Below are 69,019 nucleotides of genomic sequence, written 5' to 3'. Positions count from 1 at the left end.
ACTATCGCTATCTGGTTACCATAATGATTGTAATTATCTGTAATTGTAATTAATTGTAATTATAAGGCTAACTGTTCTGTGAGTCAGTCAGTCAGATGGTTATATAGTTCATCAGTGAATGTAATACCCATCAGCCTGCATAATCATTCTATTCAGTCATAAAGGTCGATTTTTCAGGTAGAAGTACGCGTGGCCGAGGTCTAGACCCAACGGTCTAGGTCTAGACCCCTAAAGGTTGGAGGAAATGGGGAGGACCACAACACACAAAGAGGACGATGAACCCTTGAATAGTGAGATGAACTAGTCTTAAACTAAGAGAAGACTATTTTTATATAAAGAGACTGGCTGCATGAGGAAAGGAAAGAATCCAGGTATATGAAAGCAAACATTGATGGCTTAGACGCCTACCTGCAAACTCTAATTTCACGATAACAGAAGCTATCGTGGGAGTAAGGACATTGGCTCTTTTCGTCACAGGGACAAACCCATGTTTTACAAGTAACAGCTCTTGCTTATCCGCGCAGACACCCAGAGTCATGAAGTGTCCACTGGTGTTCGTCTTTGCAAGAATATTATACGGTGTCTCTGCCAATGATATGTTTGCCTCAGACAATGGTGCGTTGTCTATCGTCAAAACCCGACCAGTAAGCACGTGATGATCACATGTACATGCATCACAGGCTGCATTCAGTGTTCCAGTTGTGCAGTTTCTTGAACAGTCTAGAGTAGTTATGAGGTGAAAATTATTTCTTAATTGTGAATTAACTCAAAAATGAAAACCGTCCCACTTCTATTTTTTTTTAAGTCAAGAACATTGCCCTCGGCCAAAACGAAAGGCAGAGAAGCACAGAAACCTAAGTTGACAAAGAAAAACAAAAAATAACAGCCTACACTCTACGTGGTTGCCTTTTTATAAGAAAATGTAAAAAACGCGACATTCAGTATCAATCTGCATCAAATGTTTCTTCTCTCTTTAATTGCTGCGTGTCAACGTTAGCTTGAGAACAATGAAGGGGGCTTCTTCAACGCTTCTCTGGCTCAGCCCTCATATGAAGATGTCAAAACAAAAGAAACAAAAATTAATAAATATTCCATATTTTAGAATACTCCGAGCTGTTATGTATTCAGTACTTGCGTAAATTGTTACCAGCCTAAATAAACACTCTTAGTTAGTCAAAAGAAGTTGGTAGAAAGGTAACTAACAAGTGTTTGTTAAGTTTTGTTTGTTTTGTTTGACATCTTTACATAATCACTGAACCGGTAAAGCGTTTATAGGGTGCAATCTAGGGAGGGGCACATTATCGTATACCGAGCAAAACCTAATCCCACTCAAATTTCCAATAATTACTTTTGCGATCTTTTACAATGCTTAAAACATATTTTTTCACTAACAAATAACATCATTTTATTTCATCCCTGAGTTAGAACGAAATAAAGCAAATAAAATCAAACCTAGAGAAGAAAAAGTGCGATCTTGATGATACGATTGATAGAAAGACCACGAGACTGAATATTGTCTAGCCAATTTTTTACGATCCTGGTAATAGATTCCCCACCGCATAGCAGGTTGCGGGGCTTAGCTTCCAAATTTTCGTTTTGAGGAAGCAACCGGTGCTCCCCCCTGTTGATCTGCCACCTAAAGAAAAATTTGTATGGAAATCTTCACAATCTACATTAAAGGTAATCAGTCAGTAATTGTCCGACGTGATCTTAAATTTAGACAAGCTTTAATTTTAAGCAAAATAATGTCGAAACTTTAAGAGGACATAATTACCTGGGCAGTTCCATTCTGCACATGACCAAGTCTGCGAGGATTTTCCAGCACAGGAGATGGGAGCAAAGACTGCGCCCTTATTAACGGCCACACATGTTCTGTTTCGATATCGTGAACCAGTACCACATGTTTTGGTGCAATCACTCCACGAGCTCCATCGAGACCACTTAGATTCTGAAATTGATATAGTTTTAGGTCGCACTCAGAGAATGGGTAAAAGGATGACAGTTCAATGTTATTCAAAGTTATTAGTGTTAATCATATCCTTAATCAACACAGGAATAAGTAAGTTCAGTTTAAATTGAGTCTTTTTCTCGACGCAGCCGCATTTTGTACAGCTTATGATAGTTTCGGAGAGAGAAGGTCAAAAGGGAATGTAAGAACCAAGACAAAACATCAATTTCACTTCAAAAGATGTACGCGCAAGAGTGACCTGATCAACAAGGATTTTTTTGCGTGTTGTTGTGAGACAAGTAAGAGACTTCAATGTCGTAACTAATGGACTTTATTTGCGTGACTGACGCAAGTATATCATCATCAATCAGATATATATATATATATATTGATTTCATATTTTCACGAGTGGGTGTACTTCAGCAAATATCGATCCGGGCCTCTTAATTTCTCAATCGTGTGTGTTCTTGAACAGGAATCATAAGTAAAAATGGGCTCCCTTTGCATTTTCACGATCGTTTCCCTCACTCAAAATAATAAAGAATTTCAACTCTCACCTTTGTTGGGCAAAAGATTTGCGATAACTGTCAAGCCAGCCACACTGCTCATTGGGCGTACTTTGCTCATCGATGATATAATTGGAGAAACAATCGTTCTCTTTATATTTGTGCTTAATGACACAATGCTTGATAGTGAGTATGTCTGAAGTTGCTCAGAGACAGCCGAAGTAGCTTTTGGTGAAGGCACTGTCTTCGACGATATCAGGGATGAGGTGGCAGCTACAAAGAAATTTGAATATAAAGCGCAATCCTTCGAACTCTAATTTATTACCTTCTCCGCGTATGGCAGGGGAACCGCAACAGCGGGTAGCCAGTTACTGCGGGCCCTGTAATACCCACCCATCGCATCCCAGGGGAGGACATCCACCAAACAGTAATCTCGTAGGTGGGAAGTTAACGTCTCCTACCCTTAACCCTGCAGGAGACGGGGCCTACGGTTTATTCGTCCTTATCCGAGGAGAGTAGAATATCTATCCATTTCTTGATATCATGGAAGGTAGCACATTCTCCTAAGTTTTTTTAATGCCCTGAGTGTTGGTCCGGCCGGGACTTGAACCCTCGGTCTTCCGCACAACAGTCCGGCGCTCTACCAATTGAGCTAACCAGGAGGCGGGTCTTTGGCATCCTGTATCTCCTCACTCAGCGAAATTTAAACAAGACACGAACTATAATGGCAGACATAGTATTCACCAATAATAACATAAGTTGCAGATTGAGTTCCAGGCAAAAGTCAACTTAACTGAGTATGAATTACCTTAACGGATATTATAGAACTAGTTTTAGCTGTATATACTTCGATAAGACAACACCAAACGATTATTTCAATCTCTGCAATCGTTCTGCCATATTCCGAGGCACTTGAGCCATATTTCGAGGCACTTGAGCTAGCTCACGACATACTGCCATCTTGTTTAAGAACAAAATAGTATATCTATTCACTTGAATTTGTCGATGCTTTTGTAAGAAAATGCCCTACGAAAGCAAAATGCATCTTTTAAAGAAAATTTCCACCAACAACAATGTTTAAGTTCAAATTTTGCGAGGAGATTCAGCTAAAGAATTTTATATGGTGACTATACCAAACGGTAGAACAGCCTACTCCTTAGTCACAGGAGTTTTCATTTATAGAGCAGCTAATAAATTCGTTGTCAATTCCAGCTGATTCATATGCCATATGGCTACGAGAGGTTACTGGAATCGCTCCATGGTATGATTTGAAAGTAATTTCTGACCGAAAGTAAAATTATGGATCTTTGTTGCGCGAACTGATTAGACTTGTGGGCAAAAATTTATGGTCTGGTTACTAGACTTGAGATATCGAACAACTCTAGCAGTTTCAGGTATTAAAAACTTGGCTCAGTACTGTGGAGATAATGGTAAAACTGTATCACTTGGCAACGATTATCTAAACTCAATAGACAAACCTGATTTCTTCTTTGCTGTAGCATCACTGGCCATGGAAGGTCGACCCTGTGACGCCACTTCGTGAACCGAAGTAGAACCTTCGATAGTCGGTGAAATAAAGCCTTCTTGTTTCGATGCCAAAGTGTTGAAAATGGACTCTAAAATCAAAATTATAGTAATGATGGTTAGTGATGACGATGACTTATACCATAAAAATGTCGTAAATTCAGCACCGCTAAACCAATGACACTAACCTTGGAAAATAGTCGTTCGAGTTGTTGAACCAACAACAACTTCGGATATAGTTCTGCTGTCTAATTTTTTAGCGTTCGGTTGCTCTTGTGTATTTTCTATGAAATAAAGTTGGAATTTTTTTTATTACTCTCTCTTTTTGTACTGTGAAGAAGTGGAATATGGCCATCAATAATAATTAGTGAGCTTAGTAATCAGTAAAGGTTTGAGCCATTTCTGCTATCAGTTGTCCTTTGTTTTTGTATCTTAAAGCTGAATTGACAGTAACAATCACACTTTGGGTTTTTACCAACAACAAATTTAAAAAAGTTATTGTTTATGCTTTCCATTTGGCTGATTACTGGTTTGTTTGATAGCTTGGGATTTGGAGATAAGTCCTTTCAAAGGATTTTTTAACAGTAACACAAAGGACGCACACGCATAGTTTAGAAGAGAATTAAGTTATCTTTCAAGGTAGTGGGCAGATCCAAGATGGCAAATCAAAGAGTCTGCTACAGAGTATCAGTGCTAAAAGGTCTTTAAGCCGATTAATCACCCAAGTTAACGTTAATTAACCTGGAACGAAATGATTGCTGCACCAAGATCCTTCGTATTAGACAGCCGACCGCAAGAAGATTGGATTTCTTTGTAATGAATGTTAGCAATGAAAAGATAACATAACTCACCGTTGGAGCTTTTATTTTTCCCTTTGGCTTTCATATAAATGGGAATCAACGTACCAAGAAGGACTCCCACCACTACTAGAGTAATAGCAACCAGAATTGCTTTGAGCAAACGCCTATCTGGACTGGACGATTTTGAAACCGTCACAATATATTTATTCCTTTGCGGATTTCTGTTCCCCGCTGGCTTCATTTCCTTCTGTGTTTCTTCAAGCGGAAGAGATATAAAGAATAATGATTATCAGTGGAGTTAATTATCTGGTCAAATTCGGGAGCTCAAGCGAGTGAAGTGTATCGGGAAAACTTCTGTTCTTATACTCGCTGAAAACAGTTTCGTGATATTTGACTGACTTAAATTCTCTTTTGGGTCGATTTTAATTTTCTTATAGGTGCCTGATATTAGAAAGGCAAGCTGCTTGAAGACACGTAGTAATAACTCCAAGTCACCTTGAAAACACTTTACAGTTCAAGTGCATCCAAAAAATCTAAAGCTGCTAACGCTGAAGCAGTCAAAGTCAATATGACTCGTAAACATTAACTTCCTAAAGCAATGTGATTTTGATTGCTTCCATTAGCTGTTGTTTGTGTAATATGTGCGAGAAAAAAAAATTGTTCATTCTTGAAACTAGTTACGTTGAAGAAAAAGGGAACGTTTCAATTTCATCATAACGTAGTCTGATGTCATGAGCAAACTTAGACCACTCTTTCTGTCCTAAGCTTGTAAAAAAGTTTTCGGCATCTTTCTTTTTGCGACGTCAGAGCTTAACATGCCTCATCCTTCCAATGCCAGAATATTCAAACTGAAAGCTTTCGACTGACCCTGAAATTAGCAGTATATAGGACTTGTCACCAATGGAACACGAGCTGGCTCACAGACAAGTTCTTTGTACCTCAGATAATTACGCATCCGATCAGAGTGGGATGTGGTAGAGTCTCAAACCTCTCTGTAGGCCACTCAGAAATTTTTTTAAATTCCACAAACGTAAAAAGTGCTTGCCATCTTAACAAATCACTTAAAATTTACCACCCCTCTCCATAAATCATAACATATGAAGTCGATCCTACGAGGGTGCAGAACGCTCTTCAGATATAAACTTAGCATAACGTTAAAGCTCAAAAACAAATCCTCTAATATGGCTCAGCTGGTAGCTAGAGGAAAGGTGCGCAAGTCTAAGGTGAATGGATTCACTTTTTCTTTCGTTCCAAAAATACTCTTGAGGACTTGGTCAGCGCCTCTGCATATCTAAACTTTTTTTTTTTTTTTCTGTGTGTGTGTGTGTGTGTGTGAAACGTTATGTTGTTTTGCTCAAAATTTAGATGGATGCTTAAAATAGTTCACCTTCAACTAAAGACAGTTCGGAATGAGTGAAGTTAACTGCATGATCAAAATTATATTGGCAATCGAAAGAGGGATTCTTAAATCTGTGCAGTTTGAACGAGACTTCTAACTGACCTCAAAGAATGAAAAGTCTTGTAAAAGTAAAGCGCAGTGACAAATAAATGTCCCCTTTAAGCAAATCGTTGTTTGCGAACGCTCTGATTCCGTCCTAAACACAACTTATTCTGATCAGCTTTTGCTCGGGCTTGCTTTAACAAGCAACAGGAAACCTCTTTAGCTTACCGCTACCGCATTCCATCATTACCATACACGAATGCCATTGGCCTTGCATGAAGGAAGTATACGTTGTCAGTTAGCTAGAGAAATCTATTTTTAAGCTATTTCAGCATTTTTCATTTCTTTTTGTTGTTATAGGAAAGTAATTAATTTTGGACCTGTTCGTTGTTTATGTAATCTCCCGCCTGCATTGTTTTAACTTAATTGCGCAATTCACTAGCGAAATATGTCTGGGTAGTACACTGCCGAGAAGTTTCGATAGTGACAGTGGAATATCATTCTAATGGCCGAAATGGTGTGCGAATCCTAATAAATGTGCCATTTATGCCTTCCTGTCCATGTAAAGGGATCCGTTATTAGAGTAGAAAATGAATACAGAAGTAGAATTAAGCTTAAGTCGGAAAAATTCTTAAGCAAAGACTCGCTGTCACAATCATGGTTGTCTACGTATGCCTCTCGTTAAAGAGTTTATTATTATTATTATGAAGAAAAATTGACAAAATGCAAAATATGATGTACCACTGCTCGCAGTTAGCTACAGCTATTCGAGGTGAGCAGTGGATTGACGCATTAAATAACGTATTAACATACAAATTATACTAAGTGGAATTACAATTACAATACTGAGTAGAATTAATTATTATCATACAAGACATTATAATAGGTTTACAGAACTAAGATATAGTAAGAATAGTTACAATACGAATTTCAGAACTAAGTATTAAATAAGAATGATTACAATACTAATTTCAGATAATGAAATCAAGAAAACAGAGTTAACTAAGATACAAAAGAATAAAAAGGGAGAACAGAATAATGATAACAATTAAATATTGACCAGTAAACTATATGGGAAAGACAAAGATTCACAGGAGAATTAAATAGAATTAAACCTCTCATTAAGTTTCAGCACAGAAACTCAAAATTTTTGCTGGTTTTGTACTCTGTTAATGTAGTTTCAACATGCAAGGAGTGTCAAAGACCTATAAGGAAGTGATTATCAGGCAATGCCACTAATGAACTAATGTCAATCGTCGTTTCCACCGATGATGTTGATTTTGTTCAAAGGCGTCCAAGAGTGGCAGCCAGTTTACCTTTAAAGTCTTTAAGCCTTTTTGAAGATGAACTCCAGAGTTCAGCAAAGGCATTCAATGTATAATCCAGAACATTGCAAAGTCCCTGTAATTAATGCCATTCACACGAAAAAGTTTAAAGCTTTGTCTTGTTTGCAAAGGGTTACAGCCGTCTTTCAAACAATGTCAAGAGTATCGCCTTTCAGCAATCAAACCGTTTGATCGCGTGATCAGCACGACGGATACTAGTTTGATTCACTGTACTCTTTCTTTCGCTGTGAAGTTTTGTCCTTTGACTGAATGAAAATGAAAGTGATTAATATTGCAGCAAATTCTTGACTACGTTGCTTTCGTTTGTTACCTCTCGCTGGGTTGTCTGAGGAAAACCCTCAGAATGCACCTTCCTCTCTTCACGAGAAGCTCTTGCCTGTCGTATAATGTGAGTAGCAAACATAAATGAACGAAACTAATAAAGGCCACTCTCACTTTTCAGTTGTCTGTGGCTCAGTTGGTAAAACTTACGATCTCGAAATCGAAAGAGTCACGTGGGAGGACTCGTCGTTTCTTTGTATTTCTATGTTCCACTCAAGGTAATTAACATCCCTCTAAATTTAAGTTGATTTTGTTGTTAAACTTCACATTTTCACAAACTGTAACACGTTGAACTGGCTCAAAATTTCAGTTGACGCTTAAATGACCACGCACACCTTTTAGCTCAGAATGTCTCACCCGCTAGTCTGAATGGAACGGAGCCATTGCTTACATAAATAGGCTGCAAATGGCGCTCAAAAGGGGACTCTTTATTGCCTACTGTGAATGACTCCGAAACAAAATAAATGTTCTCTATATTTCTCGAAGTAATTGTTGTTTTTCCTTATAGTCATCGGCACAAGTAATTTCTGATCAGCTATTTTCCTGTGAGTCTCTTTAATAGGCAACAACAACTTCTCTTGCGTTAAATTGCTTCTTATTACCTCCGCATTAAAAATCACCGCGGAAGCTATTGGCCTTAGGGACTAAAATTTATGAGGTCTGATTGAGAGGTCTATTTTTAACTATTTTGGCATTTTAGACAGTATTTCGTCTTTCATTCATTTCAGCCTTCAGAGAATATTACTAGTTAAAGAGCTGTTAATAAGAAGTAACTATACAAAAAGACCACTAGTGAACGAATCAGCTTGAGTCAATTCACTCAGTCTAAAAAAAGCCGCTAAATTAACCGTACTCTTCAGAAGCTGAGCAATGTGTACTTATGGTGGTCTACAATATTTATTCTTTTTTGTTTCTTTATTTGCTTCCAAGTCGTCAAAGCTGTCACTTCAGCGCTCGAAGGAGGTCAAAGATCTGGAAGGAAGTTCTTATTACCATTCAGCGAGCCTTACACGTAACGATGTGTGGCTGAATTAAATTTTTTGCCGTTTTTAAGTTAATTGGAAATGCAAAGTTGATCACAAACTTTGCTTTGAATTTCCTACGCCAGTTCTCCTCAAGGTCAGACTTTAAATTTAGAAATTCTCAATTAAGGGTCGGAAATGTTGTATGATACGCATATATACTTTCGTTTCGCTATAAATTGGTGCTGCTTTGCCATATCTTCCTACTCAGCTTCTCAAGAGGCAGTGAATAAGAGAAAATATTTTAAAACCCTTTCAGATTAATAAAAGTTGATCACTAAAAGTAAAATGGTAATATCGACTTTAGCTCTTTCGGGGTCAGTCCAGTGCTTCTGTTTAAATATTTACTGGAAGGATGAGGCATCTTAAGTTCTGATGTTGCAAATGACGATGCCGAAAGGCCTGAGGGGTCGAGCCGCCGAGCCATAAGCGTGGTGGCCTGAGTCTCAGTCCTATGCACAGGGTGACCTCTGCCGCCTGCCGGACCATATTTGACCATGGGCCTTAGCACAGACCTCAATATTTTCCAAAAACAATATACAAAATAAAATACAAACTGAATTATTCTAGAGCTACGATGGTTTTTTTTTGTTTTCAACGCATAAAAGCTCGGATTATGCCAGCAGTGCTGAACTGAAATAAAAGCTGAAAATAATGATCGTTTTGCTGAATTATGCTTAAAATTAACCCAGCACAATCTACCAAAGCCTAGCCTAAAGCGCGGGAAAACAACCAAACTGCCTAAAGCGCGGGAAAACAACCAAACTGCCTCAAGTAGGCTTTGGTAGGCTGCCTAAACCAAACTGCCTTAAGTGGGCTCCACGTGCGTAATTTGAACGAGCTCTATGAGCTCCTTGACGCTACGTGGCTAAATAAAGTATTGATTGATTGAAACTGCCTAAAGCGCGGGAAAACAACCAAACTGCCTAAAGCGTGGGAAAACAACCAAACTGCCTAAAGCGCGGAAAAACAGCCAAACTGCCTAAAGCGCGGGAAAACAACCAAACTGCTTAAAGCATGGGAAAAGAACCAAACTGCCTAAAGCGCGGGAAAACAACCAAACTGCCTAAAGCGCGGGAAAACAAACAAACTGCCTAAAGCGCGGGGAAACAACCAAACTGCCTAAAGCGCGGGGAAACGCAGACGATCAACTTGTGATTGGTTTGGGTTTTGCATCTGATTGGTTGAGTTTTCTGGACCAATCACAGGGGAAAGTAAAACAAAACCAATACTACCTCAGGTTATTTTCGACATTCAGATTGAATTGCTCTAAAGGACAATGTTTACTTAAATACCGAATACACACCAAGTAATACGAGCGTGGTATAATGCTCATGAATTGTATCGTTTCTTTCTTCAAATAATGAAAATGCTCACAGAAGACTGCCAACATCAAAAGTAACCTTATGAGCTCAAATAATGGCCATCTAATGGTTATTTGTAATGAGCGGAGTATATTACTCATATCTGTATCTTAAGTCGGTGGTAAAGCTGAGAGCTCTAATATGGAGCAACATGAGACTTTTAATTAACTCTGAAGTCAGCAAGACTGAAAAATCTCAATGCGTGTAGTACCATTTGAATTGATGCCCCACAGAAAAAAAAATAAATTTGACATTGACATCCAAAGAGCATTTACGCCTGGAAGAAGGATTGTAACCCCGTGCCATCCCCGCACAGCCCATACACAACCTTCAGAAACTTCTGATATTTAAACACTACAGGTGGTCACTCAAAACTCACTTAACAACAAATATAGCTTAGAAGCTTTACAATTCGTCAAAGTCCCAGATTTGGCCATTAGGACTATTCTCCACATTGGATAGTTTACCTTTACTCAGACGTAGGGAATAATCAATCGATGAAACAAAAAAAGCACTGAAAAAGTGAAGTAAAAACCTGTATTAGCACAAATATTGCGAAAAAATTGCCGTTGGTTAAAATTTATTTCGTTTATGTGCTATTTTTCATAGTTCCCTATAATATAAATTCTAGGATCAACATGCACGATCATCTCTCGTTTCGACAGCTGATGGCACCAATGAGAAGGAAGAGTCTTCACTCTAAAAGAAAAAATTAGAAAAGAGTTTTTAATAAGTTTTGTGTTCGATAAGTGATTTAATTGTCCTTTTCCCTACTTTTGTTTTCTTTTACAGATTTCTTTGAAAGCTTCAATTTTTTTCGCATACTTCAGTACGGTTGCTTGTTCAGCATATCTTCGTTCATTATTTTGTACGGAATTGGCGCTTAAACCACAAAATTTATCTACTTGCGCATGCCCGACGTTTCACCACTGTTCCCAACCGCTTGCGACGGTATCCTATCATCTCTTCCATGGTCGGATCATTCTATGTAGATACCTACGGATAGATGTCTAAACATGGCAAGCTGTATTTAGCGAACTCCCAAGGGACTCTTCTGAGGTCCGCTATCGACTTAAGGCATTAAGGACTTGGGCAGGTATCTGCTTACCGCAGAGTGTATGCATAATTTTCAAGCCCTGCTTAATATAGGTTTCACTATCATGGACTGTGAATATATGAAAATCATTTAAGAGCGATTTGCGCCGTAATGAACACTACCTCAGCAGTGAAAAATACGCATGAAAAAAAAATTGAACGTACGACCTCTGCGATACCGGTGCAGTGCTCAACCTACCGAGCTAACGAGCTAACTGGGAGGTGGTAACTATGTTGGTTCGCAATTAACCCGTGATCTGACGAATCAACGAGTTGTGAATTTCCATTACTTCCTACTAGTGTTCATTGCTGCCAAGATCGCTCTCAAATATATTCCTTAAACCGCAGTTCCCGTATATTCCATTCACATTATATGTGATTGATTCATAATGACATAATGACATTGAGATTGCTCCCCGAGTGCAATACAAAGATGATCACTGACGATGGAACCTTGAAGGTCGATTGGAGAATGCACATTTCATTTGAAGAACTATTGATTATACTGGCCATTAACAAATGGGACATTACATCCCAATAGGCGCAGCCAGAGAACGAAGAAAACTGAAAATAACAAAGTTAATCCTTTCCCTGACTTACCACATCTATAATCCAAACTTGAACCAGAAGTCGAAGGACAGGTGTCAGTGATTTGCTCTTTGTTTTTTCTTCCAACGAGGCATCTATGCTTTGCCAAATTCTCCTGACTTTTATCCGCTCGGTACACAAAGTCGATGTCAAAGCCACTGGTCAAACTATTTGGAACACATATCCACTTTTCATGGTTACTGGGGCCGGAGGGCGGAAGGACACACGGTACATCGAGATTCTTTTCCGTAAACTCTTGCGGGATTTGCACAGATTGAAAATGGCAATGTCCCGTGATGGGAATAATATGCACGTCCGTTCGTTCCTCGGCTCTTTCGACGATCCCCGGACAACGGATCTGAAGGCAGGCGACAAATTCATTTTTTCTATTCGAATCAACTGCCATTGTAGCATAATCGCCGACTTTGGAATCTGTCGCACCCTGCCGGTTTCCACGGAAACTGGAAGCGAGAAACGTCGCCTTTGCACTATGCGCAAGGACCTTGATAAAGCAAACATCCTGTTTGTTTATGTCGCTGGGGCTAGGCGGATACCAGTTGAGTGGGTTATTGCTGTCATCTATGCGTGGCGAGGACAAGATAAATGTTGCGTTGGCGCCTTGGGGGGGTTGGAAACGAAAATATTTATTGGCTCTACTTCGCCTGTAGCACCTTGCGTTGGATTTAGAAAAAGGATAAACTGGTCCACTGCCTGTAACACTGGTATAAAATTTGAACGACTCAACTTTTTTTGGTATTTCGAGGTCGCTTGAAACGACTCTAGCATTTGTTCCATATGAAAAAGAAGCGATGTTTCCTCCGTCTGGCGTTAGAAATCTTGAATTATCACTTTCTGCCTGCAGGTAACACAATCTTTCTCGCCAAGTTGGAACACAAGCGATGCCATCGGAGTTCGATGTTCCCTCTCGATAACCGTCTAATTGATTATCATTAGAAGAAGATCCACACATTACCCTTGCAGTTGATCCAGGAGGTGCTGACACACCCACAAAACAGAGTCCACCGGGTGCGTCAAAATTTAACTGACTTTTGCTTATAGCCTGGGTGATCTCAGTGACTAGGAACCTTCGGGAAGAGCTTCTTTTCCTTCGGGTACTGCCCTTTTCGTCACTCCATATATTTCCGGCCAGAACCCATCGCCCAGTCTTTTCATTCAGCCACCAAAGTTTGACAGTCGTGTTACCATTATCATCTACACTAATGTTAAGCTGTTGAGGATCCAAAAACACTTTCATAGGTTTCGAAGGAGTTAACTCATTTCCGCTAGTATCTTCAAAGTTCACCCTCATCATGCCAAAACTCGAGAGAATCTGTTCCTCTCCGTCTTCATCAACGGCTGAAAAGTCGCCAGGAGCTGACAAGATGTCAGATGCGTTTCTAGGATCGACCAGGTTCAGTCGCATATTAGCTTTGCCAAAGTAACTGGTTCCGTCTTCTTTCAAAAGAGAACCTCCAGGGACCTCAAGATCTGCAAAAGCAGAATCATCTGTCTCTCCGCCCAAAGGAACACTGAGATCCTGAGATGTATCGAAAACTACTGGCCGTTGCTTTGTGACTAGGACAACCTTTGTAATCACACTCTGGCCCTCTTGAAGATGAAAGACTTTTGTAAGATCCTCAAATTCTTTTAAAAAGGTGTCTTTGAAAGTAACAGCTAATCGTTTTCTTCCATCTCTAACTTCAAAAGAAAAGCTACCACTTCTAAAGTCTGCGTTCGTTTTTCTTTCTCCATCGTACTCAATTTGGGCAAATTGAACTGGCTTTTCCTCTTTTCCGCCCACGACAACGCCTCTGATCGTTAGAACAGCCTTTTTACAAACTCCACAGCCACAATATTTTGCCTTGGAGAGCTTAAATTCGGCGACACTTCCGCAAGCTATGTTCAATTCTTCAACCATTGAGACTCCACAGCAAAATGTTTTGTCTTTGCAAGCGTTTGAGTTGTCTGAATCGTTCTGAAGGCAGGGTACAGATGGACAGTCACCAACGTCAACCACATTTTTTGTCGTGCCCTGCTGTACACAATTTGGTGGAAGTTTCAAATGCTTTGTTCTGGGAATTGGCTCACAGAACGCCTCGTGCGCATCTGCCGGATCAAAATTAGTAAATGAACTAAGATGGTGCTTCGTCTCGTGAAAGTGATAATGGTTTCCTGACCAATCAATTGGCCATTTCCGAATGACGTTTGGCCTCTTTATCAAAACGAGGCCTGGTGCTCGACGACTCGTATAAAAATGAGTTTAATTTGCACGTGAATGAAAACTTAAAATCATAGGAAAGGATAGGCAGCAGGACTCGCTTTGAAAAAGATGCCAAAGGTAATTCGGAATTGGGCCAAAAATTCATGAAAACACATCCTTGTATTTAACATTTCATCATGATTCCAAGCCTATCAGCACTTTGCACGTCAAATACTAGACAGTCTCAAAATATGCTGTTGGTCGATCTTGTTGTTAAAAACTCATAACAATTTCAGATTTTTCCTCAAACTAGCTAAGTTTCTTTAAAAAAAAATACCTCCACAGTGAAACCAACATCTCTAATTTAATTTGCTCTTTTAGTAGAGATTAGACCTCTTACGGAAAATAATTTTAAGAAAAATAGATAAAACTAATTTACAGATTTAGCCCAGCCTTGGGCGCACGAATAATTCTTTCACTTTTTGAGTAACTATATAAACATCGATTCGCGCCGAAATGTAGGTTAATTTTTGCAGAATTTCCCTGTTCCCACGAAACAACCTTCAAAAAAGATCCTTTACGAAGCTTGCGCATTTTTGAACATCAAATAGGACAGCCGTTTTCCAATATGCTTTCGGCGGAAAAGTTTGAAACCATCGTTAGGACAAGATACCTACCAACTATTTTCAAGACTACTCCGTCAGAGAATTCGGACCCAAAGTCGTTTACTACTCGACAGCGGTAACTTCCATTAAACCCATGCTCAGCAGTGATTTTAAGAGTGTTGTCAAAACTGTACAGTTCCTTATCGATTATGTTATTCTCCTTAAACCTGGAGAGGTAACCAAACTATTTATTAATTAAAACCTTAGTGTGTGCACATCTTTCAGTAGAAACTTGAAGTCACAAACCGCTTGGAGCTTTAACCCCAGTGATTTCGCCTTTGTACCAAACCCTTTTCGTAACAGGTTAAAAGTGTGGACTCCTTACAACCAAATTTGAGAAAAATTGCAGCCTGATTTCAGAAAACTATTATTTTTTTCAGCATAGCGTAAATCGCCACGAACCTGTTTGTATAATTGTATTTGGTCGCGTCTGTATTAATACGACCCTTATGTAAATGAATCAATAGATAAATAAATAATTCCTGGGTGGAAACGATTCAAGCTTTTCGCATTTTAACAACAAGCAATGACATAAACTTATTGAGTCGCCGGATAGAATGAAATATTTTCTTACCATTCAATCTCCGGTGAAGGGTTTCCTTGGCCATTACAACAAAATGTAACATTCTGACCAAACAGCCGAATTTTGCTTTCGGGATGGATCGTCACAAATGGCGGAACTGCATGATTTACAAAATGAGATACTGTGTGGTTGTTGCTACAAGTATCTTTTGCTCCTTTTTAAGTAACGAATGTTGCCTTTCGGAGGCCTAACTGTTCATTGAGAAGTTTCTGTCTTGTAGGAAGTCACCAAAGTTCAGTGAGTCAGTCAGTCAGTCAGTCAGTCAGCCAGTCAGTTAGTCAGCCAGTCAGTTAGTCAGCCAGTCAGTCAGTCAGCCAGTCAGTCAGTCAGTCAGTCAGCCAGTCAGTCAGTCAGCCAGTCAGTCAGTCAGCCAGCCAGCCGATGAATCAATCAATCAGTCAGTCAGTTAGTCAGTAAGTCATTCGGTCAGTCAGCCAGCCAGTGAATCAGCCAGTGAATCAGTCAGTCAATTAGTCATTCAGTCATTCGATCAGTCAGTAAGTCAGCCAGTGAGTCATTCAGCCAGTCAGTCAGCCAGTCAGTCAGCCAGTCAGTCAGCCAGTCAGTCAGAAAGTCAGTCAGTCAGTCAGCCAGTCAGTCAGTCAGTCAGTAAATCAGTCAGTCAGTCAGTCAGCCAGCTGGTCAGCCAGTGAATCAGCCAGTCAGTCACCCGATCAGCTGGCCAGTCAGCGAGTCAGTGAGTCAGCCTGTCGGTCGATCAGTCGTTTAGTCTGGCATTAAGTCAGTCGATCAATCAATATGACAGTCATTCAGTCAAAAAGGAGGTATGATATGTAAGAGGAAAATACCTGCAATTTCCATCTTTGCGATAATGGTGGCCTTTTCTTGAGTCAGAACAACAGCTTTTTGTGTCACAGGAACAAAACCATCTTTAGTCACAAGCAACTCTTGGTCATCCGCACACACACCAAGTGCTGTGAAGTGTCCACTTATGTTCGTCTTTGCAAGAATGTTGTAGGGTGTTCCTGTCAATGATATTTTTGCTTCCGATAATGGTGTGTCATCTACTGTCACAACTCGTCCAGTTAGCACGTGATGATCACATGTACATGCATCACACGCGGCATTCAGTGTTCCAGTGGTACAATTCTGCGAACAATCTAAAAAGAATGATGACAGAAGAAGTTACCATGGGTGTGAAGTACAGAAGAATGTGTAGTTAGCCCTCTCAGCTAGAAAGAAAATTTAATTCCGGGAGCTACCATTAAGAGACCTGAGTTATTAGAAGGCACTGGTAGTAAAATAGCCCGATTTATTACTAACAGTTAGCCTTATTTTGTGTGTACTCAGCGTGCTTCATTCGTTAGTTTATGGGCCTCTTTTATAGTGTTCTGCGCGGAGATCTAAATTGGTATCGTCAATAAAAGTGCATGGAAGTAAATGACAGTTACAGAGAACAAAAATCAACCCGGATCGTGATCACCAGCTGCCGGCTCTTCTAAGATGAGACCACTGAGTTGACGATGTCCAAACTCTTCTAGAATAGCAGTGTTTTGCGCTATATCAAAGCCGTTTTGTTATCAGTGTACGCGCTGACCCTGTTATTTAATGTTTCATGAATGAAAAGGGGTTTAGACAAATTAGGAAATAGGGACAAACTCGTTAAGGATCTCATTAAATAACAAGTTTGGTCTTGTGACTCGCTAACAATTCAGATTACCTGGACAGCTCCATTCTGCGCATGGTTTGATCTGATCAGGTTTTCCAGCACATGTAATCGGAGCAAAGACTGCTCTTTCATTAATGGCCACACACTTTCTTTTTCTATATCTTGAACCAGTACCACATGTCTTCGTGCAGTCACTCCAAGAACTCCAACGAGACCACTTAGATTCTGCAAGTCCGGTAAAATATGATTAGGAAAACAACCAAATTAAAGTAATTTTTCCAGTCATCTACTTCAATTTAGTGCTTGTGCTCGCCTTGGGCGATTGACGCAACTTGTCGAAATTAATGATGCACTGATTAATGCAATTGTCGAAATTATGACGCAATGGGGCTGAGAAAGAAATAGAGGAGCTTTTTATAGCTTGGTGCTCCTGACTCATCCTTCGCAGTTTTAAATGGTGAGGTATGGTAAAAACCTAGCTTTAGAGTAAAAGTGGATTTTATATATACAACTCAAATTGAAATAAGTATGCAGGTCTTATGATATAAGGAAACTGGACACTTGAATGAAGGGTAAGGATTTCAAAAGCTGTGTTATTTGAAAGGATGTGACGAAAATATTCATCTTATGATTAAGAGGAGAGCTCAAGCTGCCAAAAATGCTAAATTAAGCGCCATAGATGCTTATTTTAAATTCTGCCGAGTTGAGAGTTTCAAATACATTGAACTACCACCGTGGGTGAAGGTTTTTTCCACAGTTTGGTACTAGGTTGTATTAACGAGTTAAAACATTTACATTTTGTAGTTTCTAATCTAATATCTAGTTGCTTTTGATAACACATGGTATAGGTCCCTTTTTATATTCCGAGTCATCACGTTCTTTGAAATAAGTATTTAATTTCCTGACATCTTCCTCACCCATCTTTATCACCTTCCATAATATTTCTCCGTTCTCATCTCTACCCACCATAAGTTCACCTCTCCTATTTTTCAAAACGAACTATTTTCAGCTACAAGATTTTACACATCTCACCTGTGTTGGGGACAAGATCTGCAATAGCTGTCCATGGCACTATACTACTGGTTGGTAAGATGCTACTCCTTGTTGACTCTTGGTTAGGTTGTGCAGATGTTTCTTCCGGTTTAAAGTCAGCTGATGTGGCCGTTGGTGTGGGTTTGGTCACAACTGATGAGGGTGAATGTGCAACTTGTGAGGTAAGTAAAAGGATAAAAAGCTCTCAAGACAAATTTTTGAATGAATGAACTTGAATGAAAACTTTATTTAGACACGTGGCATTGATGAGTCTAAGAAAAAGACTCGTTACAAAAATGTACGTGTATCTACAATAGCTATAGGCTAAGAAAATGTATTAAAAAAAAGACTAAGAATATTGCGCAGAATTTAAAACCATTTATACCCAATCAGCTACAATAAAATCTACTCAGAGTAGGAATCAGAAGTCCTGGCTTAACTTAACTTTCTTAAGTTGGGTAAGAAAATTTTTAAGGTTGGGGGCCTCTCTAACATGCGAAGGTAAATATTGTTCCAGAGACGACACGCAATATACGAAAAAGATCTGTGTTTAGAACTAGTGTTGGGGGCCGGCTGATCGAGTCTGCTACCAATACCGCGAAGATTGTAAACGCAGTTTTTAATTCTAAACACATTACTTGTATAATTAGGATAGCCTTTGTACACAACTATGGCTTTTTCTAAGAGCATGATCGCAATGTTCGAAGGTCAGGCCAGTCAACGAGTCTTTGAGGCTTCTGATCCCCCAGCATACTATGCAATATTTTCAAATTCTTTTCTCTTTCTTACGATTTAATTTGTAGAATAAACAGTACGTGAAATTTGGACCTATACTGCTGTGCCCATCAGAGAACATGAGGTGTTGTTCATCTCAGTTGACTCAAATTATCTTTCTCGGATTTCTCGGAAGAATAACTGATTATATATTTGTATGATAAGTATCTCAAACTTTTCCAAAAGAAACCATTAAAGAACGATTTGATTCATCCTCCTTCTTTGCTTATTTCGTTTCTGCTGAAGTTCAAATTAAATCATTTTTGGCCAGGAAACCATGGGACCCTTAAAGGCAGGAAATAATTGTTTTTTTTTTCTTTTTTTTAAATGTTCGCATTGCTGATGCAACCAACTTCGATTAAAGCTTCTTTCCCATTTTCGCTGTCTCAACAATGTACTGAAATGTTGAGAGCCTTCTCACCAAACCGTCGCTAATAACGCATCTCGCTGATCCGATGAAAGTTCTCAGATCTGATGTGACTTACATGGGTAATATAAAAAAAAATTTTGAAAAACAATGAGGATGGTGTATGAAACTGGTGACCATTTGCCGAAGTCAACCTAAAGTTTTATTCAAAACATCAGCTAAAAAAGCTAACTGGATATCAAACTCTGAAAATTCCTCCGAAAACTCAAAAACCCAACTGTAATATCAAACTCGAAACCGATCCAGACTGAGCATGAAATGTAAGCAATCTCTCTCCTGTTGTAAAGCTTATTCAAGAGCTCACAGCTGGTTTTGTGATCAAAGCTACAAAAACATCACGCAGCTGACTTCAGTCACGTTCCGATTACATGCTTTTGTTAGACATTGTTCACGTTTACCTATTGCAATATTGTGTTTTTCACGATATGCAAATCTTTCACTTGCGCTGGTAGACTGCTGCGATTCTATCTCAGTGATTTAAATTTTGTTCTCCGAGTGACAATGCATCTTAGATGCGCCATTTCGTTCATTCAAATGGCAAGGATAAAAACCAAAGAAAGTGTTCGAGGGCAAACATCCATGGTTATCAGTTCTTTTCCACAACGTTTAGAACATAGCCATATCGAGAAAGCAGAATCCCACCTTCTTTGATAAGAATGCTGTCGTTGTTTTTCATCATCTGAAATCTCTTTGTTTCGCTCGTAAGTTTCATTCAAAGCCACGTTCTGTAACAGATTAACCTTTGAAGCCCATCGAGGTGAAAACAGGGTCTACTTGTCCCAACGAATTCTGATAAACGGCGAAAACATTTAGCTACGTAGACCTTGAGAAAAATTTGACAAGTTACACCTTTTGCACATTCAGATCACTTCTTTTGTTGGGCATGTTTCATTCTTACTCAGAATAGCCAATTTGATTGACCCGAGTCGAATTGCCTCCTCGTATACAAGTTTTGATTCTTGATACAAGATTACTGTGATGTGGTCTGGCCTGTTTACTGAGAATTGGGGGGGAGGGGGCATCTTCAAATAAGTTTCCTTCGATTGTTTGTAAACTGCTGATGCAGTCCGGCCAAAGTCCCCCGAAAAGCGTTGTGATGCGCATTTAATCATATCCACATGTTAATTTGCGCAATATAAATATTAAATTATTATTATTATTATTAAATACCTGTCGAGCTTAAGCGAGTTTTCGGGGAAGCAGTCACTTCCAGTTCTCCAGTTAACGGTCCCTTGTATATGGAACCTTGTACAGCTACGAAAAAATAACAATAACAAAGGACATGAGCCATGTGAGCACATGCAGGTCAGGCACTGAAAGTGATGGTCACCAGAAACCACTTATATAAGATACGAAATTCTACAAATATCTATAAATAATCAAACCAGTTCTAGCAACGTTTTCAAGCGGCTCTTTCTGTACTTTAATATATCGGACCTTGTTTCGGCAGACAAAAGCTAGACCAGATCAGTAAGAAATAACAAAGCGTAAACAAGAAAACAGCAGTTTCCCGATGCACCTTCGTGGTTTATATCGTAACCAATAGTTCATCATTTAAATTCAAATTATTGAACTGTAGAATATTTACTCAGTAAGAAATAAAAAGGCGTAAACAAGAAAACAACAGTTTCCCGATGCACCTTCTTGGTTTATATCGTAACCAATAGTTCATCATTCACATTCAAATTCAAATTATTTAAGTGTAGATTATTTACTTACGTTCGTTTTCGGCATCGCGTAGGTGTTTTGGAACATATATGGCGATCAGGGTTACTGCAAGGATGACAATAATCACCGCGGAAATTACAACAAGGACGAGTACAAGTTTTCGTCTGGGTCTGGAAGTCTTTTCTGTGGGCTTCTCCACGAAATATTCATCATTCTTCGTAGGAATATCAACCAAAGGCACCATTTGTTTTTCTACCGACTCCATCGCGAAAACTTTATCGAAAGACAGTTTGTTCAGCACTGCCACGCCATAGAGTCACGTTCTTCTTGTACTTTATTCATTTGGAGTGACAACAGGACGTAATTGCGACTGTCCAATCAGCTTCGTCGTAAATAAAATGATGTTGGTTGTCTGTTGTAAGTAGGTGAGGTGGAGCGTTAAAAATAGCGGTATGAATTAATCATAATCAGTTTTAAGGTGCATTTGTTTACATTGATACATCATATGTATGCATATAATGTACACGCACAAACTCCGACGCTAACGTATTCTCACGTGCGTCAGCAAAACCGCCAGCTATCGCTGCTATTGCTAATCAACACTAGAACATGGAAGTTGAAGCCGCGGTGAATAGTGGTGGATATCTACAGAGCAGTAAAAGAAGTATCGAGCGCACAGACAGAATAACCAACGTATCAAAACATTGGCCAATAGTGGGAAATCAATTCGACAAAACCTAACTGTAAGACGCTCATGGCGCTACACAAGAAATAAGGTGATCAAAGCCGGAGACGAACTGAACCAAAAAAATTAATTGTAAACGTCACTGAGGCTACTGATCTTCGAAAATAAACTCGCTTTTAAAGTTCGAAAAACCTTTTTCTTCATTATGCTTTGCGCAAAAAGTTTTTATAAACAAAGGTCACAAAGCATTGTACTTTAACTTTTCCTCTGAGAAAATCAAAAGATAAACTTACTTACCATTTAATACCTTCCTACCAAAGTTCAAGTTTGTCTCCAGTCATTTTTAGAACAGTCGCCTCGTTCATCAGATTATTTTCCTCTTAGGCAACCATAGTCTGATTGGAAGTCATTTAAATCCACTCCAGTTGATTGGAGGTAAATTAAACCTAACCAATGCCTCTTGAACTGACCAATCAGAACGCGCAAAGCATCATTTACTTGTAAAGCATATATATGATCATATACTTCTGTACGTAACATTTCTTAAATAGCCGTTGCTCGGATTTCCAACACAAATCGTTCTCCAGCTCTATCTTCGACGATTCCTATAACATAACTTATTTCCCCTTTCAAGCGATCCTCAAAGAACAACGTCTTTGAAACACCACTGAAAATTTAAACCCACCAGAAACTACGTGCATTCATACACGACAGATATTCCGGCTAGTCACTTTACCCCAGTCTTTCCCAATTTCGACGCCATATTGAATTTCCTCACATGTACTTTTCTTGTTAAGAATGGTTACGATTATCAATGGTGAGATAGTACAGGACAATGATCCGAGAGCGCAAGAGTTTCGAAATCGTGGACGAAGACAACAACAACAAGAACAACAACGAACGTATGGATCACAGAACCAAAACTATCCTCCAGTCCAACAAGGGGGTTCTATATTCGATCAACTTAACAATCGACTGATTTCGGCTGGTTTTCCTCGATGGAATTTGGGACAAAATGTCGTCGAACCGATTGTATCGGTGGCGTTGATTCTTGCTCTAGTTCTCTTTGGCTTCCAAGGTTTGTTATTGGTCGGTGTTCTCTGGTTCATCATGCAACAAAGTCGACGATGAGCAACGTGCAGGACTTCGCAAGAAATTAAATCACATGGCATTAACGAATTTTATTCAAATTTCAAGCAGCTTCTACGTGTTATTGAAGTCATGGATTCACTGCTGGACAGAAAATAGTAATAAATTAGCTTACATAGTGGTTTTTATTGGCGAAGGCTCTTGTACAAAAGTAATAAGATTGATTCTGGTTAAATTTAAGAAGAGTACTAAAAGTCAGTTGAACAAGTACTAGTGAAGGTTACTTATCCTTTCCCTCCCACGATCTCATTATTAACTCTCCTTACATTTTTTATGATGTTAGTTGGGAGAATTAATTTTTTGATATTGGATCAGCTAATCTATTTTTCTTTATTCTCAACACTTGTCTGCTTGATATTGCATTAATATTGTAAGGAGAACTTCTGTCTTGATCACTCATGGGAGTTTTAGGGTTAATGAGTGGGTTGAATGTCATCTTACCAGGCCACTTTCATTCATCTCTCTAAATCAGAGCAAACAGTTATTGACCTAAAAAGAGTTAAATAGTGCTAAATGTTTACTCAATTGAGGTAAATATCCATCACTTTTGATATCACTGAAGTCAAGAGTAGCTTAGACTTTTCACTCCCAAGATCTCATCAGTTGCTTACTGCCTCAGAATTCTTTTGATGTTAGTTTGAAGAATTTGACTCTAAATCCACTAATAATCCCCTAGTTTATATTTTTCTCTTTCATTACTTGTCTGCTTGATTTTGTTTTGGTATTTTGAAGAGAAACACTATCTTGGTCACTCACTGTAGTTAAAGCGTTGAGCATGCACCACATTAGATCGAAAATATTACATTATTTGTCAATTTACTGTAAAATGGTCAGCAATTTCACTCCTGACATGCAATTTTGTCTCATCTGGGACATGATGGTAAATAATACTTGCTAACCAGGGCAAAGGTGACCCATGAGGGTGTATGAAAGACACTCCACCTGTGTTGTATCTTTGTTACCCTATAAACCCTATTAGTATAATTTCAGAGCTGAGCAAAGAGTTTCCAGCAATCTGATTGGTCAAGCGGTTCCTTATATGATGCTATATAAACTGCTCCATGCGGTTTATATAAAATGTTATGATTTTAGAAATTTCTGTTGTACAGCTCTGAAATTATACTAAAACAATTATTCGCCTCAGGTTCAGCATATAATTGTTAAATATCAGTCTGCACATTCTTTATACTGTTCTCTATACAATTCCGAAGGACCTTTTCAGCCTAACAGTCTGCATATTCTCCATACTGTTCTCTATACAATTCCTAAGGACCTTTTCAGCCTAACATCAGTCTGCATATTCTCCATACTGTTTTCTATACATTTCCTAAGGTGCTGACAAGGAGAATTTGTATAACAATCAAGGGCTTCTTTAGTTGGTGATCATTTACTTTATTCTTGTGACCTAAATCTTTAATTCAGGAGGATATTGAGAGGAGAAATAAGGTGATAGTCACTCTTAGAGAGTGACTCAAAGAGTTAACGATAACTGTTGTTAGTTTCCCATCTCGTTTACTAAGGTGGCCCCTGGTCATTCCAATTTTAGCATGTTCAAGAAATGCAGTGACCAAAACAAAAAACAAAAAAACACAAAGAAACAGTGAAGTTAAAGGGTACCACAAAGTTAAGCAATGAAAAAGGGCAAGGATTGCCAAGAGCCCCAAATCTTGCCATTTTTTTCTTTCTTCCTGACACACTTATCAAAGAAGATATATAACACAAGATGGACACTGCAATTATCAATTATGGTTGGCTATACCACACACAATTGAAGGACAGAAACATGTTGAGACATCACAAACTTTATTGAACCTATTCCTAATGTACAAGAACAACTGATGTGGAAGGCAGGCAGTCATATCTACGGTGCACACTCAAGTCTTAAGGGAGCCCACCCAAAGCCGTGCTTTGCAATCACTTGAGACAAGCTCAATTTACATTCAACAACTCGTGTATCTCAATGGAGCAAGAAACTGAATAAATTGAATTCTTTATATACAATGATCCAGATTGTAAATAATTTGTCTCATTACGTGCTATGCTTGATGTGAGTTTCATTTTCGTCTGGTGATAATTATGTAAGAATAAAAGTAAAAATGTACATCACTCTACAAACAGCAGACTACTTTGCCAATGGCAAATCGTCGATGTTCCCCAAAACGGCTTTGCTTGGTTTACTTGCAACTTTCCAATACTTTAACAATTTTTTCGATTCCATGACCACTTGTACCACTCTATAAGAATCAAAAACACAAAAAATAAGTTTATATTTAATACCATTAACCCTTTACACTTTTACAGCAGTATACATATTCTCCATAATGCTCTCTATACATTTCCTGAGGTGCTGACAAGGAGAATTTGTTTTACAATCCTGAGCTACTTTAGTTGCTGATCATTTCCTTCATTCTTGTGACCTAACTGTGTGATTCAGAATGATATTATCAGGAAAAATTTGATGCTGCTCTCTTAGTGGTTAATGCATTAAAATCAACATTCTTGGTACCGTAACACAAGTGGTGAGTGACAGTGATGCATCTATGGAATGCTGTAAAGGGAGGAAAGCCTGAGAAAGCATCCATATATCCCTATATCCCACCCTTATCAATTTAGAATTTGTTAATTGCTTACCGTGAGTTTGATGAAGCGGAGGAATTTTCGCAAGACATTGATAAGTAGAGAAAAGTCACCATCAGGTAAAAGACTCCTGACAAAAGACTGGTTTGCCTAATAGACAATGATAAGAAATAAACAATCAAAGAATTATTGAATAAACAGATTCACTACTCAAGTGAGAAACAATTTGATTCAGCAGCTGAGTGAAGTGGCTCATCTTGTCACTGCTGATCTTGGTACTTTTGGTTTAATCAACAGAGTTGACAATGTCAATTGGCCACCATTAAGAGTTTCAAAGCTGATGTTTTGAGCGTTAGCCCTTCATCAGTGTGATCCTTTCTTTAACCCACTTCCAATTCCTCATTTGCTTGGATGAAGGGCCAACACTAGAAACATCAGCTTTCACACTCTCTACCATCGCCGATGTACACCATCAACTCAGTTGATAAAACCAAAATTGTCTTGTTTCTCCCATTGATGCAGCATCGCAGTTTCTTTAGAAACTTACCCCTTATGTTCAGAGCTGATCACAGTTTCCTTAGCAAGAAGTGACAAGGAGCAATGCAACTCCCACCAGGGATGCTATGCCATTACAGATTCCCCCTTATCAATTCATCAGGTTTTCCTGACAGCTCTTTGTTATCCAACTATACCTCAGAATAAAGAGGTGCCATGAAAGTAAAGTGCACTGCCCGAGGACACCACACAGTGACCTGGCCGGGTCATGAACCCAAGCTTCCCACTCAAGGGTCCAGCATACTAACCTTTGGGTCACCCTGTGACAAGTGTTGTATATTCAATAAGTGAAGACACACATTCTTCAATTCCTTTCTATATTGTCTTTATACATTGATAAAGTATCTAATCAGCTGGTACAATTATCTTACTTGCCCACAGTACTTTCTCATCATGCAGTAATCCTATGGTAATATCACTAACATTAACAAAAGTACTTTAACTATGTTGCAGTAAATGGTTTGAACCCGGGGGTAACATGTGAAGGTGTAGTCTGATCGTCCGGGTGAGTGTAGTCCTGAGAAGGACTGTTGTCGGTGGTAGTGACTGACGTTTCGACAACCTGTGCGGAAGTCATCATCAGAGTCAAGACTCTGATGATGACTTTGATGATGACTTCCGCACAGGTTGTCGAAACGTCAGTCACTACCACCGACAACAGTCCTTCTCAGGACTACACTCACCCGGACGATCAGACTACACCTTCACATTTAACTATGTTCTCCATAAGGCTGATAGTTTCTAAAGAAACTGTTTGGGGCTGCGTCGGTGGGGGTAATGAAATAATTTCAATATATAAACAAAGTTGAAATGGTAAATTGGCCACCGTTAAGATTATAAAAGCTGACGTTTCAAGCGTTAGCCCTTCCTCGGAGCTCGAAACATCAGCTTTTATAATCTTAACGGTGGCCAATTTACCATTTCAACTTTGTTTATATATTGAAGTTATTATGTTCTCCATACACTACAGCAGGGCTTGACACTAATGGTAACCAACCAGCCATACACTAGAAGTAATTCAGTTTTGGCTGAAGGTTTTTGATTTCCACTGGCCAGCTTGGCTTGTAAACAAACTGAAATTGTTGTAACATTAAAGCTGTCTCTTGCCCCTTGGCTAGTAAGTTGAAAAGTTAGTGTCAAGCCCTGCTGCAGCTTGGAATGTTGACTGGTTCTGAATACAAACATCACTGTCTGTGGAGCAGACACCAATTTCAATGTTACAATGTAGACTTACTTCATTTTCCTGTAAAATACATCCAAGTAGCAGGGCAACATAAGCAGCCACAACACTATCTTCCATGTGTTTTCCAGCTTTTTGTAATGCTGTACAAACAATACAAATGAAAAAAAAAAAAATTAATTAATTGTATAAGACACAGTGACCAAATGGTTTGTACATGTACACTTTACTCTCTGTTACAAGGTGCAGGGTTTAGCCCCACCGTAAAAATGACCTCACCTTTCCCGATCTGTACCTCCAAAGGTACAATTTCTTCTTCTTCTTCTTGAGGGTCATTAGATTTCTTATCTCCTTCATCAACAGAAACATCAATATCTTCACCAAAAGTCCACCCCATGCCATCCTTTGTTGGTTTAAATGACTCCTGACTACTTTCCTCTGGACAAGAAATAAAATCATTTCTAGTTCACACTACTCCTAATATTTTGTATCAATATATATATATCTTATTAGATGTTTTGTTGTGTAATATTGCTGGGTATTTTTACGAGTTGTGCCATATAATGACGAGCCCATAGGGACAAATCAAAATACAAATAATGAGCAAAAATACTCCACGATACGACACACCAAAACATCTAATAAGTTATTTATTATCCAACATGCCAAATTGTTATTTAAGTGCAGGCGAATTATGTGGATATTTATTTACAGGGAGTGTGTGACAAAATTATGTGAAGTGGAACCGAATTGGCTCGTTGTCGTGTTGCTGTTTTTATTTTATTCAATAAATGATGAAATTTCAATGTCGTCTAACTGCTTTTCTCCATTCAATTGACCTAATAAACCTGAATCAGTATTCACCAGCCTTTCCAACTCTTCATCATCAGAAATATGATTTAAATTGTCCACCATTTTTTTAATGTAACTTCAATCCAATTTGTCGCTTGTGTGATGCGAGAAAACCTGTCTAACCAGTTCTCTAAAGCACAAATACTGCGTGATAATTGTACTCGTCTTAAGCATTATTTAAACTCTACGGAATGCGGTTGGATAATAAACAAACTAATTATACTACCACCTAAACCTTAACTCTTCAAAATCTCACATAAGCATTCACATTCTCCATACTTATCTCTCTACATTTTCTGTGGCAACGATAAGGAGAATTTGTTGGACAATCAGGAGCTTAAAATTGGTGATCATTTTCTTTATTCTCATGCCCTTAATGTATGATACAAGGGTGATATTGTAAGGAGAAATTAGAGGCTCGTCACTCTTAAGGGTTAAGGGTCAAAGGGTTAAAAAAAGATCTATGTATGCAGATGCTGAGCATGCCAGCTTTCTAACATGGTTAGTCGCCTCTGATTTATTCACCTATTGTCAAACATGACTGGAGTTTGTTGGGTCTTTTGTCCCTATTCCACGAGTTTTTGTCAGCATTTGTTGGTTTCCTCCCTTCATGAGAAATTACAAACTAACTACCAGCTCAACTTGGAAACAGGGTAGAAGATGGTTGGGTGTGCCACTGCATAAGTTCAATTCATATTTTATTTAATATTTTTTTTTAACTGGTGTACATGCTGTACAACTGCCAAATGTCACACCTACACATCAAATTCTTTCATCTCTGGCCAGCTCATACATATACAGCTGTACTTGCTGAAGTACTTCTTACACCCAACGAATAAACTTGCTCTGTTACAGCCTTGACTGACTCCTTTTCTTAGAGAGCATTTAAATCATGTACCTTCAGTTGATAGACCTGATGTCATGTCATCTGTATTCCTGGCAGCTTCCTCTCTTATAAGAAAGAGCTGTACAAGAGCTTCAGTTGTACTGTGTTTCCCCTCCTGATCTGTCTCATCTTGGCTGTCATCTTGACTTTCATGGCAAGGGGAGGAGGTACGAAGCTGTACCAGGGAGGCGACATTCTGCTTACTGTCCTCTACGAGGTTGAATAACAATTCCAAACTCTGACAAGGAAACAATCATTGATTTACACTCTTGAAAATTAATGTACTGGTTTGTTCGTGTGGATTGTTTACTGCATTCCATATTGACAGTTTGAAATAAAATTATTGCATCAAATTCTGATAAAAACTAGCCTCTTCCAAAATGTATCTAGACAATATTAATTACATGTTATAAGTTTTTATAAATCCCACTGACTTAATTCTAATTCATAATGGGCTCTAGGCTTGGACAATAGCTGAAAGACACAATTAACAACCTAATTGGTGTAACAGATACAATCTTTTTACTTTCAGAGGGAGTTGATATGATGCTTATCCTTTGTGGCAAGTTTCATCCTGGTTACACAAACTTGTGATTGGCGGTGTCATTGAGGCCCACCATACAGAATAAAGCACTTGAAACTTGCACAGAGGTTTTAATGGTCTCTCACAAGAAACAAGCAAGACCTACAGTAACACAGTTTATGTTTAGCCCTAAAATATGCAAACAAGAAGCAAACAAGACCTACAGTAGGTGACACAGCTTACGTTTAGCCCCAAAATATGCAAACAAGAAGCAAACAACACCTACAGTGACACAGCTTATGTTTAGCCCTGAAATATGCAAACAAGAAGCAAACAACACTGACAGTGACACAGCTTATGTTTAGCCCTGAAATATGCAAACAAGAAGCAAACAAGACCTACCGTGACAGCTTATGTTTAGCCTGAAATATGCAAACAAGACGCAAAAAAGACCTACAGTGACACAGCTTATGTTTAGCCCCAAAATATGCAAACAAGAAGCAAACAAGACCTACAGTGACACAGCTTATGTTTAGCCCTGAAATATGCAAACAAGAAGCAAACAAGACCTTCAGTGACACAGCTTACGTTTAGCCCTGAAATATGCAAACAAGAAGCAAACAAGACCTACAGTGACACAGTTTATGTTTAGCCCTGAAATATGCAAACAATAAGCAAACAAGACCTACAGTGACACAGTTTACATTTAGCCCTGAAATATGCAAACAATAAGCAAACAAGACCTACAGTGACACAGCTTACATTTAGCCCTGAAATATGCAAATAAGAAGCAAACAAGACCTTCAGTGACACAGCTTATGTTTAGCCCTGAAATATGCAAACAAGAAGCAAACAAGACCTACAGTGACACAGTTTATGTTTAGCCCTGAAATATGCAAACAATAAGCAAACAAGACCTACAGTGACACAGTTTACATTTAGCCCTGAAATATGCAAACAATAAGCAAACAAGACCTACAGTGACACAGCTTACGTTTAGCCCTGAAATATGCAAATAAGAAGCAAACAAGACCTACAGTGACACAGCTTACGTTTAGCCCTGAAATATGCAAACAAGAAGCAAACAAGACCTACAGTGACACAGCTTATGTTTAGCCCTGAAATATGCAAACAAGAAGCAAACAAGACCTGCAGTGACACAGCGTGCATTAAGCCCTGAAATATGCACTTCATACTGACTTAATGGTCTCTCACAAAAAACAAGCAAGACCTACAGTAACACAGTTTATGTTTAGCCCTAAAATATGCAAACAAGAAGCAAACAAGACCTACAGTGACACAGCTTACGTTTAGCCCTGAAATATGCAAACAAGAAGCAAACAAGACCTACAGTGACACAGTTTACATTTAGCCCTAAAATATGCAAACAATAAGCAAACAAGACCTACAGTGACACAGCTTATGTTTAGCCCTGAAATATGCAAACAAGAAGCAAACAAGACCTACAGTGACACAGTTTATGTTTAGCCCTGAAATATGCAAACAAGAAGCAAACAAGACCTACAGTGACACAGTTTACATTTAGCCCTGAAATATGCAAACAATAAGCAAACAAGACCTACAGTGACACAGCTTACATTTAGCCCTGAAATATGCAAATAAGAAGCAAACAAGACCTACAGTGACACAGCTTATGTTTAGCCCTGAAATATGCAAACAAGAAGCAAACAAGACCTACAGTGACACAGTTTATGTTTAGCCCTGAAATATGCAAACAATAAGCAAACAAGACCTACAGTGACACAGTTTACATTTAGCCCTGAAATATGCAAACAATAAGCAAACAAGACCTACAGTGACACAGCTTACGTTTAGCCCTGAAATATGCAAACAAGAAGCAAACAAGACCTACAGTGACACAGCTTATGTTTAGCCCTGAAATATGCAAACAAGAAGCAAACAAGACCTACAGTGACACAGCTTATGTTTAGCCCTGAAATATGCAAACAAGAAGCAAACAAGACCTGCAGTGACACAGCGTGCATTAAGCCCTGAAATATGCACTTCATACTGACTTAATGGTCTCTCACAAAAAACAAGCAAGACCTACAGTAACACAGTTTATGTTTAGCCCTAAAATATGCAAACAAGAAGCAAACAAGACCTACAGTGACACAGCTTACGTTTAGCCCTGAAATATGCAAATAAGAAGCAAACAAGACCTACAGTGACACAGCTTACGTTTAGCCCTGAAATATGCAAACAAGAAGCAAACAAGACCTACAGTGACACAGCTTATGTTTAGCCCTGAAATATGCAAACAAGAAGCAAACAAGACCTGCAGTGACACAGCGTGCATTAAGCCCTGAAATATGCACTTCGTACTGACTTACCAGTACCAGGAGATCAAACCTCTTGCTCTCCGTAACAAACTGGGGCAACTACCGTAATTGAGTGAAAAAAATGTACCACAATTAGTTTTGCTATTTATGAAGTTTTCACTAATAAAATCTCTATTTTAACAAAAATGAATAAAATTCCTCAACATGGAACACACAGGTGGCCTAGCTGTGTTAATATCATGCATGACTAGATGCATATGAAGATCTGTATAGGTTTGAATGGTTGTCTTGTGTTCTTTGGCAAAATATTGTACTCACATGCTGCCTAGCCCTACATGAAATGTCAGTGGGACCTGCCCAAATGCTGGGGAGGGGGGAGGGGGACAACCTTTAACAGTCAGGCTGGTAATTTCCTAGTATCCATTCAAACTACTAGTTGAGGAGAGGCTCTGTGAGTGTAAAGTGTATTGCCCAAGAACACAATACAACTACCCAGTCCCCACTCAAATCTGCACTTCTTAACCTCATGTCCAAGGTGGTAGACATTAGGCCTCTGTGTCTCAAATTTCTGCTAGAGGACTGTAGTCTAGCAGCGCCTGGTAGCCCCTGGCTCTTTACTTTTGCTCTTGGGAAACTCAGGAATCTTAGTTTTTTCATAAAAAGCATATGCTGGGCACCCTGGATTTCACAGTTTCAGAGCACTGGGCTCCCTATAATATTTCTCTGAGAGCACAGCCTTGTGTTATGTGCTTTACCTGTAAAACAGTCAGAAGAAGGGATGATAAAAAGCCTTCTTGTTGCCCAATGCAAGAACATCCTCTCTCTGTAGAGTGAAGGAAAAATTTTACTTTTCTTTTTATCTCTATGAGTGAGTAGCATCTAAATTCTCCTTACACCATCACTACTGAATCAAAAATTTGAGGTCAAAAGAAAAGACAAAATGATCACAAACTCAAAGGGCTGTTGAATGTTAAACAAATTCTTTTATGACATGACCAAAGTAAAGCGAGCACTCTGATTGGTCAATTCAGTGTCCACCATTTGCCCATGGGTGTACGCTGCTGACATGAGCAAATGCAAAGACTAGTTCTCTGCTTGTTCTTGTTTTTTCTGGTCATGTAAGATTTGTTAAGTAAAAGAAAACTCTTTTGCTACAATGTATCGATGTTATGTTATAAAAGAAATGGTATAAGCCACAGTGTACACTATTTAAACTATAGAGTGTTTCTGTCGAGGAACTATCGGCTGATAGTTGCCCCGCGGAAATTAGATGTTCTTAAAACAAATATGGTATGGGTCGCACTTGGGCAGAGTTTTCAACTTTGCCCGCAACAAAACCATAGAAAATTTGAAACTGCAACCGAAAAGCAAACTTTTGGTTTCAACTATCAGGGTCGCACTAGGTGAAAAAAATGTCAGTGATGACACTTTGATAAACCAGACACATGTTTATCAACATGCTATGGGGAGAGAGCAGTGAGCTGAAAAAGGAAACCAAACATTAAAAAGATACGTCCCGTTGAAGCATTGTTAATAACGATCAGAGTGATGCTTATTCTTCTTATTCAGTTAAATCATGAGCACTTTTTTGTCTTTCGTATGATCTATGAAAGATGGGTTAACACCTGTTTAACTGTTTTGACTGTCACTATGATGAGAGCGAGAAATCGACGTCAGCGAAGATTACTTCGAGCGCCATATGCCTGGTCAGTTCCACGACCAATCGAGTTGTTTGCTGTTTACTGACAAGCGATGACAGTTACCACTGTGATAGCTATTGTTTAGCCCAAGTTTTCCGAAATCTACCTGCCCCACCCAAGCACTACGGCATCGTTGATGTTTTGGCCAGTTTTCAAAGTTTTTGTGAACTGGAAAAGTTAAGGTTGCATTAGGCAATGTGCCCTGATGACAGATTTTTACACCAAAGTGACCACATTCACACCAAACTTTGCCAAGTGCAACCCATGCCTATACTAGTTTTAAGAACATCAAATTTCCAAGGGGTAACTATCAGAGCGATAGTTCCGAGACATAAACACTCTATTGTTTTTATTGTTCACCACTAAATTTTCTTCCGTGCCTACAGCTTGTCACAAATGTCAATAATTCGCAACCGAACATTGGCTAAATAATATGTTATACCTGTCTGAATTGAAAAGTCACTGTTTTTCCAATCTGCCTAACTTCGCGGCCGTCAAACTATTCAAAAATTTTCACGGATGAGTACTATCAATCTAGGTATTTTCCACGGACGGGCACTATCCATCCAGGTATTTTCCACAGGCGGGCACTATGGGCTGATGGTGTCTCTCCACGGATGAACACTATCGCATCACGTGACCGATTTAAACCAATAAGAACCGGAGAAAATTTAGTGGTGAACTATAATGAGTTATGGATGCACTTGGGAGGTTTGCTAAGCACTCAAAAAGCTAGAGTCGCTCTCGGCTATCACCTCGCATGACTCTTGTGCTTCTTCCGTGCTTAGTAACCTCCCGCGTGCATCCATAACTCAATAGTGTATGCTGTGGTGTTTAACATTTGTTAACTAGTAAGTACCCTGAGAAATGGTTGAAAGAAATAGAAAGCAGTAAGGAGAACTTGCAAAGGATCAAAAGGATTTATTGAGGAGTTCTTATCAAGGACCTCTTGATGATATAAGAGAAATGTCCATAATGGCAGTAGAATCTTACCAAAATTGTGAGTAAGGTTGAGAAAAACTTTGAGAATGCTGAAGAAGCAGTCTTGAAACACCTCATCAGGTTTTTTCTTGGCTTTCTTTGAGGAGACACCATTGTTGAGTATGTTTAGACACATTTGTAACAATCTGTAAAGAAAAAAATCATTGAAACATGATTGCACTTTAGGACAACATTTATCATAACAGTATAACTATAATACCTTATGGCTTACAGGCCTACAGCCAAAAAGTGTAATGAGAAATAATGAAAAGTTTTCCACCCCCAAGTTTTTTCAGGTCTCATGAAGAGTTTATGGCCCTTTATGGAGAGATGAGTTACAAAATGAAACTCTCTTGTCCTGAAACAACAAAAATTGCTCCTTCACAGCTCCAACCCAAGTCTCTAAATTGAAATATTTGAATTAACCAATAAAAGAGTGGGAGAATTGGTTCTCAGGTTGTAGGGGTAAACTGGCAATGAAAATGAATCGATACTTTGATGTAAGAGCTTGTTTACCTGACAAGGCTTGAAACAAATGACCCTTTTTCATACTGAATCATATGCTTTTGATTATTCAAATTCTGGATTGTAACCTGCAGTAGAGATTAGAAAATATAAAGAGAGGAAGTATGTTAACTAATTCAAAGGCAAAATAGAAAACAAACAGAAACAGAATAAAAAAAAACATTCCACTGACTATACACTATATAGTTTCCTATGGTTGGATGATTTGTTTAAAAGTTTTCAAACCAGTTTGATTTTAATCCTCCATGTGATACATTCAATATAAAAATCAAAATTGTTCTGGTTTGAAAAACATCTGAAAAAAATTGGAGTTTTTGGTGCAGAATTAAATACTACTGATATCTCCTTGTTGACATTTGTTTTAATTCCCATCATCTATCTGCTTATTAGTAGGAAAAACTGTACCTTGGTCACTCCTCAGAGTTAAGACTTAAACTTGCTAATCACAAGTTTAAGGTGGGTGGATATCGGGTACAATGGAACCTTAATTTAACGAAGTGCCAAGGGACTAGAGAAGTTGGTTTGTTATATCAAGGTGCATTATATCAAGATTCTGTGGCATACATTTTACCATAACTCTAGCAAGGCTGACACTGAAGTATCATTCATTAGACCGAGGACTTCATTATATAGAGATTTGTTAAATTCAGGTTGCAATGTAATGGGTCATGGGATAATCAAGTGAAAATTATGTTGTAGGTCAATTTGTTCTTTAGGTAAATTTGTTTCAAACTAGGCTAATTTGATCTCAACCCTAGGTCAGTTGCTGATGTCTGTCTGTCTGTTTTTTTTTTTTTTTGGCTGTGTTGAGATGTCTGGAATCTGAAATTATACTAAAACAACTATTCACCTCAAGTTCCAGACATCCCAACACAGCCAAAAAAAAAAAAAAACAGACAGACAGACATCAGCAACTGACCTAGGTTGAGATCAAATTAACCTAGTTTGAAACAAATTTACCTAAAGAATAAATTGACCTACAACAATTATATGAATGTTGCAGGTAAAAATTAAATTCAGGTAAAAAAATTTTTTAACCTAGGTTGAATTTCAATTCTCTTTGTCTCCAAGCCCTAATTGTGAATAATTAGGGCTCGGAGACAAAGGAAATTGAAATTCAACCCAGGTTAAAATTTTTTTACCTGAATTTAATTTTTACCTGCAACATGAACACTGCACAGCACATCACAACTTACGTTCTCCAAAAGCCTCATACACCTCGTTAGCTTTTTAAGCTTAGCTATTGACACACCCTCATGTAATCTGCCATCCACATGTCTTGTTTCAAGCTCATCAATAATCTGAATTGCTAATCAAAAGAAAGACAAAAAGGGTGAGAAGTGCAATTATAACATAAACAAAGTAAAGCGCGCGCTCTGATTGGTCAATTTAGCGTCCCCCATTTGCCCATGGGTGTACGCTGCTGACGTGAGCAAATGCAAAGACCATTTTTCCGCGCGCGCTTGTTTTTTCTGGTTACGTTAAATAAAAGGGAACTCTTTAGCTACAATGTATCAATGTTATGTTATAAAACAAATGGTAAACACCACAGCGTACACTATTGAGTTATGGATGCACTTGGGAGGTTTGCTAAGCACTCAAGAAGCTAGAGTTGCTCTCGGCCATCGCCTCGCGCGACTCTTACGCTTCTTTCGTGCTTAGCAACCTCCCGCATCAGAGTTAAAAGAACAGAGACACCAGTAAGTTGATTTTTGATTTTTTTTTTTTTTTTATTTTATTTTTTTTTTATTGATTTTTTTTTATTGATTTTTATATTGAATGTATCACATGGAGGATTAAAATCAAACTGGTTTGAAAACTTTTAAACAAATCATCCAACCATAGGAAACTATATTTAAGTCCATTTACACACTGAAAAGGAATCTTGTAAACCCAGCCATACAGTAGTGAAGTTAACAAATCAACAGTGGTTAGGTATGGTCTGTACTCTTACCGCCATCAATATTCATTTCACAGTGGTCAAAATGTTGCAGAGGTTCAGCTAAGGGATTCCACAAAAATTTTGATCACTGTGATGACGAATATCATTGTCAATAAGAGTAGAGACCATAGTAAAACACTGTCGATTTGTTTTTTTACTACTAACAGTATCAAGGTCAAATAAAACCATCCTTTCAGTGAGTGACACATTGACACAAACAGCATTGTTTGCATTCTTATCATCACTATTGCCAATTTTTGGTAAGGTAAAGTCTGTTTATGAGCCTAGTGGCTCATTAGGCCGGTGCTTAACTCTGGTTTCTGTAGAATGAAGCGACTAGGAGTATTTCTACTCCCCCCTGGATGGGATGCCAGTCCATCGCAGGGTTACCCCCAGCATTAAATTTGCCGGTACCCATTTATACACCTGGGTGAAGAGAGGCACTGTGAGAACAAAGTGTCTTGCCTAAGAACACAACACAATGACTGCCAATTGTAGTAATATTATAAATGATTTGTTTGTTTGTCATTACAACCATAAGCAGAATCTGGATCCAACTGGTGCATCCTTGTTTTTCATTCAATAATTAATGTGTTTTCACTGTCCTCTGCTGCTTTTTGTGACCATCTTGCTGACATTGTGCAAAAATTATAACTTTGTAAATCTGCTCCAACCTGTGTTCATTATATGATCCAGTCCTTGCAGGACTCTTATTTCTTCCTTAAACCATTCCCCAATCCTCTGAGATGTCAGTGAGAGCAAAGATTCACACACTAGTGAGGCAGGCTGTGAAACACATATTAACCTTGGGTCAACATTCGAGGAAAAGATAATATGTACCAAATAATAGTAATCAAATTAATTTATGATTGTGATTCCTTAAAAAAAAATAGATAACTTACATTTATGTCATCATCCCCCATTTCAAGTAGCTCCTCAGATACACCTTGCTTCTCAAGCAAGGTCCTGTAATGTGAACAATTTTTGAGATTTGGTGTTAGAACAACCTTCCTTAACTCTTCAACTCCCCTGAAAAATCGAGACAGAATTTCTCCTTACAATATCAATACAATATCAAGCAGACAACAGACGAGAATAAAGAAAATAGCGATCAAGGGATAATAATAAATTGAAATTCTCCAAACTAACATCATGAGAATTGTATGGTATACAGATAGGAGAATTATTAATGAGATCTGGCAATGAAAGGGTTAAAGATGTAAAGAAGTAGAACAGAAATAAGAAAACAAAAGCCACATTTTTCAAGGAATTGTGCATTTCTTACTCCTATTGCTGATTTTTTTTCTGTGTTCAAGTGGTTGCCTATGCCCGTCTATTATGTCTTATTTAGGTTGAAATTTTCATAACTTAGTGGTCATATGATAAAATTTTTATCAACTGACTTTGGTTGGGCTGGACAGGAAAATATTTGGCTCTCAGTCATGAGGCATGGACCTTGCTGCGCTTGGTGTGTGCATCGTGACCTTGAACCAAATATTTTCTCACCCTGCTCTACCACTCAGTTAATAAGTACAAAATAATTATTATCACAACCTGCCAATGATACCACTTCCTTTCCTTACACGAAAATATGAGTGACTACAGTGACTGTAGGTTGCAGTTGGTTACGGCAAAAAATATGGCTGGACAAGAGGGAGCACAAGGCAAGTGTTTTAATTTATGTCAATTGCCATCAATGAACAGTGAGATGGATGTAAAATAAACTGTAAAGCCAGCTTTAGATATTATTTTAAAAACTTCTCACTTTAAAGATATTTAATACCAATAGAGCTTTATGTCAGGAGCTACTAACCGCACTTTGGAGATGTATTTATTGTAATCTTTGAGTGATTTTGATTGCTTGTTCATGCTGTCCACAGCTAAGAGTTTCATCATGAGTTCTGGAAAGTAATTAAAAATAATTTAAGGATCAATTCAAGTGTGTTGCTAAAACTGAGATAAACACTAGTAAGGTGGCCTTTCTGGGCCATAACTCACTGCTGTATACCATCGTACACAGGTACATGTACCTTGAATGATTTCTACAGCTCTTATAAAAAAATCTCACCATCAAAATTAAAATTCTTACCAAGAACTGATCTGTCAAGGTCAGCATTTTGACGGTCTTGGGATAGCATCAAAGTAATGGCTGATGTACAAAGTGCTAAGCACTGTCAACAATCAAAGACAAAATAAAAAGTATTATTTTGTAACTTGCACTATGAGGGCAGTAGTGGAAGAGAAGTGTTGACTAATAGTACAATACTGAGCAAAGTAAAGAGAAGAAAGAGAATATTTCAGTGGTTATGAGCATTACGTTTGTGAATTGTTCCTGAGACTTATACAAAACCTACCTTATCTGAAGGCGCATCTTGAAGAGCTGAAAATATTTTGGGTCCCATGCCATGGGCACGAAGGCTCACTCTGAAAGAGGGCTGGGCACAGTGTGATGCAAAATCCAGGGCACTGATACAGCGGGTCGAAATTGAACGGGTCTCTTTGAGACCATCCAGAAGGTATTCCACATCATCAAAAAACTGAAACAAAAATATATTCACTGCTATGTCAAAGTGATATCACTTAATTTTATAAGGGAAGCAGGCTGCATAACATAAACTGCAAAACATAGCCCTAAAATGAATGCCACAAATGGAAGCAGACTTACAAATAATTAATGTAACCCTTTAGTCAACGCTGTATCCAATTAAAGACATGCAGAATTTAACGTTGTTGCTGTTTTGGTTGCCTAAGGGCAGAGAAATTGAATTTCACAAAAGGTTTACCTGCTGATCTTCTCCTGACTCCAGGCACTCATGGACTTGTTTGACATTCCTCACTACTGTGAAAAGCTGGAATTGAAAGACAACATTTGTCAAATTGATTTGAGACATCGAAAAACTTGAAGGATTTATGATGTCTTTGTATACATCAGATCTAAAAGATCTGATGTATACAAAGACCAGGAAATATCAGGAGTGAAAATTGTAAAGGATAGGTAAGGACACGTGAACAGCCCTAAACGTCTAAAAACTTAACTCAAGCCTTGATCCTTAAAGTTTTTAAGAAATCCTAATCATGAATCAAGGTTTGAGTTAGTTTCAAGGGCCACTCAGCTCAGAGTACATTTGAGCAAGGTTAAGTCATTCAAATGATGGAGAACCCTATCATATGAATAACATCGCTATCTAGTAGATGAGTGTTACTTAATAGTACTGTACTTGCAAACACAGACTTATGCAACTTACTGGTTTCTCTGTTCTTTTAACTCTGATTGCACTGGGAGAATCAGTGTCTTTTCTTCGTGGTAAACACACAGCTGGAGCAAGACTTGGAGTATCAGAAGCTGCTTCGTCCTGGGACTCTTCACTAAAATCAGCACTTGTGGGCTTAAAAAAAAAAACTAAGCTTTAGTTTGACCTCACTATATCATGAATCAGCCATTTATCAAGTTATATACACCATCTCTGGGGAGAATGGCACCAAATTAATATAATGTGGATCATCAAGTCTCCAGGTATCCTCAGGTATTCTCTTATTCAAAAATAGCTTTCATAGATGGATCTTATTGTACTTCCTTTATGCAATCAGACTTTAAAAGGGGTCATTGAGAACTAACACAACTAAATCTCTTTGTACAATCTTGAGTGAGCCAAGAAATAACTATATTCAACTCTTTGAGACTGTAACAAACATGATTAGGACTTCCACACCTAATTTTACATTGTACCAGAAAATACTCAACTGTTGATGCCCTGTAGGCCACAGAAATTTTCTCTGTGTTTTCCCTTTTTGATTATCATAAAATTGACTTAAGAAAAGCTTGGTCTCTTCTTCGAAGAAGGATCATTTTCAAACCTTGAAACACAACCTTAGAATCAAAAACAACCAAAGCAAAACCTTCCTTACAAGTTTCACATCATATTACATCCCCATTCTACTTCTAAACTCCCTCCTCTCCAGACTACGATAAAAATCTTACCAAGGCTGAGAGTCTCCTTGATTTGTCTTTCTTTGGTGACAGAGATTTATCATTATTCTTCAGAAAACTCTTAAATGGTGACTGCAAGGTGAATTGGAGAGTCACATGAGTCACTTAATAAAGGACCTTTCTTCAGAGTATCAAAATTGAGTAAAAAGAGAAAAATTTCACTCGGATTTTTGCACACAGGTTCTTGTCTTTGAGTTATGTTGCAAGAAACCAATTTTTCAAAACAAAACAAAAAAAAAAAAAAAAAAGATGTAAGGGTGACAGAAAAAATGGGTTCACTACCATTATTTGATAATCATGTTTCAATATGAGGACAGAGAACACAAACAGGCCAAAAGAAGGGTACAGAGTCAGTCAACTTTCGCCCCCAAGATATAAACATCAATTATTTGCACTGTCTGCCCTCATTCCTTAAAATCCAAGGCTGAGAATTTGATGTTAGATCAACAAATGTCCCTTAACTGATATTTCTCTCTCTTCACATTATCCAACAGCTAAAACCGTACTAATTCTGCGAGGAGAAATTCCTTTTTGGTAACTCCTGGAGATGAAAACCTGTTTATATAATACTATTATCATATTATGACCTCACCGAAGTAAGCTTCTTCTTGTAAGAATAGGTGATTTTCCTTTCGCTTCCTTGAGATGAATTTTCACTAAATTCTTGAGAGCTGCTATAAGCTTCATCGTCAGTACTTTTATCAGTCACTTCTGGCGCGATCGTTTGCTTCGCTGGTGCAATAGCGTTACTTTGCAAAGCACTTTTCTGTGAGTATGATATCGTCACGTCATCTTCGTCGAAAGCGTACGGGTCTTTCTCGTCGATCGTGCCTAATCTTCGCCGTTTGCCTGTCTTTAATGAATCCACACCCCCTACCTTTGTCAAACCAGCATTTTTTTCGATAATTCTGCTTGTTCTAGCCCATGGAGACTTCCTTGACGCCCTTCTTGAGAAAGTGTTTTGCCCTGATGTGACGTTCGCATCCGAATTCTCAATGTGCTGAATCTCATCAAATTCCTTGGAAAGTTTTGATTCTTTGGCGCGATTACGGCTGTATGTCTTAGTGCCGTATTTCGGCATGAGTTTATCTTGGTCACAATACTTGTTTGGAGGCAATCAAACTAAAATTTCGCGTGAAATCATAGCGAATTTACACACAAACGGTTTCCCTCTCTCCAATTCATAATTTACCGGGAAGCAAACTGCGCATATTATTGTTGTGAAAGCCGCTGTCATTTCGTAACCTTTATGGCGCGAAAAAAAAAACAGGCAGGACCGCACTGCGTCCAGACGCTTGAGTTTTCGATTAAAATATGCTTTCCTTCGCGGCAGAGCTGGTGTCACCTTCGAATCTCCGCGAGTATCAGAACAGTGTTCTCCAGCACACAAAATTTTGATTATTTTTATAAGGGAAAGCAAGTCTCATGCACAAATTATTGATATTTTCGGCGAATTTCTGGTATGAATTTTTTTCTGTCAGGGAGAAGATAATTTTGGTTTCTGAGACAAAAATTGTGCATGATTTATTTTTAAAATCGGCGAAACTTTCCCTTTTGTAAATAATTTTGTACTTACTTTTCTCCTTTACCCCCTCCGAGTCCTCTGACACCCCCTTGATCGTAATGTTAATGAACCCTCCATTATCAAGTGTTACCGCCACGTGACCAAAACATCGGGACCCTGGAAATGAGAATGAATTCCGCGCTGAAAAACGCGTGTGCACCTCTGGTGCAGAAGACCATTTCACTCGCCAGTTGTTGTTGAGTCGAAGAAAATTTTTAGAAAAAAGTGTCACAGAGATCAACTTCTTGAGCTATCTGCGGTGTACGGAAAATTAGTCCCGGAAAATCATTATGAATTGACATCAGATAAGCTAACTGTCAAAGAATTGATTAGCGAAATCAAACCACGAGTGCAGTGTATCGATGAGCCAGATTTGGATTATAAAGCTGCCCTAACATGCAAATTTTCCTAATTTGTTATTAGGAAGAGGCAGATACTTACTTTGGTGTAAAGTGAAATGAAACATTTCTTGCTTTGACAACTTTGAGTGTTTTGGGTTGGAACTGCAGATTTCAAAACTTCAGCGTATATACAGTATAGCTGGCGGTTTTGGATGTATTTTGAGTGCTGAATGAATCGCCTAAGCGAGTAACGAAGTGACATGATCCATGATCCTTATAATGGAGCTTCACCTCCATTATTTATATCTAACTAACCCACAAGCTAAGTCATTCGAGCTAAGTACAGTTCAGAATGCTTTTTTTTTTCATCGGATCCACGCCAGAAAATCAGACTCAGCTGACTGTAGCCTACAAATTCTCGTCTCGGAAATCAAACTTCCGTCGGCGGAGAGGCCATTTATATTATAAACCATAGCTTATAGTCAAAGCTAAGGCTGATGTATCTTAAATATTGAATTTGAAGAGCGAGTGGAGCATCGGGTTGAGTTACGAAATCATCCTTATTTCTTCTTGCTTAGAACTAGCTGAGGAAATCACCATGTATTCTGATCCCTCAGTCTTATCCCTTAATCAAAGATATATCTTCGAAGACAAGGCCTTCTTCAGATGTGTAGTCATGCTTTTAATATTGAAAGATATTCTTGATCATGAATAAAGGTTGATAGTTTCTAAAGAAACTGTTTGGGACTGCGTCGGTGGGGGTAACGAAATAATTTGGATATATCAACAAAGTTGAAATGGTAAATTGGCCACCGTAACGATTACAAAAGCTGACGTTTCGAGCGTTAGCCCTTCGTCTTTCGCTCCGACGAAGGGCTAACGCTCGAAACGTCAGCTTTTTTAATCATTACGGTGGCCAATTTACCATTTCAACTTTGTTGATATATCCAAAGTATTCTTGATCATGTCTTGATGAAACAAGAAATTTCTTACGCTGCCGCGACCTTGGGTCAAGAGACTTGCTATAACACTTCCTAATATGCTAGACGCGCTTGAAAGTAACGCAAAGCGTGACAAACACCACTACACACGCGAGACACGAGTCCAGTTCGTTTTTGTTGTAGTCATTCTTAATGTTTCTTTTGTATTTACTTGATAAAAAAGTTGTTTTCAGTAACATGTATGGCTAGATGCTAAGTTATAATCGGCATGTCTTGTAATATAATGGTTCGTATGTATTTTTTACAACGTTCCGATCCAGTCCTCTAAAGAGGAGTGTAACGCTTCGTGGTGAACATCACACTACTCGATACCTTTATTCTGGGTGCTAATTGACAGTTTCTCGCCCTGAGAATACAAGGAAACAGGGAGTGGTTCCTAGCTGCGATGCGTTGGTTCCACTAAAATCATGATTGAACGATCGTCCGTTTCGCGGGACGTCAACCCAATGAACTTTCGTCAAACTGAATACTGAATCCGCTTCTCTTCAAAGTTTTCATTAGACTGAAAAACTTCTCGCCAAGCCAATGTGTCTTGTTTTCAGAATGCTTTTTTTTTTCATCGGATCCACGCTAGAAAATCAGACTCAGCTGACTGTAGCCTACAAATTCTCGTCTCAGAAATCAAACTTCCTTTTTAGGTGCATCTAATTTAGGCTCGATTACCAGCCGCTGCCTGGGGGCCGGAGCCCGCGTTCCCCCTCGAAAAGACCCTTGGGGTGGAACCAAAAGACCGGACTCGTACTGTCTGCCATACAATCCTTATATTGTTATTTCGGAGAATTTGCGGGCATTGGATCAACTATCAGAGATTATATGGTTATATAAACTAAGTTGAAATTGCAAATTGGCCACCGTAAAGAGTCAAAAAGCTGACGTTTTTAGCGTTAGTCCTTCGTCATTCGCTCCGACGAAGGGTTAACGCTCGAAACGTCAGCTTGTTAACTCTTTACGGTGGCCAATTTGCAATTTCAACTTAGTTGATAGAACCAAATTACCTTGTTACGCACCCCCCGCCGACGCAGCACCACAGTTTCTTCAGAAACTTTCCCCCTTTATGAGAGATTATACTTTTCTCCATCAACTAATAATTCCGTAACTGATATTTTTCTAAATTCTCATTACTTGTCTGCTCGATATTGTGCTAACATTGTAAGGAGAAATTCTCAATCTCGTTCCCAGGGCCTTTTCCCTTAGTCCCAACTAAGGGAAAAGGCCCTGGGAACGAGGTTGGAGAAATTCTGCCTCGGTCACGTACAGGAGTTACAGGGGCTGTCCACTTTTGAATTTCAACCAAGGCCTTTTACTTTTCATTTCTCTTACTGTCCGCCTCTCCTGCTCGTAGGGTGCCTTGAAACAAGCAATGAAAGTATCTTTGCTCTGAAATCCCCAATTGGTGTAAATAAATGGATGGGGAGATAATCTTATTGTGTATTACGAAGTACTAACTTATCAGTTAAAATGACAAATATGGGTTTCCTCTATTAAACTCAAATTCCATTAGCCTTCAGTCTGCAATAAATAATTAAGATTCTACCTTAATGCAATTCTAAAAGAACTTGAATGATAGAGAATACTACAGTCCTCTTTTCGAGCGTAATGGACGTAATGTATCTCACGTGCAACACGCGGGAAATGCGGTAGTCTCGCGCGTAGGTGGGAAGATCCAGAGTCGTGAAGCTGGTGATAGACGCGATAACAATTCTTCTAATTAACCAGCATGTTGGTTGGCTTTTACAGCTTTTATAGTGACAAGTGACTCGTGTTATTCCATGACATGTTTCAGTATACGGTGCCACAATGTCTTGAAACAAGATGTGATCCTCGCAACCCTTGACATTTTATATCGTGCAGGGCACACGCATTCATCAGTGACAAGTCAATATCAGCAGGGACAGAAATCTGCTTACGTTCGCCGCTATCGAACAGATCCACTTGATAGCGATTTCCTTGTTAACTTGTGTCTGTCAAGCTGTCGCCAGCCGGTCTAGAGATTGCCTTATCGGATGCTATTCCACTTGCACCTTGTCGCCACAGAATAACGACGCAAAAAACCAACCGGCCATGCTACACACGAAATGAGTACGCGCCTTTAGCAATTTCCACCGATTGCTGATTTTCAACGACACCAGCCTGTTTTGATAGTATGCTTCTTTAGTCATGTGTTCCGTTGTTGTAAAAGCTTTTATTCATTCCTCCTTGAGGGATATTTCAAGGATACTTCAGTTTCAGGTGCTACATGTTGCTGCAAAATTGTCAATTCGTCTAAAAAAAATGACGCTCACTGTCAAACTGAGGTAAACCTTGAATTGTATTTTGAGATTCTAGAAATTTCTTCTCCATCCGACGTGTTCCGCTGTTGTCAGGCTAAGAAACGATATACGAAAAAGCTTTCAAAATTTTTTTTTGCTAATCATGTTATGTTATCATCTTATTTCTCATAAATCTTTCCAAACCGTTTTCTTTCTCGAAATTTCAAGCTCCCAAAAGAGTAAATTGATTAATCATTTTTGTTACCATTCCGAACAAAGTTGGTCCGAAGCGTATTACTAAGTTTATTGTTTGACAAGTTAATACTACATAATTTGGCTGATACAACAGTACTAGAACTGAAGAGGGGAAATTAATGGTAGGCTTTTGACATTTCCTTTCTTCTTGAATGTAAACTTCCCGACAATTGACTCATCCCGATCGAAAGAAAACTCATTACACCAGCAGTTAAAAATAGACATGTGATAAGCGAATTTTATGTTATTTATTAAATTCAAGGAAGAGTTTTTTTTTTGTCGCAAAACCAAGAATTACCAGTCTAGAATATGTTTCAACGATAAATATGTTAAAATGGCTTATTTTATTCTGTTTTTCTAAGCCAGTTGTCGGTTTAAGTTTTTTTTTTTTTTTTTTCATCTCGACGCATCGGAAAGGATAAGAAAATGAATCAAAGGGCGGCTTCGTGTAGATGAAAATTAGTGAGGCGCTAGAGCGAACTTACTCGAATTTAGGTGAGAATAGGAAGAAAAACTTAACACACTGCAGTTAAAACTTGATAGAACGGAACGGCAGGTAAGTGTGAAAAAGGCCTGGATGAAACAAAAGAAATTAAACAAAAGAGGGCACACGTTTGTACAAAAACAACTCAAAACAGATCATCAAAAATAAAAATATAAAACGGGAGAACAACAGGCGACTAGATGTTGTCTTTACTGAGACTCATGTGTAAAGAGATTGAAAAGGAAGCTTCTAGCATCTGGCATCCCTTGAAATTAATAACACGCGTTTTTCTATTTGCACATTAACAGTCGGCTCTCTGTTGCCTCAACAAGTTAAAGTCGAAATTAGCATCCAGAATAAATACGATAGCAGCTGAGTTCCTCTCTAAAATAAATTTGCTTTTTATGTAATGTATCAGGGAAAAAGAGTCTTGTCACATCGCTGAGACAATGTCAGTTCAGGCAACTCCCGATTTCTGCCCTTGGCAACGCCATTGTTGCCCGCGCGATAGTAGGATCAGAAACTCTCAAGCGCTATCACACAGCGAAAAGAAAAGCTATTTATTAGAGTAAATTAACGAAATCAGCGAGCGGATCAGAGCCTCGGCCACAATTAATGCTTGTCCTAGTTTCATTACTCTTCATTTGAAAGCTGTCGAGATCGAATCAACTTTTCTGAAGCCTAATAATCTCCAGTGAATCTTGTCTGCGGTGAAGGGTTCACCCATGATCAAACACCTCCGACAGCCAAGGACTTTACCGACATCCATCAAAGTGACGCCTTCAGCCCGATAATACCAATAACAATCACTCTCGCAGAATCTCGCTATTAAGACAGGATGACAGCTTTACAGCTCAGCTGTCGAAGAGTCGATCTAAATTGGCCACATAAAGTATGGACAAAATTCGAGCAATTTCCACGATCATATCGATCGACGCGATTTAAAAACCACCGCATTTTCATACGAATAAAGAGCCCATTACTAAACGATGTCGCAAATCGACTAAAACTTGATCCATATCAAGACACCACTTGTAGATAATGATCTGTGCTTTCTATCGTGTTCATAAAATTGATAACGCCTCGCTGAGGCATTTGTCAGACGCCGGTACATTTTTATTTCCCCCAAAGCAATTTTCATTTCTTATTTGAAACGCGGTGTCGCGATAACCTGCCAAATTCTGCACGATCTTCCTAAACTTGTTTGACACGTCGGACAAGCGGCCTTGTTTTAAGTAAAGGTGATTTACAGTCGCTAATGTTATCTCATTAAGATAGATCAACTTGAAAATATTCATTTAATTTTTAGTTAGGATTCGAAATTGTGACAGTTCATTTCCTAAGAAGCGACAAAGCAAGATTGGTTTTCGCAGTAGGCGAGCACAATATGGACATTTTGATTGACAGCTTGTAATCGATATTGTGCGAAACGTGTGCTAAGATACGAGAGAATAAATAAATAAAGGTAATAGCCGTTTTCGCCCTCAAACCGAAAATTGAACTCCCTTGTGAAAACTATTTGGACATGTGGCAAAACTCATGAAATCGTCTTTTAAGTCACCGCTTCCTTTTGACCTGTCAGAACTGTCATTTCAGATGTGATCAGTTGCTAATGACAGAAACTTATCCCTGTCAATCAAACATTGAAAAGCTTCTTCGTGAATAAAAAAGAAAGGTCCAAACTTTCTGTCTCCAGCAAAATGCCCTGCAGCGCAAGGAAAAAACCGCTATCTCGAAATGACCACGTTTATCCTGATAGTTTTATCTATGATGCTCTTAAGTAAGATTTCTCGCGGTCGTTTTCATTTTGAAGATAAAGTCTTAGGCATTTGGTCTGTACATTTCTATCAAGGGCGAGAAAATTGTACAAGCGGCGAGCGAAAAAGATTCTGAAAAAGATAAACGCACGTCTTATATTCTCAAGCAAAACAAACGAGACAGCTTTTAACCTAAAATAACATGTTTTATTCATTGGCTACACACATTTCTCTTTATCTTACAAACTCTACACTTGCGCGCCGAATATTTGTCGCCGAAACCATTGAGCTTTTTATTGTAAGTGCTAGAATCATTCCCCCATTAAGCCAACAATAATCCCCGCGAAAGAATACGAGAAAACATATCCTTATTAACACCCAAACCTTTCATATTCCTCATACACAACAGTTAGTATCTCGAGTACTCTGTTTCGCCTTTGTTTAAGATTCACTAGAATCACCAGAACCGTTTCCGCCAACTCCAACATTCATACAAGCACTCGTCATTGACTTTGCACAAATAAAGAACGTATTTTTTACAGGTTTAAAATGCGTAATTTTGAAACTGGCAAGCTATCTTTTTTATCGCTCATTTGAAAAGTCTGTGCGCTTCGTATGCGTGCAGTGGATACGGTGAATAGCAACTTGTGGGGGCCGATGGAAAGACCGGTGGCTTATAATAATAGGGTCGATATCTCGCGGAATGTAGGTTAGACTGTAATGGACTTGTTCTTAGCTTGCATGGGCACCCATGAACGTTACAATTCGTTTGCGCGTATGGCGAACTTCCTTGCGTACCAGCCTGGGTATGGGTTCGCAGATGTTGAAATAAATCTTCCGAGGTTGTGAACGATTTTCCACAATGTTTGCTCCCCGCCACCCAGTTACAAACGTATGGGGAGGCCTCATCCGTTGTACCAGGCTTGTATAGTGCCATACTATGTGGGTATCCAAAACACGAGAAAGGTGATTGCGGGTTTTGTTCTGTTTTGACATTGTCGCACTGCGTACAGTGAGGTCCATACTGTGACATAGGACTTGGAAAGGCGTACGGCGAAAACTGCGGTTTACAGTTCGTGCAGTTCACATCACGGCACACAGTTCTTTGAAGATAGTCCATGTAAGGTGTGCTGCCCGGGCTGTGCAGTTGGAACTGGTGTCGTCCAGCACCGATGCTACTCAGCGCTGGGGATGTATCTCCGGGGTATGGAGAGCAGTAGCCACAGCCACATTGAGGAAAACTCGTCGGAAAATTTAGCGGCATAGAAGAAGCAAGACCATGGGTTTTAAGACTTGGAGAGACTGGATCTTGCCCTGTTGACATAGGATAAGGTTGTATAGTTCCGGTCTTGAACGGCAAAATAGACGCTGGATGGACGTAACCAGCACCGCAATCTTTGTGCAATGAATGAACGCCAAAAGCCTGTTGGCTTGGATCAAGAAACATACCACAAACCCTATTTTGAGACACGGGGTGAGTTCCACAGTGGCTGTCATCGCTGGACGGGTACTGAAGCGATGTACTTTTCACTCGTTCCTCTTTGCCGCTCGTAACTGGCGAAACAGAGGAATTATTTTCCTTACTTGGAGCCCGAAAACCTGCTTTTTCGTTGTTCATGTCGTCGACTTTTTCGCCGGCGGTGTGTTTGTATGGTTTGAAGGAAGATCTGGTTTCGTCGTCGCTTATCTTTCGGTCTCGAGATACGTTATCTTCTGCTGTTTCCTTTGATGGCTCGGTTTTGCCAATGCTGCTACACGTCGCCGCTAGCAGGGCCAAAGGAGATTTCTTTTGGTCTTCATCCTAACAGTCAATAAAAAAATAAAATAACACCGCTTGAGTTAAAAAGGTTGGTCGTAAAAATTAATCACAAATTTACCAAGGGGTTGGCTGGGCATAACTCGATAACTATTAAACCTCGGTGAGATATTTTAAAATATCGAGCTAGGTACCTTGAATGGAAGTGGTTGGATATACTCTTGATTACACTTCGAGACACTTTGCGTCAACATTTGTAAAGCCTCCAGTGGAACTCGATTGCTAGAACGAGATATCTCTGCCGAAGACTCTGTTGCTTTTAGAGTGAGTGTTCGTGTCGGCATATCTGGTCTGTGTGTGTGTGCGGTAGACCTTCTGAAATATTAAATACTACACAATGAAAGGTGTAGATACAGAAGAAACGAGCCGACTACAGACAAAGCCAGTGCGCTCTTCTGTCGTAAATGAATTGGTTAGATTAGAGAACATTTGCCGCCATCCAATCAAAACGCGGCTTTAGCGATATTTCACTCCTTCATTGGATAATCAAACTGACAAAGTTGTCATCCTTGGACATCAAAGTAATTGGCTATATAAGATATTGATTGATGATTTGCCGTTTGGCCAATCAGAGCACAGGAGTTAATTAAGTAGTAGATCGCCTAGTGTGTCAACGCGCTGCTCTGAAGCAATCTACCTGTCAATCTTCGTCAATTATTTTTGTCATGTATTGTTTGGAGATATGTGTTGAAGTGAGTTGTGTAAAACTTGTCAATTTTCAGCTTGGTGTTCGTTGTGTGTTCAAAATCACGCTTTTGTGCCCATTGTTCTTTTAGAAGAGGCGCAAATAATAAAGATTTCAGTGGGAGCTCGAGCACCGCTGGTAGTTTTGGCGTCGCGTTGACGTTCGTACGCGGTAGGGACAAGGGCCTACCCAGCCATGTTTACTGTTCGGCACTGTTTGATTCCGTTGACACTTCTTAGTGTTATCTTATCGAGCCATCAATCACGGCTACAGGCGTTCGGGGATTATGAATGAGATTAGATAATGTGTTGACATGTCTAATAGCTTTGACAGCTCTGTCAAGTAACACCTAATGCCTGACTGAACATTTAGAAAACTATTAGTCTTCGCCAAAGGACCGCCACGACTTGTAATAACACATCCTTCAAAAATCGTTATTAACCAAACAAAGGCTTCCCGGCCACCGGGAAACTCATTTCATGATCTAACCTTGGCAATATTGCTTTCTAAAACAACGCAAAACATCGTCTTCCTAACGCCTGTATTTGCATAATTAATTCCGCGACTAATAAAAGCAATTACTAGAAGCGATAACAGATCTTAAGGAGCTTAAAATAACGAAAAATGAAAATTCTCTGTGCTTTTTGTGACCGATCGAGAGCTTAGCCGATAACAGCATTAATTTTCATTCTTTATAAGAATTGTGTGGCATTTTGTACTGTTTACCTAGCTTTCCTTCAATTTCGCTGAATGAGGGACATAAGATGGCATCGGGAACAGACCTTCGACAGCTGGGAGCATTTTCACAATACCCTTCATAAATAGCGAGTAGGAGTGTTTGCTTGGACCCCAAATAAAAGCAGATGATTTTAGGAGATAAGAATGAAAAATTCGTTTGGGAAGTTATTAAATGATGAGCCGTCTCAAGAAAAGCATCTTGGCTAGGAGAGGAACAAGGGTCGAAGGAGAACTTTAGTGCTAAGAAATAAGCCCTTGATCAAACAAAACTTTTATTTGAAAGAGAAAAAAAAACACAAAATTCTTTCCTCATCCGCTCTGTGGGTTTTTTCATCAAATATTCCATTAAAAAGCTACCAAATCCCCGCGACAAAAGAATTTTGCGGGTAGCTTTGACATAACATATATTATTGTGGGACAATATATTGAAGTGGTGAAAAGCTTTTACAATGCAAACAAAAGCACTGGATAATTTGTTTTTCACAGTCAGAACTCATTCCGTTTTTGACAGGTAATCTATAGTTATCAAAAACAAACAATTGCCGCCGCCATAACTGTCAAAGGTTCGTCCGCCCGTCATGGTATTCATTAGGGCTAAAAACACAACTCCCCTTTCGGCAAAAGAACACGCGTCCATCTTATTGAGTTTAATACTCCATCAAACAAACTCATCAAAAGCGCTCTTAATAACTCGTCAAACTTCATGTTCACGGAATAGCCTTTAAATTGAACGCGGAGCTGATCGAAAACCACCCTACCCAACAAAGTAATTAATTCTTGTACGACATGTCTTGTAAAGCCTCTGCTACTTAAATAGCTCATTAGCGCCTGGAGCTGTCAGGCGTTAAGATGTTTGGCGCTCTTTCAATGTGACTGATCGTACCAAAACAAGATAAAAGAGTGCCGCGCTCAAGAACCTGTCATTTTAGGCGGAAATGTCAGCCGTTTCTCAAGTGCCCCGTCGAACTTGTCTGCATATCAAGAAACTCAACAAAATGCTCTTGGGTGTTTGGCGCCAGGCTGACTAGAACCTGATTGCACGTGCCTTCCTTGTACTCAGCTAACCTAAGGGCTCTAACCCGGCCAATATCGAATATTTGAAGGGAAAAATCTCGCAAGTTTGCGATGTATTTTCTCAACATTACCTCATCAGATTCCTTCCAATTCCAAGCTGATGATCACCAGCACGCAAGAAAACGGTGCCACGCCAACTGTTTGTCATTCATACGTATACGTAAAGGTTATTTTTGCGATAGGCGCACGTAGATGGTCGATATTTGCATGTGTAGTCCATGGAGATTAAGAGAGATAGTACATGAGATTCTATGAATGATATTCTTATAGGTGCTTGTATCTACTTCCATTCAAATTCCTTCTGCAATATTCTGGTGCAGAATTAATTAAAGGTCTCAAAACATTTTTTTATTACACTGGCCGCGATGTTGTATCAAGCTACCCACAGTTTTTGGTCATAAGATATGATAAAAATAAAACCAACAGCCGCTTATATGTGTTCAAACATTTCACATACAGGAAAACGAAATGAAAGCGAGATAAATTTTGAAATTAGCTTGTCTGGCGCATCTTTTGTGCGACAGCTCATTATTTTTCGTTCGTGCGGAGTAAAAATTAATCCAATTCGTAAACGAATGAATACAAACTCCGTGAACAATTACAATTTTACTGCGTTTAATTCAAATAAAACTTTGTTTTTCTAGTCAACAATTTATTCAACGAATTTTAATTTTCTCCGAGGTTATAACTTTTTTTAAAAAAATTAATCTCATTTCGCGCGTATTCCCACGCGCTCACGCTCACTCTCGCGTTTCGCACGTTTTCGTGAAAGATACCATTTTTTCTTTTTTGTTTTTACTTTATGGGAGGGCTTGATACTCTTTTTGGCAGAAATAATCGAAATTTGTAGTCTGGGAATCAGCATTTGAGATGCTTTAACATAGTTCCGGTGTTATAAAAAAAAAGCTTCTAAGATGGTGTCAAATGTTACAAGCTGGAAACCCTCAAACCACTTGTCGTGGAAGTGAGAGTTGAATTGAAACGTAAGGCTTGTGTGCTCTGAAATTTTACGCAATTAAACTACTTCCCGTGTTCTCTAACAAAATCGTATCCAATTGACAAACGGAAGCAGCTGTAATACTGCATCTAGGGTGACTAGTGAGTGAGAGTCCCAGTCTGCCAATATTTCACTCAAGCATTGCGTGGGCTTTCTCGCAGTAGTGGGCGGTTGCTGTTTGAAAACTGATCGAAAACCGACTGAGTATTAATGACTTACTTGACAAGATGTTTGTATAAGTTATTGTGTTCAGCTGATGGGTGGGCGGGATGAACTATAGACAGGTAAAAAATTCACCGCCTAGATAGGCACTTGAAGACGAAAACCAATGGATTATACTGTGGGTATACTAATCTGCAAGCGTTAATACTTCCCTTCTAGTTGTTTTTACTAAACATGCCATTTCGTGTCGATCTTTATCTTGTCCGGCTCAGACATTTATCGTTTTTGTGCCGAAATCAATCAACTTTCGATGGATCTTGTCAATTTGTACCGCCAGCAAATAGTTCATGGGGATAATCAGCGTATAAATAGTGCAGGACAATATTACCATGATTAAAATGCGCCTGTTGGAGGTATTTCAAAATTGATTTTGTGTTTAATAGGCGCATACTAGCCCGAAGTCATTTTCCAAAATGATCTCGTTCTTTGTGTTTAGCATGTGTATTTCCTCTCTTTTCATCTGGAGTAACAGTTGCGTTTTGTCTTCAATCGGTCAGTTATATGTATGCAAATTAATCATAAACTGATACATTGATCCGAAGTGATGACTGATGTCGAAAAACCCAAAATGAAAAAACGATTTTTTCATTACGTGTTTGTAATTCTTTTAGATTGTTTTCTCCTAGCGTTAAGCAATGTAGACCCACAGCGGCCAAAATAATGGAATCGAAAATGATTAGAGGGAAGGTTTTGGCGTGTAATTTGAGATTTTATTGTATATTGCACAGCACTAAAAGCACAGAGTGGCATAATTAAGATACTTTGTTAATGCTTCCCAGATCCGCTCTACAATATCGAACATGATGTATGGTTCCTTCAAAGACACGCTAAAAGGAGTCCGTAATAAACGGAAACCCATCAGGTGCAAACCTGATCGTTCTACTTGACATATGTCACTTAAAATGATGAGTTGGTGTTGACAGCTTACATCAGCAGGAGCACAAATGGTTTTCCTCTGAAGCGGATTGGAAGTGCAATTGAACGCCCTTAACATTATGTGTGGAAAACCAGACTCAACGACTACGAATTGAAGATAATGGCGCGCGCTATGGTGACACCTTTTTGCCTTAATTCTGACTGCTGCCAAATTAATGACAAGTTAAAGTAAGATGGAGCAGCTGAACTTTGCAGTGGATCGTTCTGGAGACCAAAATCTTTTTCTTTTTTTTTTTTTTTTTTCGGCGGGGGGGGGGGGGTTTGCAAGCACCCGTTTAGGGCAAAACTGCAGTACGAGTATTAAAGTTTCAGTAGCTCTGACCACCTGAAACCGCCAAAGCTTCGCCAAATTTTCTAGTTTTCTTTTTCGTGACCACACTTTTCGTTTTCCTTTCCTTTTTATCCTATTTCACGATATCGATTAAAGTGGTTTTTCAAGGTTCCTTCGGCAATTCAGTAAAATAGTGAATCGTCTTTGTAAGGTGATTTATGATGATATCCGCCTACAATCCATCGTAGCATGATGAATTCTCGAATGATAAGCCGTTTGTAGCGGACAAGAAATAAAATGGTTTTCCCAAAAAATGTGCGTAATCCTCTGTGAATTGGCTTTAAATTTAATTTCAAAATGTAATTTCTTCAACACCGTGTTTACTTAAGATGGTTCATTAGCAAAAACCGACAGATTTAAACTCGTGTTTATCAAGCTTTGTTTGCCTGTAAAGCTTTAATTCATGACTTTTCCATTTCAGGTTCTCATCCCTTGATGTACATAATGTATAATTATTACTTTAAAATCGAGGATGAAAAGCTGCTTTAGCTCTTCATCAACCGCTAGGGCCAAACACTCAAGTGAAAAGTTAGAAAGAAAATATACTTAAAACATGGCAGTTTTTCGATGTTTTTTTTCGTCAGAGATATATACTCACCAAATCCTTCATTTATGTGATTTTTCCGCCGATGCAAAGCATTTCCATTCCTATATTTCCATGTACGTGCCAGCGTAGATTAAAGTTTGCAATTCCTACCATGCCACACAAGCAGTGAACACGAAACACATCTTCGTTAAGTCGTTCCGAGCCTTTATTTCCTGAATAAATCCCCACTGCTAACAGTGTGCAACTCTTGGACTTCATAGTGTTAATTTGGATACCTGCCGACGATTTCTTTTTGAAATAACCTAGCAATTGAAAAGCTGTTTGTCGCGGCTTTGATTAGTTTAAACTGCAAACTGCGAGGATTGTTAGAAAACTGAGGCAGGTGAAACAATTCAAAAATGCTAAATTTTCTAGATTTTTCACATACAAAAACATTTGTGTTATAATTAGAAAAAATAAGTTACGAATACCAGATTTGAAATGTTCTTTTCTGTAATCACCTTGACGAAAACAACATTGAAAAAACTCAACGCATTCAAAAATGTGGCGAAACGTTACACTTGAGGTTGGCTTATATAACGCTGTTCCTAGACAACGATGCTCTCAGTAGGGCATGGAATATTGTCACGAGATGTATTTTCAGCGCGTCTGGAAATTACACTGTGCCATAAATTAGAACTGGTTTACGGTTTTCCAGAAATTCCTAACAATTGGTGACGATACTAAGCATTCCCTGTCAGCCAGGACGGGTCATCTCGATAGAATACTTTATTCTCCACTCAAGTATACAAGGAAAAGTGTAGCAGATGGAGGAGAGATTTCACGACTCCGAGCATCGCCTTACAAAGCGTGGCGAGAGGAAGTGAATAAATGACAAATCACTAGGTTTGTGTATGCGAGAAATCCCGTCTCTTCCGATTAACGCAGTAGCTAGGTCGTGGCTCTGTCGCTGTCAGTTGTAAGAAACAAAACTGCAATACGTGGACTCGTGTTTTTTTTTTTTTTTTTTTTTTTTTTTTTTTTCTTCTTTTCAAGAAACGCACACCTTAAAACAGACCAAGCATTTGTTAATGGTACTTTGGAGGAAGACAGCAAAGAGGAACATAGATGTTAAGAGATGGAGAAAATTAAATGGATTGCACATGTAAAATTTCCAGAAAAAAAGTTTGGATGAGTTGATTAAGATGCAAAAGCAGCGACGTAGCTCCTCGATTAATCAATTAAGTTACGGATACGAGCAATTTCTATCGCCTGCGACACTAAACCATTTTAATTGCCCCACCCCCCATTGTATCTAAGTTACTTGATGATTTTTTTCTCAAGCAAAAATCTCAATGTCCATTCAGGTAATGGACTAAAAAATTATTCACATCACGTTTATCAGAAGATATAAATGAGTTTGTAAAAGGGTCAAGAGATAAATTGAACCAGTTAGCCCTAAGTGGAGCCACACAGTCTTGGTGTATCAATACTGTGAAATTATCAATATCCGAATTTACTCGGGCAACATAGGTAAATGGAACAACGAGGGATCAATATTTCTGAGTGTTTCTTTCGAGAAAACGGATTCGCCGAACAAATTTTCTTCTGAGCACTAGTCGTCGATAGGATAAATTTACTTGTTTTGAGTTCCGGTGCTGTTAAAGTTGCTTGGATATGAATTAACACCTTAAAAATTATTCATTATTTCGCAAAATTTCTTCTTTTCGGTTCAAGGTGTCCGAATCATCATGTTTTGTATTCGACAAGCTACGTATTGGTAAAAATCTATGTATGAATTCCAAATCAACTCTCAAACCTCTGAAATTCTCTCTTTGAAGCACGTTTTAATTCACTTCAACAAGCCAGCCGCTTGAGCCAACGCCTCTTCAAAATCTGCTGTAGTTTGCTGTGAAACAACTTCTAACCCTGAATCAAACAATGTAGTTATAATTTGTGTTGTTCTAGATCCTGAGATTTATTGTTAGATAATCATATATTCTTCAGTCAAAAGACCGTTTGATGTGGACATGTTGTCTGAGTGATGTCACTGCTACTGATTTGAAAATGCGGACCTTTTCTTTAATGGTTTCACGTCGATTTTCAGGGATTGGTGTGGTCACTGAAGATTGCGTTATGATTAGCGAGGACTATGCCATATCAATCCGCACGAGATGAATGGGACACTGACTTGCAATTTTCAAAATGATCGTGATCGCGATTTGTTGATTTTCTGAAAAAAACAAAAGAGATCAATGGAACGAAACAGGAGACGCAATTATTTTAAAAAAAATCCCAAAGTAATTACTCTAAACCTTGCCTGTTGCATGGGATTTACCAATTATGTTATTTTGAGATTTTAGGTACCATTGAAGTAATCAACATAGTGTGATTACACAAAACAGCTGAATATCATAATACAAGCTGCCTTATAGGTGTTTGCGCATTAGAAATGATCTATGAGAAGATAAATTTATCTTTCCACGCACCTCGAATTCATAAATTGTTCTCACTTAGGCAGAGCGGCGCCAACCGAGGGCACTTAACTGAATCATGACAAGGAAAACTGGGGTCAATGGCTTCTCATAATGATTAACTTAAAGTGACTCAGATACCATTAAAGAAAACAACGTGCAACATTTTAGAGGAAGAAATGAGGGTGGATTTAAGTTTTTACAGATAAAACTGGTATGCTATTCCAGAATATTGCAATTTCGAAGGTACCGTCATCCTGAAGACTATTTTGTCGGCTGATCTGTGTAGCTAGAGTAGCTTAGACGGTTTAAGTTGTGAATCTAGAAAGTCAGGTTATGATCGCTGTCGCGTGGAACATTGTGATCAGGGTTGGGGTCGATTTATCGCAAAAAACAAACATTAAAGAGAACAACATCGTTACTCTACTTCAATAGACTTTCCTGTCATAGATAGTTCCTTACTTCCTTAGATATGAATGAGTCGACGGTAACATTTTGGAAGTTGTGACGGCTGTTTAATTTTTTTTGTCTCGGTCTAGCGTTTTCAAAGGGGAGTCTCGGATTTTACCATTCAATGCTCCGATTTTTAATTTTATTGCTTATACAAACCTAAACTGTATTTTCCATGTGATATTACTCTCGCTCAGGAGCCTTGATAAAAAAATAGAGCTGGTTAATTGCAAAATGAGAAATATTTCCTAAAAACTCCTGCGTGGTAATTTATGACGCTCTCGACTCCTTCAAACAATTTTTTGTGAGTGGTGTATGTTTGTCTAGTTTTCGCGGTTGGCTTTGGGAATAAGTTCTAGGTAATGTGGTCTCTACAGTTCTGCTAGTTCGTTTGCCGTCAGCAGATCTATGAAAAAGAGAAATTAGATCAACAAAGTTAGAACCAGCTGGTTACGATGTGGTCTCCTCTTAATGGAAAAATTTAGGATCGGATACTCCAAGTGTAAAGTTAGAAAGGGGGATTCCTGCTCATGCACGTTTCACGCGCATCAAAAAATAGAAATAACCCATTATGAAAAATCGGATAAACAACTCAAGTTTCACATATTGCGAAAGACAAAAAATTCACAATTCACGGGCTTTTAATTTCGTATTTTCACTGTCATGAAATCTAAAAACACTTACTGATTCCGTAGTACCATGCAATAACCCCTTCATCCCCCCCCCCCGCCCCATTTGAACGGTTACACCGAAGGACTTACATCTACACACTTACAAGCGAGAATCACTCTGTTGCGCATTATAAACAATAACACGTGACAACACTGTTCGCTAGCTTTCTTATTAACGGCCACACAAAACGCTAAGGATAGCACCAGTTTTTGCGGAATGTACAGGTGAAACTTGATGGAGGTCAGGCTGAATTACCTAACTCTGGCACAGAGAATAAAAACAATGTTCTCACCTGGTTCGGAGAAGCAGTGTACCACTTACAGCAGCTGCCTTGGAAGGGTCGATCCAACGTCCCCCGCAGTCAAAGCTACATTCAACAGCGAGACCGGGAAAAGCCACATTGGTAGAGAGAACACCATTGTCGATCCTATATGAACAAGTAAATTGTTAAACATTTCGAAAAAAAAATGCCAGTCCATTGCAATAATTTTTCGTACGATCATTGGCCTGATTTCCTTCTGATATTTAGTCAACACTTTGGGAGAGACTTTGTGGTTACGGTAAAATGGCTTGCCGGTAGGTGACCCATGAAAAGAATAAATAGGTTGAAAGAGTTAATCTCTCGGTATGTTGCCTTCAGCATTGAGTCTTTGGGTCATCGTGCCTTACCAATCAACTTATGCTCCCTCATGTCACATTTCTCTTTATCTTTCTGACAAAAAACCGATGAAGTTAAACCAAGAGACACAATCCTTCATATCGGCCCTCTTCCCAAAGCACTCTACCAGCTATCTTTTTCAACCGAGGTATCTAAGCTCCCATGAAATAGTGTTACGTGTGCCTGTGTTTCTTGCAGCTAATCTGCAGAATAAAGAGACGCCGAATAGATTGTGCGTGTGTGTTTTTCTAAAAGTATAGTGATTTCTACTTCCTGTGGAGACTGATCGCAGTTCAGTCGAAGAAGGCGGATTTTCCTCAGACTCAGGCCTTCGTTGGAGATTAACTCTCAGCTTATCTTCTCTTGCTTAGATGTGTTTAAATGAGAAAGCAAACAGATACCTGGCCCCCGGAGGAGGAATATGATAAGCAATACCCAGTTTATCCAAACGAGCAAGCTCTTTATAGCCAAGAGTGTTTGAAAACATAGCCCAGCTTTCATTCTTCATTTTACTTCGTTTTTCTTTGTTTCTTTCATTTTCCCACAGGTCTTGATGCCATGCTCTCTCGGCGACAGCGAGAAGTCTTGGAAACGTCATGGATTGAAACTGAGAGGGGGTACGTATTGTCTCTGACCAAATGACCCCAGCTAATCCTGTATAGGACACACAACAAAAAAAACATTGATTGCGTGCCGTCACACCGAAACTTTATTAACTGCAACAGTCATTTACAACTATGGTAAACACTACGGAGGCAATGTGAACTTGAAGCAAATGTATTTGAACGACCTGAAACTTGGTAAAAGGCGAGGGGCCAAGTCTTGAATAGCATAAGTTTTGCATGTGATTTGTGATTTGTCACAGCTAAGAGGCGGGCGAGTTTCGTTAACCAGTCATAGCGGATCGTTTTCGATACTGAGTTCAAACCTGCTGTATAAGCTATTCTAAACAATGACACAGTGGATTTTTTTAACACACAGCAGGAGGTCAGTAATTTTCAGCAAATCTATGGTGTACGCTTCTTTTGGTTCTCACCGGTGCTGCAGTTGTGGTCTCACGGAATAACGAGAGAGTATAGACGAAATCAGTATTCATAATACTTTAATACCTCGTGCCCAATCTGCGATTTACCACTGAGATGGCTTGATTCAGGCAAACAAAGTGTAAAAAATTGTTTCACTTACAAGTAAACTTAGTGTAAACATCTTGAAAACAGGGTGGATAGCGAGCACCCAACAGAGGAGCATTAAAAATTTGGAAGAGTAAATCGAATTTTTACGCCGTTATCTACTGCGTTAAAAACGAGAACTCACCGATAATATTTTCAAGTTTTTGCGGTCTTACACAACCTCCAAATACGCTACAGTAATCGTTGATTGGTTCTCCATTGTCGTTTATTTCAAAACTGTCATACAAGTGTTCGGGCATAAAGCCATATGCTTTCTGAGTGTTTGTGTAACGTGTGGCCCAGTATAATCCTCTTTCTTCCGGGTCTGGTTCGTGTGCGTGATCAAAATAAAGATGAGACGCTGGGGACATTATCACCTGAAGTGAAAAGATGAGATCGTTAAACAGTGACTTACATAGAAGCCGAGAGTGATGTCAATCCGTGATGATCTTCGGAAGTTTCTGATGTCGGTGAAATCCTCATTTAATTCTCCGCCATGATCAGATTATGTTCCAATTTTAACCTTTTTTGTTATCCGACAGATTATTCAATTTTTTAAGGACTCGTTAACTCATTAGGTTGATACTGTATTGCATTATCTGTGGTCGGTCGATAATCCCTATTGATTATACATTTACCACATTGCATTTTCTCTTTTAAAAGATTGTTAACGAACCTTGTACCCTTCATTGGCTAATCTGTAACTAAGATTTACAGCGTCTCCCCAGGCATGTCCATAACTTGAGCCACTATCCAATTTCGTTTTCACTATGTGACTTTTTGAACGATCTAGCCATCCATCGTCCCACAGCATGAGTTTGACACCGTATTTCTTAGCGATTCGAGCGACCCGTTTTGTAAAAAATGCTCTCCAATCCGGATGGATTGACGTCGACTTAAACTTCTCCCGGGTAGACGTCGACTTAAACTTCTCCCACAGCCTATGGCAGGCCGAAGAAAGATTCCATGCTCCCATTGAAACCTCGTCTCCTCCAAGATGGATAACCTTGAGTGGTTGAACCCCTTCGTGCATGGCTCTTACCTCGAGAACCAACTTTTCGATAAAATCATACGTTGTCGTTAGACATGGATTTACAGCATTGTTGAAAAAGAACTGCCCTGATTGATAATTAGATCTATCCTTCAGATCGTTCAAGTAGAACCTCAGCCCCTCTTTAAGTTTGCCCACATTTACATATTTTTTGAATCGAGCTTCCATAGCAGTGATGGCGGCAGTGGAATGGCCCGGAAGGTCAAATTCGGGAATGATTTGAATATGCCGAGCATTGGCGTATTTCAAGATCTCTTTATAATCTTTTACAGTATAATGACCGCTTCCAGAACTGTTTCTGAAGGGACCCGATCCTAGTTGAGGTTTAAGGCAATGAGTTTCTCTCAGATCATGACATCTCTGCGACGCAACCTAGTAGTGTGCATAAAAGAATGTATAGAATGAATGATTCAACGTCTAGCTCTCAAATTCCAAAGTCATCGACTCTTTCTAATTAAAGATTATTTCGAAAATAGACATCTGGCATTTTACAACTGAAACCAGCAAATGTTTGTAATCAGATTTTACAAACTAAGTTGGCAATATCTCCATATAATGAAAAGGAAATCATCCATACGAAACTTCCTCATTGCTCTCTCTGAGTTAGTTCTAACTTAGCTTAAGTCTAAATTGCGGGAAACTCCTTTTAATGATTCCCCAACTCAGATAACAATTCTTCTGACAAGCTAATGGACACTTACTAGCTGTATCTGTTACCTTTTACCGTGAAGAGCCACCTTGTTCAGGGGACATATTTCCTATATTCTACCAGGTCCTTCCTTGAGGGAGATTGCAGTAAAACAGAAAGTTTCCATTCTCTCTCAGACACTTACCTCTGTAAGTTCAGGTAATCCAGGAATCTCCAGACGCCAACCTTCGTCATCGGTCAGATGAAGGTGAAGCTTGTTCAGCTTGAACATTGCCATTCCCTCGAGGATCCGCTTCACTTCTTTCTTAGGAAGAAAATTTCGAGCAACATCAATGCTCAAACCTCGATACTGATATCTTGGAGAATCCATAACTGTGACCCAGGGTATCTTTCCGTTCTTTATGATACTCAACAGCGACTGAATCGCCCAGAATACTCCTGCAGGAGATGCACCAACGATTGAGACTACTTCTTTCTGAGGGTCGACCTTCATCGTGTAAGATTCATCGCTATCTCTTTTTTTGTGCTCAGCATCGATCGTTACCTTGCCAATCCTGAGCTCAATGATTTTACGTGATGGTGCCCCACCATTGCTAAGTTGCATCTTGAGCTTTTCTGAGGAGGAAGTAATCTTGGTAAGGAGCTACTTACAATTGCAGCAATAGATAGTTATTTCAGATCCAACCAACTTGCAGGAAAATGATAAAACAGCTTTTGGCAACTGGTCACTGTTTCTCCCCTTATTCCACTTTGTTAACTTCATTCACATACTCTTTACTAATTTTTTATTAAGTTAGTGCGACCTTTGGCTCACCCTTACAAAAATAAATATACACAGACCACGTTTGAGAGTCAATGCTAACTACATATCTTCAATGACAACGGTCCTTTGCCCCATGCAACCTCACTTTAATCATCTTTAACTGAACATACCTGACAAATATTGACCTTCATCTTCCAAATCTTTTCGTGAAACTATCATCCATTTTCCGTCTTTTAAATCTATCCTTTTGAGTGAACTTTCATTCTTCAAAACAAGAGGAGTCGGAATGATAAGCTTACCAGGCCCTTTCAGGTCAACTACGTTGTTCATCTCGAAGCGTTTCTCTGGAGTTAAGGGATTAAATTTATCTTGTTTAGAACGTTTCCACTTGGATGCTGAATCAAAAGGACCCACAAATTTTAAACTTTCTCCCTCGGTGCTTTTGATAATTCTTGGCTTTAAGCCAGGTGCAGTAATGTACCAGTTAGGCATGATGTCTGTCTTGGAAACAATCGAACCATATGCGATGAGATCAAGCTCAGTTTTTCCATCAGGGACTAAGTCCAAAAAGTTCTCAGTAGGTTTTATGACTTGTAGATACCCATTGACGTGTGAGACAGAAATCTCCTTTCGGCTTTTAACAAGAGGATCTGGGATGTTGCTAAGCATTCTAAGACAGCTGAAGTATATCGCCCACTTTCCAGAAGTGATGTTATGCCGACCTTTATTAGTAAATTTTAAACGAATGTTACATACTCCTTCCATGTTGGAGATGACGTCGAATTGGATATCTAGACAGGACGCCATGTCTTCTAGATACACTTGATCCATTGCCTGGCAAATGACTGCAGAATATGAAAGTCATTTTTTAGGTAACTGGGAGATTTATTTCGACTGGTAAGCTTACCAAGATTTTTAATTAATGTGAAACAGCTATTGCTCCTCTGATTCCAAGTTGATAGCAGTAAATGGCCTCGGAGTTTTGCCAACCTTTCGAACGCTCAATAATTCGACTGGGTCGAGGCGCCATACGGAATATTTTTGCAGACTGTTTACCGATACATGTTATACTAATGCTTAATAGTCCAAAACACTGAACTTTGCACAATTGCGCTTCCCTGAATTATTGAAAATGCTTTCACTAACTACAAAGGATTTTCACTGCGCTTTGTAAATAGTTAAATTGCTGTCGCTCGTTCAGCATCTCCACAAGACAGAAACTCTCAGTGAATGATGTATATATTTTTAATTCTTCTCTGCAATTTTAACTACCTTCTTGTTTAGAGATACTTTCACCTAGGGTCTAATCACTTTCAACTTGACTGAGACTAAAAAAAGGATCCAGAGATAAACCAAAGGGTATGGCGAAGGATTGAGAAACTTGCCACAACTTGCAACTGATGAAGTAGATAAAGAAAGGCTTCATTTTACAAGGTATACTAGCTGGGACAAAGCTCCTTTAAAAACCATGCAAAATAAAGAAAAAAAAGAATTCAGAGAAATAAGTCTTTTACGAAATTTTGACCACTCGATCATAAAACTATCGACCATTATCTCAGTTTTCGTTTACATTTTGTTCATGCATTGATGTGCGATGGTCCTTACTGCTGGTGTCAAAAAAGACAAACCGAGCGTGGAAGGCGGACCTGTTGTTATTTAACAGGTGCTAGACGACTGGATATAGATGCAACGCCTTCTAGTCCTTCCCAGCTGCAGCATTTGCGCCATATTGTTTCCACGGCCAGGCCGGCTACCGTGATCTCTTGTTTGCCGGGTAGCCCGCTATTTCATACGAACATATACTGAGATGTTGTTAAGAGGAGAGTGTTAAGGTGAGAACCCGCAAACCCAAACAGCCCGTGCAAAGTGCAAGTGCAAACATAACAGTGATTACTAGCTATATAAATGGAGGCCCTATAAATCAGCAACGTTAAAAGCAAGACTGCAGGGCGGAATTCAAACTTCAGTCACCGAAGACTTGGGGAAACAATTCCAATGAAGATTCACTACGGCACACGAACGATGTCATCATCTCTATAAATTATCAGAAATAAACGGCAGCGAAAGACTGAATTCAATAAATATTTCGGCAAAATAAACCATGTTATACAAGCAAGAACATAGAGAATTACTAACAGGACCACGTAGGGAACTTAAACATCACTAACTAGGATTAAATTATTACACGTAGGGTTCACACCCTTACAAGGTGTCTCGAACCAGTGAATTCGTTAATAATTGTAGTTAAGATGCAAAGTAATTGCTTTTTTTTTAAGATCAAGAAATAAAATCTCTACTAACCTGGTGTTAATATGAGATATGAAAACATGCCAGAGATGAAAAACAGCCATTTCTTAAGCTTCGTTCTGAACATGAAGCAGCTGAGAACTGACATCAGATTTTCGAAACTGTATTCAAAGGAAAGTTATTTTAGCGATGGTTATTCCCAGTATCTGCTCCACAGTGCGACTTCAGACCGTTCTCGAACCACAGTAACCTCGAATTTTTGCTTCCCAGCTCAAAACCTCTCAAGATCAGAGCTCCTTTTAATTTTTTTTTTCCCTGGACCTTTCGATTAAATTCCTCAGTGTTTAAAAAGAACGGATTTACCGCAAGATTCCTACAAGGTAACAACTTCGAGTGTAGAAGACTCTAATTGATGAATCTTACGCCGATTGTTCTCCTCTCTTGCATTATATCTCATTACGAAGGAGATCAGCAATTACCGAAATAACTGTGCCAGATATGTTTACCTTCAAAATCATTTTAACAAATAGTTGTATTCAAACCTTTCTTGGTGGCTCTGTTTGCATCAGCGTCAATGCATTTATTGTTTTTGCTACGGGATATATTATTTCCGGGTCAGTGATGCTAATCAAGAACAAGCTTCTGTCAGTGCTACATGGTCAATGGGTAACCCTAAGCAAACGTCTACGCATGGACGAACGCAGGCTGTCAGAACCAAGTTGTCTTACAGGAACAAGACGCCTGGAGGCGTTGACGTGGAATGCGTTTGTTGTTTGGTTCTACATTAAAAATAATAAATATAAGGTCGACTCAGCACTAGACTCCTAATGAGAGATTCTTTTTGCCTGTCACGGGATATCACAACACAGGATATGCGATCATCCATCCACGTGTCCACCCCAGCCAACAGGGCTTAATTTCAATAAAAAACACAAGCACGTGGCTAATTGCCAGGTGAGACTACAATGAAGACAAAATTCGACCGAGATTTAAACAGGGTCTGCTTATAGCATCCCGCATAATTATATATAACCACGCAAGCAAGTCACAGTATTTAAAAAGCGTAAACGAAATCCTCTTCCGAGGCATAATAGAGTTATTTCCTGTAAATTCAAAAAATTTTTTTTCAGATTTGTAGGCCTGTTTGACATTGTTGCTTCACAAGAGTTTGTCGCTTGTTTTTATTAGTTTCGCCTCTACTTTAGCCAAAATGTTGCAGCGTTTGCTTCAGTTTGGAACTGTTAGAGTACCTCTGCAATCAGTCTTACGAAGTGCCAATAAAATTCACTCCATATCGTTGGTAAGTGCCAATAAAATTCACTCCATATCGTTGGTAAGCCTTGCAGTTTCTTAAAACGATAAAAGGCACCAGTTCAAGCGCAGGAAAGATGAAGACACTTACGGTCTGTTTTCAAATTTATTTCATGTAATGTAACTTTCATTTCAATTTTTTATTTCAGTTGCGATCTCATACTGCTTCCTTGAGTTCTTCTTCTCTCTAAGCTTGAATTTCCACGAGCCTACTCATCCGCCGCATATCCGCTGACCTGTTGACAAACCAAAAGATGACGCTCGTTACTTTTAATCACACATTCACTTTTTTCAACTCTGACAAGAATCAATCCTGAGACTAAAAAGAAAAAACACAAGAAAACAAGACAAAATATACTTTGAAAAAAAAAAAAGGTGTTTGAACTAGAACGGATGAGGGTGTCATCAAAATGTGCTTCTTCAACAAATCAAGTTGGGGTTTACCAGCGGTCGGGGTCAAGCGCTATCCTTGCAGAATACGACAGTAAAACGCAGAAAGAAATCTCGCAGCTTGACGAGAATAAGAAGTGAATTTCATACCTCCCTCCTATAATGTTGGCACTGACCACATCGGCCTACATATCATTCGTCTGCAGAAGCTATAAATTGCTAATGTGTTTCTTTCTATTTCAAATGTAATCAAAACTACAACAACATTCTCAATGTGATAGCTGGACACCAGCCCGATTTGAGCACTAATAAGGCAGTGTACGTGTCATGCTTGTAATTAGACAGTGTAAGGGGACAATTAACGCGTCAGGCCTATCTAAAACAGCACGTGTCATGTGCGCGCGCTGTTTTCGCGCACTTCACCAAGTTAACTGTTATTTTCTTTTTATGAAAACGTATTACCGATGTGTAGTTTCTTTCCTACATTTTGTCATAGTTTTTGTCAATTTGTAACATAATAATAATAATAATAATAAAAATAATAATAAAGGTCTTTATTAAGAATTATTGTGCACACAGACGTGCAACAATTAACATGAATAGAATGAATAAGAAAAAAGAAAAGGTATTAATTACTATTGAAAAGACATCTATTAATAAAAACTGATTTAAAACGGCTTGTCTGAACCTTAGGCAAAATACAATTATGCGACCTAGTTCTCAACTGCCGTGTTCTCTGGGGAGGTAAGAGATCGCTCAACGCAGTGTTGGTGGAAGAGATCCTTTGCCATAATTTCTCATCTCTATTACAACGGATATCCAAGATACTGTGTTGCTTTAAGGAGTAACCCAGCTTATAACACCTGGCAAAGAGCTTATCAATTCTACTTAAATATTTACTATAAAAAGCACACCCCCAGACCTCAATAGCATATGTAAAAAATGAAAGAATCAAACTTTGAAAAAGTAAGTCCAAATTCTCAATAGGGTAGCCATAATATCTACATATTCTCAAAATATACAACCTACTGCTAGCCTTACTAAGTAGATAATCAATATGAGTGTCCCAATTAAGTGGCATTTGCTCAAAGGTGACACCCAATAAAGGTAACACCCAATGACTTTATTTCATCTAATTATGACTGTAATCATTCTCGTAATAAAGCAATCGGACTCCCGCTTCGTGATCGTCCGCTTTTGTTCATTACTCGCATGATTACTGACCGAACTGGACCCCACTCGGTCCCATTACCAGCCTCGGTTACCTGGTTCCGAGGATCAGGTGACCAGACACTGTCACTCCTTGACCGACGTCACTCCAGGATTTGCCTCCATCAGTACTGTACTGAATCACAAGACCAGGGATTGCGGAGTTAACCTCAGTTTTTTGGTCTAGAACCCTGACAGAGAAATATTCCAAGTCAGAGAC

At 38.9% G+C, this 69,019-nt stretch overlaps 6 protein-coding genes and 2 long non-coding RNA genes across 11 annotated transcripts in view; 2 read left to right on the top strand and 6 right to left on the bottom strand.

Annotated features, from left to right (window-relative positions):
- Positions 1-5,031, bottom strand: part of LOC111336381 (cartilage intermediate layer protein 1) — a 20,279-nt gene extending 15,248 nt beyond the window's left edge. The window contains exons 1-6 of the mRNA XM_088748041.1: positions 4,830-5,031; positions 4,167-4,262; positions 3,933-4,070; positions 2,506-2,727; positions 1,775-1,948; positions 409-720 (exon numbers count right to left, since the gene is read on the bottom strand). Of these exons, the coding sequence (XP_088604167.1) occupies positions 409-720; positions 1,775-1,948; positions 2,506-2,727; positions 3,933-4,070; positions 4,167-4,262; positions 4,830-5,019 (1,132 nt within the window). The 5' untranslated portion in view covers positions 5,020-5,031. The remainder of the gene's footprint in view (positions 1-408; positions 721-1,774; positions 1,949-2,505; positions 2,728-3,932; positions 4,071-4,166; positions 4,263-4,829) is intronic.
- Positions 5,032-10,149: 5,118 nt separating this feature from the next.
- LOC111336393 (cartilage intermediate layer protein 1) lies at positions 10,150-21,199 on the bottom strand. 2 transcript variants are annotated; one of them, XM_022942476.2, is made up of 9 exons: positions 20,986-21,199; positions 20,437-20,520; positions 18,066-18,239; positions 17,085-17,258; positions 16,213-16,524; positions 15,395-15,500; positions 14,833-14,987; positions 11,968-14,061; positions 10,150-10,971 (listed from the first exon to the last, which is right to left on the bottom strand). In XM_022942476.2, the coding sequence occupies exons 1-9, from the start codon at positions 21,197-21,199 to the stop codon at positions 10,967-10,969; spliced, it is 3,318 nt and encodes a 1,105-aa protein (XP_022798211.1). In that variant the 3' UTR covers positions 10,150-10,966. The 2 variants fall into 2 exon arrangements, with proteins under 2 accessions (XP_022798211.1, XP_022798209.1); XM_022942474.2 differs by having other exon boundaries at positions 18,066-18,218.
- Positions 20,455-23,108, top strand: LOC148739989 (uncharacterized). Its single transcript, XR_015996404.1, has 2 exons — positions 20,455-20,571; positions 21,008-23,108. It is a non-coding gene; the product is annotated as an uncharacterized LOC148739989 (long non-coding RNA).
- A 1,446-nt stretch (positions 23,109-24,554) lies between these two features.
- LOC111336382 (wings apart-like protein homolog) lies at positions 24,555-41,993 on the bottom strand. The gene is made up of 19 exons (XM_088748036.1): positions 41,373-41,993; positions 40,772-40,852; positions 40,038-40,178; positions 39,576-39,641; positions 39,147-39,329; positions 38,882-38,963; positions 38,606-38,693; positions 37,695-37,758; positions 37,467-37,578; positions 36,047-36,159; positions 34,842-34,918; positions 34,338-34,471; positions 32,400-32,467; positions 31,696-31,743; positions 28,831-29,056; positions 27,360-27,518; positions 27,135-27,223; positions 25,400-25,495; positions 24,555-25,002 (listed from the first exon to the last, which is right to left on the bottom strand). Exons 1-19 carry the CDS (start codon positions 41,859-41,861, stop codon positions 24,943-24,945), a joined length of 2,376 nt encoding a protein of 791 aa, XP_088604162.1. The 5' UTR covers positions 41,862-41,993; the 3' UTR covers positions 24,555-24,942.
- Positions 41,994-48,616: 6,623 nt separating this feature from the next.
- Positions 48,617-55,981, bottom strand: LOC111336398 (zinc finger protein 503). 2 transcript variants are annotated; one of them, XM_022942486.2, is made up of 2 exons: positions 55,829-55,981; positions 48,617-50,232 (listed from the first exon to the last, which is right to left on the bottom strand). In XM_022942486.2, exons 1-2 carry the CDS (start codon positions 55,838-55,840, stop codon positions 49,021-49,023), a joined length of 1,224 nt encoding a protein of 407 aa, XP_022798221.2. In that variant the 5' UTR covers positions 55,841-55,981; the 3' UTR covers positions 48,617-49,020. The 2 variants fall into 2 exon arrangements, with proteins under 2 accessions (XP_022798221.2, XP_022798220.2); XM_022942485.2 differs by lacking the exon at positions 55,829-55,981 and adding an exon at positions 50,382-51,074.
- LOC148739988 (uncharacterized) lies at positions 53,851-55,789 on the top strand. Its single transcript, XR_015996401.1, has 2 exons — positions 53,851-54,316; positions 54,743-55,789. It is a non-coding gene; the product is annotated as an uncharacterized LOC148739988 (long non-coding RNA).
- A 2,613-nt stretch (positions 55,982-58,594) lies between the features above and the next one.
- Positions 58,595-66,642, bottom strand: LOC111336383 (uncharacterized). 2 transcript variants are annotated; one of them, XM_088748028.1, is made up of 9 exons: positions 66,432-66,642; positions 65,944-66,050; positions 63,813-64,487; positions 63,064-63,494; positions 61,856-62,602; positions 61,325-61,556; positions 60,412-60,664; positions 59,645-59,779; positions 58,595-59,086 (listed from the first exon to the last, which is right to left on the bottom strand). In XM_088748028.1, the coding sequence occupies exons 2-9, from the start codon at positions 66,035-66,037 to the stop codon at positions 58,951-58,953; spliced, it is 2,703 nt and encodes a 900-aa protein (XP_088604154.1). In that variant the 5' UTR covers positions 66,038-66,050; positions 66,432-66,642; the 3' UTR covers positions 58,595-58,950. The 2 variants fall into 2 exon arrangements, with proteins under 2 accessions (XP_088604154.1, XP_088604155.1); XM_088748029.1 differs by lacking the exon at positions 66,432-66,642 and having other exon boundaries at positions 65,944-66,343.
- Positions 66,643-67,293: 651 nt separating this feature from the next.
- LOC148739987 (uncharacterized) overlaps positions 67,294-69,019 on the bottom strand; it is a 9,618-nt gene continuing 7,892 nt past the window's right edge. The window contains exons 8-9 of the mRNA XM_088748030.1: positions 68,856-68,990; positions 67,294-67,436 (exon numbers count right to left, since the gene is read on the bottom strand). Of these exons, the coding sequence (XP_088604156.1) occupies positions 67,388-67,436; positions 68,856-68,990 (184 nt within the window). The 3' untranslated portion in view covers positions 67,294-67,387. The remainder of the gene's footprint in view (positions 67,437-68,855; positions 68,991-69,019) is intronic.

The sequence above is a fragment of the Stylophora pistillata genome, chromosome 2 (genome assembly GCF_964205215.1).
Source record: "Stylophora pistillata chromosome 2, jaStyPist1.2, whole genome shotgun sequence".
NCBI classification, from domain to species: Eukaryota; Metazoa; Cnidaria; class Anthozoa; order Scleractinia; family Pocilloporidae; genus Stylophora; species Stylophora pistillata.
The sequence above is the reverse complement of the archived record's forward strand: the minus strand, read 5'-3'. Positions and strand labels throughout refer to the sequence as shown.

What these genes read in the sequence shown, in the direction of transcription:
- LOC111336382 (XM_088748036.1), bottom strand. Translation starts at nt 41,861, where the DNA reads ATGCCGAAATACGGCACTAAGACATACAGCCGTAATCGCGCCAAAGAA. An exon ending in AAATACATCTCCAAAGTGCG is followed by an intron (nt 37,759 to 38,605) that starts GTTAGTAGCTCC and finishes TTCACATTACAG; the next exon opens with GACCTTGCTTGAGAAGCAAG. An exon ending in GTATGAGGCTTTTGGAGAAC is followed by an intron (nt 34,919 to 36,046) that starts GTAAGTTGTGAT and finishes TCTCTACTGCAG; the next exon opens with GTTACAATCCAGAATTTGAA.
- LOC111336383 (XM_088748028.1), bottom strand. Translation starts at nt 66,037, where the DNA reads ATGTCAGTTCTCAGCTGCTTCATGTTCAGAACGAAGCTTAAGAAATGG. An exon ending in ATATCTCATATTAACACCAG is followed by an intron (nt 64,488 to 65,943) that starts GTTAGTAGAGAT and finishes CATATTCTGCAG; the next exon opens with TCATTTGCCAGGCAATGGAT. An exon ending in ATTCCTCCTCCGGGGGCCAG is followed by an intron (nt 59,780 to 60,411) that starts GTATCTGTTTGC and finishes TTGTTCATATAG; the next exon opens with GATCGACAATGGTGTTCTCT.
- LOC111336393 (XM_022942476.2), bottom strand. Translation starts at nt 21,199, where the DNA reads ATGGAGTCGGTAGAAAAACAAATGGTGCCTTTGGTTGATATTCCTACG. An exon ending in AACTCGCTTAAGCTCGACAG is followed by an intron (nt 18,240 to 20,436) that starts GTATTTAATAAT and finishes TTACCTCACAAG; the next exon opens with TTGCACATTCACCCTCATCA. An exon ending in AGTAGTCTTGAAAATAGTTG is followed by an intron (nt 14,062 to 14,832) that starts GTAGGTATCTTG and finishes TTGATCCGGCAG; the next exon opens with ATGCGCACGAGGCGTTCTGT.
- LOC111336398 (XM_022942485.2), bottom strand. Translation starts at nt 50,531, where the DNA reads ATGCCGACACGAACACTCACTCTAAAAGCAACAGAGTCTTCGGCAGAG. An exon ending in TCCAACCACTTCCATTCAAG is followed by an intron (nt 50,233 to 50,381) that starts GTACCTAGCTCG and finishes ATTGACTGTTAG; the next exon opens with GATGAAGACCAAAAGAAATC.